This window comes from Hibiscus syriacus, unplaced genomic scaffold (assembly GCF_006381635.1).
Source record: "Hibiscus syriacus cultivar Baekdansim isolate YM2019G1 unplaced genomic scaffold, ASM638163v2 tig00110114_pilon, whole genome shotgun sequence".
Lineage (NCBI taxonomy): Eukaryota > Viridiplantae > Streptophyta > Magnoliopsida > Malvales > Malvaceae > Hibiscus > Hibiscus syriacus.
The window spans coordinates 3,664,768-3,725,715 of record NW_024062594.1 but is presented as its reverse complement, the minus strand read 5'-3'; the positions used below and the strand labels follow the sequence as shown (position 1 = coordinate 3,725,715).

At 34.3% G+C, this 60,948-nt stretch overlaps 2 protein-coding genes across 5 annotated transcripts; both read right to left on the bottom strand.

Annotated features, from left to right (window-relative positions):
- Nucleotides 1-2,178: 2,178 nt before the first annotated feature.
- On the bottom strand, nt 2,179-7,455 carry LOC120215360 (two-component response regulator ORR21-like). 2 transcript variants are annotated; one of them, XM_039213080.1, is made up of 6 exons: nt 7,052-7,455; nt 6,406-6,558; nt 5,927-6,325; nt 5,687-5,763; nt 3,196-4,371; nt 2,179-2,681 (listed from the first exon to the last, which is right to left on the bottom strand). In XM_039213080.1, the coding sequence occupies exons 1-5, from the start codon at nt 7,254-7,256 to the stop codon at nt 3,196-3,198; spliced, it is 2,010 nt and encodes a 669-aa protein (XP_039069011.1). In that variant the 5' UTR covers nt 7,257-7,455; the 3' UTR covers nt 2,179-2,681. The 2 variants fall into 2 exon arrangements, with proteins under 2 accessions (XP_039069011.1, XP_039069012.1); XM_039213081.1 differs by having other exon boundaries at nt 2,179-2,548.
- A 6,642-nt stretch (nt 7,456-14,097) lies between these two features.
- Nucleotides 14,098-26,318, bottom strand: LOC120215357 (nuclear pore complex protein NUP155-like). 3 transcript variants are annotated; one of them, XM_039213076.1, is made up of 13 exons: nt 25,990-26,317; nt 25,281-25,450; nt 20,903-21,029; nt 19,647-19,909; nt 17,776-19,435; nt 17,476-17,688; nt 17,095-17,342; nt 16,584-16,998; nt 16,221-16,426; nt 15,487-15,844; nt 14,823-15,041; nt 14,348-14,676; nt 14,098-14,256 (listed from the first exon to the last, which is right to left on the bottom strand). In XM_039213076.1, the coding sequence occupies exons 1-13, from the start codon at nt 26,146-26,148 to the stop codon at nt 14,139-14,141; spliced, it is 4,485 nt and encodes a 1,494-aa protein (XP_039069007.1). In that variant the 5' UTR covers nt 26,149-26,317; the 3' UTR covers nt 14,098-14,138. The 3 variants fall into 3 exon arrangements, with proteins under 3 accessions (XP_039069007.1, XP_039069008.1, XP_039069010.1); XM_039213077.1 differs by lacking the exons at nt 25,281-25,450; nt 25,990-26,317 and adding an exon at nt 24,792-24,920; XM_039213079.1 differs by lacking the exons at nt 14,098-14,256; nt 14,348-14,676 and having other exon boundaries at nt 14,903-15,041; nt 15,487-15,584; nt 15,668-15,844; nt 25,990-26,318.
- Between the last annotated feature and the right edge of the window lie 34,630 nt (nt 26,319-60,948).

Here is a 60,948-nt window from a genome sequence, read left to right as displayed (position 1 = left end):
ATAGTGAGCCTTTTTACCCTAAAATAAAACGTTGGTGGTTAAAATGCTCTAGAAAAATAGAATAAGGGTTAAAATGACCATTTTGATAAACGTTGGGACTAAGTATTGTGCCAATTAAGTTTGATGTCTAGTTTCTAAACTATATTTCTTTTCGTTTTATTCTTTTTGAATAATAATAGTAATTTCCAATATTTTATATATAAGACCATTATTCTAAACCTTAAGAGTTTGTTTGACAAAGTAGAGAAAAATTAAAAGCACAAAAATTGGAAGATAGAAACTTGTATTTTCTTTCTATTTATTGCTGGACAGAATTCAAACACGGAGAAAAGAAAATTATACTTTAAAAAGTATATATTTTAAATTAATTCACATCTTTTTGATTAAGGACAAAGAGGGTTGACTCATTCCCTGCAAATTATAAATTTTTATATAATTTAAATATTTATTATATTATTTATTGATAATATTTTTTATTTCTTAAAATTTTATAAAATCATCATTCTAACATAAAATCATGCAACTCTCCATATCTCTAACATTTTTTCTTATATTTTCCTTCGTCCTTTTTTTTCTTTTTTATCAAACACATTTCAGATTTAGTATTTTTTTTTAATTTTTTCACTCTCTCTTTCTATTTCCCACCAACCAAACAAAACCTAAACACGACAAAGCAACATATTTCTAATAGCAAAATAACAAAATTTGTCTTGCTTTTATTAAGGGTATACTTCTGGACAAAGAATATTCTTTGGATGGAAAAGTATTGCCCAACGGCAATTTTTGACAGTCACAAGTATGCAAGTATACAAATATACAATTATTTATTTTTAAAATATATTTCCACTCACAAGGTTAAAATTTGTAGCATTTATTTATTATTTATAGAAAATGTTTCTCACACAAATAAATAGGTTTTTAGGGTAAATTCTACAATAAATCACTGAACTTTAGAGACATTGTCTCGTTTTGATCATTAAGTTGTAAAAAAATCAATTTTACTACTATTTTTTTTAATTCATTTTTTTGTCATTAGATCATTAAATCAATAACAAACAAATGATATGACATATTTTATGTCGATGTTGAAGAATATATATATTACCTTATCATATCTTCATCAAACTTTGTTTTTTTCATTTTAGACTTAAGCAAAGTAGGCCTATTGTTTTTACCTCTTATTTGCTTAATTGTTTTTTCAAAACCTCTTTAAAAGACATGAAGTTAAACACACAGAAATCATCATATTGGGAGGTTTGAGAGATTTGGAGTGTCCATTTAAAATTCGAATGGTAAAAATGTGCTTCTAAAAAAACGAGCAATATATCTCAAAATTAGACGTAATGGAAGACTATTAGAGGAGGTCGAAACATTAAAAAATTAAAATTTTAGATAGATTTTCATGAATTTTGAGTTTCGTGACAAATGAAATCGATGAGAAGAAAAACAAAGAGAATTGAGAACATCTTGATATTAATATTATCATGAACGATGATTGATAATCGATGATAACAGTCAGAGTAGTATAGGATTTTCTGTAAATAAAAAAAGAAAAAAATTATCGATAATGTCATCTCACTTTTAATAATTCAACGGCATACAAAAAATAATTCAAAACATTTAGTAACACATTTGAATTATTTTAAAGTTCAATTATCAAAACAAGGTAGATCTAAAGCTCAGTGACTGATGGTATAATTTATATATATATATATATATAACATATTTTATTTTAAAAAGTTTATTGTTTTCAAATAAAATAATGTTCTTGGTATAAGATAAATATAGTTTAAAAGATATCAACCTTTGTACGTTTGAGGGAGCTTCGTTTTATAATTAATCAGTTTATTTAATTGTTTTCGTTAGTTGGAACTAATTTAGTTCTTAAATATGATCAAGACATATAGCTTAATCTAATATTTATTAAAAAAAACTCAGAATATTAATGGATCTCAGATTCTCAAGTGTATTATTCTATAAGATACAGCTTTTATATTCATAAGGTAAATTACTCCAACTATTCAGTCAACTTCAAAAAGCCACCAACCCCATCATCACCTTTAACACCCACATTGCCCAAGTAACCTCAATACATCAACCGGTTCCAATAACCATTTTTTGTACCCTGAACCAGTAAACAAACCAAAAGAAAAAAAGATGGGGGGGGGGGGAACTCACAGGAATATTAGAATATTGACAGTATTTCGAGAGAAACGGAGAATAAGATATGGGGGAAATACACACACTCATTTGAGTATTAAATTAAATGAGAATTCTAACATGACTCTCCAAATACTCTACACAAGATGCCATAATATTTGGACATAAATACATACAAGCAAGCCGTCTCACAACTTATTTTTCCTGCAGACTAGTTACCACATATGATTCTAGGCTAGAAGCGAGTAATGCCTACGCCCTCACCGGAAATGTACAAAAAAGAGAAGAATTCAGTTCCTGCTCTTTTGGAATTTCCATATACCAAGTAGCTTCACAGTACTAAAACTTCAACTGGAAACTTTCTCAATGGCTGGTCCTGCAAAATAATCTATAACCACACAAGAAGACTAAGATAGGTATCTGTTCTCACCATACAATGCAAGCCTGTATTAGAAGAGCATCCGAACTGGATTCAGCAAATTCCCAATATTAAACATTGTCTATACGCATGCCAATAGTGTCTGCTGGGGGGGGGGGGAACAACAGAATGACTCTTAGGTTAGATTTGATAAAAATCCTAGGAAATTGATTCGAATCACAAGATGAACACCCATTTTTCATAGTGCTTCGATAAATTATACTTATGTTGCACAGAGTTGTGTCCAAGACATGTTCAGTTTTTTTCATTTTGTTTTACAAGATTTCCATAAATTTGGAAAATCCTTCGGGGATCCTCTCCCATACCTAGTCTGAAATGGGTAATTTTGAAAAATAAAGATTCAGAACAACATAGTTTGACAGTGATACGCATAACTAGTTAAATGTTGATTCCTATCATTCACATGCAAAGACACTGTGTGTTGCTTTCAAAAATAGGTCAAACAGAGCAAATGTTAAATTTTCATTAGAGAATGAACCAAGTGGCAAATTACTATAGTGAAAGACATGCCACGTAAAAGCAATAAAAGTAAAAATCAACTTATGCACATGCATGCTGTTAGGCAAATAAAATTTAAAAAGACCAAATTAAAATACCTATTCAGTGAAAACAGTCGTGAGATCATTTTGGGGAAATTGCAGTAGCATTGGTATTCCCACTTTTGCACTATCCCCAAACTCCATATTTGGCTCCTGCTTCATTCTGGTACCAATGTTCTCACTGAAAACCTTTCCAAGGCTAGAACTGCTCAAAGGTGACTGAAATTCACCAACAGGAAACCGGGCTGGGAGGCAGGTCCCTTTGTTGATATATCCAAGATTATTAAAAGGTGCTTGATCAAGCAAATCTCCAGTCTTGGTAGAACCATAGGGATCCTGATTATTGCTCGTGCTATGTACAAATCCTGGCAAATTCCTGGATGTTTTAAATGTCATGCTTGAGGCTTGAACTTGCTGACTAGCACAATTTTCAACATTTACTGGGCAGGATGAAACATATGGAGAAACAGAAGCAGGAGGGATATACCCACTAAGATCACCAGTAGTTTGGAGATTCGCATCAGAGTCTTGCCCGATACTCAATGAAGAACAATTTGATTGAGACGAAAGAAGACTGTAATCAATAACAGATGTCCTACTAAAGCTGCCATTCTGGGTCACAGAAACGGGACTATTTCCTACCTGAAAACTAGCAGATGACTGAGAGGGTGCAACATGGCAAGATGGCTGCACGTTGATCGAAGGGCGAAGGTCAGGAACAGTAGATTGCTGTTGTGGTTTTTGGAGTTGTTGATTTTGCTGCAACAGATCAATAAGAATGTTACCATTCTGAGAACTTAACCCTCCATTATTACCGGGTCCTGCTCTACAGATGTTATTAAAGGGCCATGCCCTGAATCCGGAAGTAACATCTTCAACAGGGGCACAGGATTGTGGGAAGTGTTTGAAACTGCTGTATTCACATTTTACTAAAGGCTGAACAAATGTGACACCATGGTCGAGTTGAATGCACTTGGGCTCTTGAAGGGATGCTTGAAGAAGAGCTGGCTGGTCCATAGCTGTAGCCAGATTACCAGTTGGTTGACCTAGGAGTTCAGCATGGAGGGCCGCTAAGGATTGTGGAGGAATTTGTCCAGAGGCAGCCAATGCTTGGATGTTAAATCTCCCAAGTAAACCAATTTTAACATTAGATTCTCCTGGCCCACAAAGTGGATTTGAAATACCACCTTGTTGAGTCACTCCACTTATTCTCTTCAAGTATAGTCTGAATTTCTGCATATAGAGATCATAGTATCTTGAGTAAATAACTAAATATAGTTTTTTTCAACAGGAGCAAAGAAGTAGCTAAATATGATTTTCTATTTATATTCAAATCAAAGTACAAAAAATTATTAGTTAAACCCAAATATCAAAACGGGGTGCAACAATGAACAATGCTACAAGCATGACTGACCAATATAATTGTTTAGTATATTCAAAACTCAATTATGAGGCCCAGTTCCAATCAGATCAAACATGAATCAATTAATCCTCAAGAGGAGATAATATTATAATTTGACAAGATGACAAGATGTCAACAACAAAGCATGCAATGGTATGCCTGAATGTTGTGGGCCAAACCTATGTTTTAAAGGCCATTAATTTTGATCCTCTAATTAAGGCTTAGGTTGCAATTTTATTTCTTTCCTTAGGTTTCTTGATCGTGATATTATTTTAGTTAATTTATTTCATTTCCAGAATATGGTTCCTATTTATGTAATGAGACTGTTCCTTAATTAAAGGGCCGTTTGGAATAATAAACCCTTAACATGATTTCCATAAAGAAACACTAACTAGATCTAAGTCTCTCTCAAACAAGCCCTAAGGTTTCAATCTCCCTTAGACGATCTGAATTGTCAATCAATAATATGCAACACATTATATAATGTTGTGCCTGATAATAGCATGACTTTAAGACATTTTGAAGCTATTCACAACCAAATCTTGACAACCGTCTGAAACTAATAAGAATCCCAACAAATTGAGTATGTTAACCAGCTGTGATTATAACTCATATCCCATTAACTTTACATCAAAACTTCCCTGCATATATCCGCCCAGCAAATATGATATTGGAAATTGGATAAAACTTCAACCTTTATGGAAGGGGAAGCAATGAAAAGAGTAGAAGTAAATTAAAATCCAAGTATGGTTGATGTGTAAGACAATATTTTGAACCTAAAACTGCATGAAGGAAGGAGGAGGAGCTCTAGCTCTACTAAATCACAGTAGAGTAAAACCAAAAAGAAGAAACAAATGATATAATCTCACTAAAAAACAGAACATAAAAAATATGTTGAAATAATAAGAACCAAAATGGCATATCAACATCATCAAACTATCAAGCCTTTGTTATCAGTCAAAAATCTGAAAATAGAATTGAATAGGGAACGTGCAAGCAAAACAACAATCAACTGCTTTTAATTAGTTCACTAAACACAAAGCTGAGAACCTATCACTAAATGCTTGAATATATTTATGATCAGTCCAAATTAGTAATAGCTGATAAAGTAAATGCAGGTCAGATACACACGGTGAAGAACCAAACCTGCAAATGGCTTGCAACATTTTCTCTAGTTAAACCAGGCACATTCATCAGCTCAAGAATTCTCTTGGGAACAGCCTCTGAAATGGAAGCCAGAATGTTTTATTCATCAAGAAGAAAAAAAAGCAATTAGTATTAACATTTCCAATTTCAGAGATTAAACAGAACACAAAATGCTACCCCCATACACATTCAACATTATCAGAAAAATAAATAAAAGGATCAAATCATTAGAGATCTTACTATCAATCCCCAGCAGATTTACAGCACTAACAAATTGTTGATGCAGCTCCACTGACCAAACAACACGTGGTTTCTTTGAAGTGGATGGATCATCATTGTCGATTTCACCATCATCATCTTCTTTTGTATTGCTCCTCTTTTTCAGAGGTTTCAATGATGCATTTGTTGCATCATTGACAGAAGAAGCATATTCAGCATCATCATTACCCTGTTTGTGCATATCAGCATCGTCTAAGCTTCCTGAATGTTCTAGTTCTTTATTCCCATTAAATTTCTTCCTAACAACATGCTGCCATATATTCTTTAATTCTTCCTCACGTACGGGTTTAATCAAATAATCACAAGCCCCGTGTCTGATTCCCTTCATAACAGCACTCGTTCTCCCATCGGCCGACATCACTGAAACAGATCCATCATGTTAATATGCAGAAACAAAATTTTATCAAAAATCTTAACAGGAAAAACAAAAATATGCTTACTAATTACTGGAAGATCCATTTCAAGCCCAACATGTTCAAGAAGTTTATAACCATCCATATCTGGCATATAAACATCACTTAGTATCACATCAAAACATCCTTTTCTCTCCCGTAAAAGGCCCAGGGCAACTTTGGCTTGGGAGCAAGTAGTTACTGCAAAAAGAAAAGAAAAAGCAGTAACTTAATTTTTAGAAGGAAAAAAAAAGAAATATAAACTTTGAATACACAACATAACATTTAACTCTCCTAAAAAATAACAAAATTAAGATGAAACCATAAAAATAATTAAGACTCTTTCTGGTGTTTGATAGCACGGAACCTAAGACATGTAAAAGCAAAATTCAGAAAGTAAATCATGTTTGAGTAGTGAAGGAAATACATAATGCAACACTTTTAAAAGAATTAAATTGTAATTTTTGATGAATAAAAATGCGTGATTTCACCTTTTCAGTAAATAATTATGTTTAAATTTGCCTAGTATTTTAGTGATTCGATCATCTCTAACCGAGTACAATTTTGTCTTTCCCCGTTTGTTTAAAAGTATGAACCACGAAATATACTAAAAACAATGCTTAATTAGAAATGGAAGTTCTATAAACAGAAATGCATGGAAATATATATAAAATTAAAAAGCAAAATTAAGCACCGATATAGAGACAACGGCAAAGCATCTGCTCGAGAATTCGTAAGCAAGTAATGTCATCGTCAACAACTAAAACCCTCAAACCAGCCGGGAACTGATCGGAGATCATAACCTCCTCTCCTTTGCACGATGACAAGCCACCGTAGCAGTTGGTGGTAGCGGCGCTCGCACTCACATTCGACTGCATCACTCTCTGCATGGCAATCATATCCAGAATACACAACTCACTCACACATTAGAAAGGTAAAAAAAGAAGCTAAAATTACAGTATTTCTGTGTCTTAATGTTCCAATTCATGAAAACAAAGCAACGAACGTCAACAATTGAAACGAAGGGAAAAGGGAAACCCTAGAAATGAGGGTGAAATTGAGAGGATTGAAGCGGGATGGGATGGACGAGTGAGTAAAACAATGATAAATTAGGACGATTATAGTTTATTTGAGTTGAATTTCCTTTTCTTCTTTTTATAGACAGAAGAAGGAAAAGGATAATAGAGCAAAAGTTGTCCTTATCTGCCAAGGAGATAAAAATCCGTAACTATTAGGAAAAAATGAATATAAAAATAAATTTTCAAATCATACCTTCTATTTATTTAAGTGTATAAGTTATTTTTCAATTAATTTAAATATTTAACGTTATAAATATTATCACTTTAATTATCTTAATTATAACAGTTGTTAAAAAATTTCATTAATTAATATGTGTTGTATTATAATTTTAAAGATTTTATTTTAAAAAATATTATATTTAAAAAATATTTTTTTTTAAATTAACCCCGCTTCTCTCTCCCCCAACCCTTTCCCTCCCGCCGCTCTTCTCCCCTAGTCGTCCTCCCGTCCTAGCCGCGCTGCCCCAACTCCCCTCTCGTCTGGTCGTCCCCTCTCCCCCAACCTCTCTCACTCCCCCTCTATCCCGTCCCAGACCTCCTCCCCTCAACTCCGTCCCACCCGTCCCCCAGCCCCCCTCTCGTCCCCCCGCTCCCTTCTTCTCCATCCCCCATCCCCCTTCTATCTCTCCTCTTCACCTCCCTCTCTTTTTATCTAATATTAGCAAGCGGTTGAAATGGTTAATGATGGTAGTTGTGTTGTCGGTGGAGGTTCGGTCCAGTAGAGGTTTAGTGGACGGTAACAACAGTAGTCGGCATGAGTAGAGGAATTAGAATAAATGTTTTCAAACTTTATGATATTTTTAAATTTTCGAATTTTTTTGGTTTTTTAAAGAAAATATATTTTAAAGTTTTTTTTATTTTAAATAAAATCTTCTAAATTATCATAAATGTGATACGCATCACTTAATAGATTTTTTAACTATCGTTATGACATGGACATTTTAAATCGTAACATTTGCAACTTGAGATATCTGGATTAACCAAAAAATAATTTAGGCACATAAATAAGAAAAACGATATAGTTTGGATACTTATTTTTATATTAAACTAAAAAAATTATAAGGGTGAATATTTTGTATATTTAAGTTAAAAATATTAGAGTAACTTAAGTTAATGAGTTTTATTTATAACTTAACTTTTATTTAAAAAAAATTAGATGAGTCGAGTTGACTTAAATTATTCAAGTTTTTGTTTAAATTTAATTTTAAATATTTATAATATTATGATACTAGTTGATTTTAATTTAAACGACTTTCTATAATCATATACGATATACATATATACACACACATTCATATTTTTTTTGTATGTGATATATATATATTATTTAATTATTGGGTAAAGTATACAAATATTATCTTAATTGTAGAGCATTGCTTTGTTGAGTCATACAACTATTAAAAATTAGAAAATGATCATATGAATATCCATATATTTCAAACTTGTTAAAAAAAGGTGATCATTTAAGTTGGACATTAACTTGTTAATTGTGATGTGACAGAACCTGATCATAAAAGTGTTTAAGCTATATTTTATAAATCGAATCTTCATTTATATTATACTATTAAGTTAGTATTTGAAAGTAATTATGATACCAGGAGATATCATTAAAACATAATTTTATTATATCTTAGCCAGTGGGTTAACATCTAACTTAGACAATGGTTGAATTTTTAATGAAAAATGACGCATTTAGAACATATAATTACTCAAGTAATCATTTTATAATTTTTAATAATAGTAAGACTCAATAAAATAACATCTTATAATCAAATAATCATTTTATAAATTTTAATAATCGAAATTTAATAAAAAAAAAACTCATTTGGATCTTTTACCCTTAATTATTTTTTTTCAAAATTGAAAATTGCTCATCTTATAATTGGAGTGGTTGCCTTTTGAGGGGGTTGAAGCGGAAGGTGGGACCAAGTGTCAGGCTCAAGCACAGCCACAGTGGGTCGCGTGCGATTTCGCCTTGGGTGAGTTTCCCTGTGCCTCGGTCTGCTCTGTTGGATGGGAGGGAGGGAGAGTTCAACCAACTGCCTACTCCTTTTTTGTTTCTATTTACTGCATTTTAATATTCAAACCTTTTTATTGCTTTGTCCTTTTTTTCTTTCTTTTTTCGATTTAAACCAAAACAAACAAAAGTTGTGACTTTTGGTGATAAATAAAGAGTTTAACTGTTTACCTAGACTCTTTGTTTATTTAATTTTAGGATAAACTATCTATTTAGTCATCTATTTATTATTATTATTATATTTTTATTTTTATTAATTATTTTTTAATCAAATCTAAACATTTCATTTCCATTTTGATTACTTACGGTGAATGACTGTTGCCTAAACAAAAATAATTATAATATGATATAATAATAATTTTAGTTCCGACAATTATATATTTTATCAATTTGATCATAATTCAAAATATTAGTAAGCAAACTATATTCATGTGTTGAATTTTATCAAACGTGTGTATTTCTACTGAGAGCCAAGGTTGGATCAAGAGAGAGCGGCCGGAGACAATTATCCTCCTCAAAATTTTAAATTATCATATATTTTAAATATTTTCTATTAATATTTTTTTCGTTATAAGATTCTCTCCCTTTAAAATTTTATATTAATTAACATAAAATATTGTATCTATCCTATTGAGAGTATACTATCATGCGAAGACCCTTTGCTTGTGCCTAAGAGCTTCTTCACTACTACTCGCTCTTCGTTTGGCATAATTCATCCGTATACAATGCAGAAAGGAAGTTGTATTTTGCGGGCACTTGAGATTTTGTGCCATTGGAACCTAACAGAGACGGTAAAGAATAATCTCAATCGGACCTATCAAGCCATTTTAATAATAAAAGGAAGAATTATTATTTTTAAAATATTAAATTTGAGTAACTGTGTTTACAGAATATACGCATAGGTAGTTAATAAAAATATTAAACATATACTGCTTTTCTATCCCTCTAAACTGCCATGTTGTGAGAAAAATCTGCACTAGTTAGGCTTTTTTGTCGAACCAATTTCCTTGGGAAATCTTTCGTTTAACTGGTTCCAAGAAACATTGACGTAATTCAATTTCTGAATTTCAGCGGTTCGAACAGGGATTGGACTAGTGAGTTAGTTCTGGCCATTCGATTTCAATCAGTAACATTCTAAATTTCACATGAATAAATTTTATATGTGATAATTTAATTCGTCATATTTTATAAAATATGAAAGATAATATTTTATTCGTGCCATAAAAATAAGTTTAACATGACGAAAATAATTATTTGTCACAATCTCTTAAATTTTATATGACGATTTTGAAAGACATTGTGTTATTATGTAACTTAATATTTGGTATCAAGAATACTTTAGGTATGTATTTTAACCAAGAAAAAATTATATACTTTTTTGGTCGCCCTCCTGATTTCTCAGGATTTTGCTCTGATTAATTCGAGTTGATCTGTGTCACACATCTGATTTTGGTGGGTAAGTCTCCCAACGATAATTTTCTTCATACACAATGTCTCAAACTCTAGACATGTTAAACAATACCAAATTATTTATCACTTGAATCAATCTCGTTGATAAAAAAAATTATATACTTTATATATTTATTTGTGATATAAACCATAATAATAATAATAATAATAATAATAATAATAATAATAATAATAATAATAATAATAATAATAAAAGGAATAGAGATAAATGAAGTGCAGATCGGAAGCAAGGGCATTAAATTTAGGAGTTTGTAAAGAGAGTTGGGGCATGGATTTAGGTGGTTGGTAGGTAAGAGCTTGACTAGAGATCAAGCGAGGATGAAGGCTTGATATTGTACCATCTTTGGCCACTCATTAATGTGAATGCATCAAATTTCTTTAGTACACATCAAACAGTGCTTTTCTTTTCCCAATTTTCATTAAAACAGAAAATCCTAAAATTTTGGATCAAATGTGTTATATTCTCGTATAATATTTAAAATTGTGTGAAGTTTGAGTTAAATTTTTTTAATTGTATGAAATGATTACAATATTATAGTATATCTTCATGATTTTTCTAAGTTATTGAGAACGCATACATATCCTGCAGATACTTGAATCATGATTTCTAGGAAAAATAACACTCCTTTTAATCGTTGAGACTATTCAGTGGGTTCGTGTTAAGAAAATTTTTATATGCGTGCTTGAGTCTTGAAATATGACCTAATGGGTTATTATTATGGATATGGGGGTGTAATTAGTGAAGTTGTTGTCAAATTACAATCCATCAACTTGTATGTGAACAAACTATAGATGAGACTAATAAAACATTTTATCCAGGGCCAACTTGCTGGCTGAATTGCCCAGTCACAGTGCCCACCAGATATGACAATCAAATGACTGGCTGCCTTTTCAATCTAGAGTTCACCATAAAAACACTTGCACATGCATCATAACCTAGCCGACGTTTTTCACATTTTGGTGAATTTCATATATGATTTCATAATATATATATATATATATATATATTTGTTGATGAAAGAAATAAGTTTATGGTGATTTTTGCCGGTTTATTTCTTTTAATTCAAATGAAGAGTCATAATCAATTATTCAATAAACCTAGAGAGATAATGAGCAGGTGATTTATACATGCTCTTAGCAATGATTTTAGGTCTATGAGGATGACGACTATTTGCAAGTTGACAGACTAAATATATTTAACTAACAGATAACAGATTTAATTGATCACGTAGGTTTGACAGCGGAATATATGTAATTTTAAAAAAATTTAGAGTTTTAAAAAATTCAATAGAGGGAAGATTAACAATGGAAGTATGATTTACGGAGAAAGTTCAAAGAAGGTACAACAATTATATTATTACGAGTTCAATTACTTCTTAAAAGGAGAGAAGTGTTGCTATTGCTACCTACTAAACACAAGGGTGGTAAATGGTAATATGGCCGCTAAACTCACAATTTATTAAGGACAAATGTAATAAACTAATAGAGACCGGTGATTTTAGCTTAGAGCAGCATAGGAAAACAAGGAATCTCAACCATATAAACAACAAAATCACCTTCCTATACTTGGAAGAATATTAAATGTGTGGTTATGAAAAGGTTAATCATATAAAATAAAAGGGTATAATGACAAAAAATGCCAATTACTTTTGAGTAAGTAGTCATTTTGACCCATCTTCAAGTTAAGCTTAGGGCTTCAAATAAATACCAATCTGCTTCAAAGGCTAAACTCCTACAAGTACTATACAGTAGCCAAATGATTTGCCATTTACAAAATGAAGCAACTGGTAAGATCCCGTTGACATGAACCAAAAGGGTTCGCCAAAAATGGAAAGCTCTTTAAGTTGTGTCATCGATGGCGGTTTCCGTGCTTCATGAAGGCCATAATTTACCAATGCTGAGCGCGATACATGAACGCGGTTAACTTAGGCGATTGACCTGAAAAGTCAAATGAGACTCTCTTTACATCTATCTTCCATATGATAACAATTATGTTTATGTATGCAGAAGCTGTGAAGACTGAAGAGTATCATTCGCTTGTGTTTAAGCTCTTGAATCCTCACATAGGTATGATTCATCATTATCGAATATCTCTTTAATTTTAAGAGTAAATTATGTATTTAATCATCCAACTATTCTTTTGATTATTGTTTTGATCATCCAACTATTTTTTTTTTCTTTTCAAAACCATATCTAACGTTACGTTTTGGTTACCTGCTGTTAAAAAATTAACAGTGACGTTGACGTGTCACTAGAAGATAATGACACATCATCATTAAAAAAATAAAAAAAATTATCACATCATTAGTTTTGTTTATTTTTTTAACGATGTGTTGAACTAATATTTTGATATAACAAATATATTGCAAAATTGATTTTGGACTTGATTGAATTTGTCAAAAAATTCTCAAAAATTATTCAAAGTCCAAATTACCTTGAAAATATTGAATGTTTCCAACTTAATTGAACCTTTTCAAAAATGATTCTAATCGTTTTAATGCTTTAAATCGAGTTTTCAAGTTTTTTGACTAAAAAGATCGATCCTTTGGATTCTAATAGCCATGGATCGATCTCTTCATCAAAGGATCGATTCTTTCCCTTAAAAGATCGATCTCATTCTTACAACAGTCGAATTATTTTAAAAAAATGATAGATTGCTTTCATCAAATGATTGAAAATTTGAGAAACAACATTGATGTAGACTCATGATTAGGAGATTTTGAATATATTTTTTTATCATTTTTATTTTGTTTATTTATATCATGCAAGATCATTTTGGTATTGAATTATTTTGAAAATTATTTTAAGAAAAATAATTATGTTTTTTTCTAAAAAAATTATTTTGAATATAATTTTTAATCTATCGACAACTCAAACACACTTTACCTGCATAACTATTCAAATTCGTCTTGTTTAGGAAGAAGAATATTATTTTTACCAATTCAATAACAAGTTTTCCAGTCTTGATAAAAATAGGGATAATTTTCGTATCAAATGTATTTGCTTCATTATTATAATTAATAAACAGCAAATCTTCTTCACATTTGCATCCCAGAGAATTTGAGATAATTTTTACTTTGCCCATTATATTACCAAAGAGAATTAAGGGATAATTCAACATTTCCTTTAAAAGAAAAAAAGGAGAGAATTTTGAAATGAAAAACAATTTGTTTATTATTCATACAACAACAACAAAAACAAAGTTTGAACTTTGCTCAATATCGGTCAAAAGAGAATGGTGTAATTAATGATTCTTCAAGTTCTCGAAATCCTCTATAAACTGTCTCAGTTCTACTCTGTGGAAGTGCCAATCTCCTCACCTCTGTCATGTACCTGTAAAATCCCAGAAAATCTATTTTAAAAATCCCAATATATATGCTAAATTTAAGGATATGTTCAATGAACCGAACATGAAGAAACTGGCCTGTTGGCTGCACTAGAGATCTTGTCTCGAATCCCTTGATTTAGAACCATCGTCTGTTCCGGTGAGAATGTTCCGCCTAATATTAAAGTAGCGCCAACAGCAGTCGTGCCCATTCTCTGTGCAAATACAGACATTGCCCATTCACGAAGTACTACCAGCACTGATCGAAGAAGGCGTAATCTGAGGTTGGGTGATGACAAGATAGCCCCATTTGATAATAGTTGATCGTAAGTGTTCAATGCAGGTTCAGCTGCACCCTTGCAAGCTGCCAGAAGAGCTCTGGTCACATCTTCATCCCCAACAGATTCAGTTCCAGATTCCACTCTCTCCTACCAAGTCAAACATGTTTCGGAGGAAAACAACTACTCAATAAAACAAGAACCAGTTGCCATTTAACAAAGCTAATGTGATGAGAATCGAACAAATTATTGATTTTTACATAACTAAATTGAAACTAGCTGAGAGGAAGATATACCATTGCAGCCTTTTCTAGATGAAGGCATAGAGTGTCCAGAGGTAAAACATCTCCATCTCCGGGATACACTTTAGAACCAACCCGCTTCAAAACGGAGCAAGCCTCGGCAACTCCACCCCTTGAAAGAGCTTGATCAATGAGTCTAGCCCAGGTTTCTCGGATAATGCTACTATCAGCATCACCTGAATAGTTTGCAAAGTACAACATTTCCAGACATATCTAAAAGCAGAAATGAAAAGGCAAAGAGTCTCGTTACTAACAAGAATAATAATATAGGAACAAAAGTTACCACATGCTTAGTTAAAGGGAAATAGTACTAAATCGGGAAATTTGAGCTAAGTTCATGGAAGCTTTATCCAAGAGAAAACCTAATTAACCTAAAAAAGCCACAATGTAAAACAATTCCTAACAACATGCTAAAACATTTGGAAACACAATTCAGTTTAATACAATTTCAATTATCTACTTACAAGTGAAGAATACTATATATAAGATATAATTCTCTCTCCACCTCTCATTTTACTAGTCATTTGCTCGTTGTCGGATCCCAAATTATGTGTGTAAATATTTATTTATGAATATATTCTTCACCTTTCTTTCTATATACAAAATCTCTGCAGAGAGCAAGGAAACAAAGAGGAGAATTAAAAGCCAGAATCGATACCTCCCAAAGTTCAAAAGGAACTGCAAATTCATTATACAACTGAGTAATGCTCTTCAAATCTGAAGATAATTCCTTGGCCTTCTCTCGTGCAGCATTTGCTAAGTTGGCATCACCATTAAACCTGCTATCAGCATCAGATCCATTTTGAACAGATTCTGATGTACCAGGCGTACCTTCTAACCTGGTAGCAATTGCCTCCAGTTCCTCTTTTACTTTTATCTGAAACTGAAGAACATAAAGTTTCCCTTCAAGTAAGTCCAACAGTCCACTGTCAAAAGCACCCCGGCTAGAAGCTACCAGACCATCATTGTTACTAGCACTCTTGGCCTGGAGAACAGCATTACTTAGGTATTGACGCCTGGCATTGACAATCAAAACAAGAAAGTTCAGACAAATCATTGTGACAAGGAATGAGTCCCAGCCCTCTACACCCACAATTGAAAGTTCATTCAACACCAATTATAAAACTAGTTTTGAAAACCACAAACAGTTTGGATGCGTTTGACTAACTACTATATATAAGTGTGTGCGTTGCACTCCAAAAAGCTGAATAGCAGCTCTTCCCATAATCTTGTATCAAAGGTTCAATGGATTGAAGGGTAAGAACACATTTGGATTTTCAATATGACAGCCAGAAATAAGATCAGCACATGCTTATAGAGTTGAATTTACCGATTACAACCCACAAGTCTACAAAGATATGGATAAAACTTGATAAAATGAAAGTCATCAACCTCTGTTCAAGACTAGGAGCAGCGCTCCCATCGATCGAGCGTCTTTCAGCCAGCCTCAACAGTACATGAGCTGCAAGCAAATGCTGTCGCTTTAAGACATAATATCGAGCCAAAAGATCAAAGTATTTGGCTTGATTAGAATGAATAGGAGCTCCAGGTTGACCCACTGAAGGGGTTGCTGATGTCAATGCAGATAGAGCTCGAACCTATATGGAAGATGATTGAAACATCTTAAAAATTAAGGAAAAAGTTATTACAGCAATTCATCATCTAAGCTCTGAAGAAAGAAAACTGTCCACAGGTTGTAACAGTCAACTTTGAAATAAGACACAAAAGATCACAGAAATAAATAAATAAAACCACCTCTTGTGTAGGTTCACAACCAGCAGTCTGCAGAAAAGGCACCAAATCAGGACCTCCATATTCCAACAGCTCATTCTCAAGGCCTAAATTGATCATAGTTCTGTACAAGTACTCATGAAATAATCTGTCAGGTGATTGAACACTAAGCTGAACAATCTGGGATATATATTTTCTGCGTGAAGCATCATCAAGGACAGCTCGCACTGCAGCAGGCCTAGCAGGAGACCCAAATTCCCTCTGTGAACCCTCACCTTTCAGAGAGCGTAAAGCACTAGTAATTATCTCATAGCACTGTTCACGCTGGGCAATTGCATATTCTCTGATTGCTAGATCAATTTGCTCATTGAGAGCATCACCTGCAGGATCAAGTGCCTGAACTTTCTGTAGGGGTAAGCGAACAACAGCTTCATAAAATCTGCAGCAAAGTTTCAAGTTAAAGGCATAAGAATTTGATTTAAAAATCTCTTCACAGAAATCATATGCTATCCTCTTAATTGAATGATAAAATCACCTTAAGTCCTCAAACCGTTTGCAGACAGTACTTAAATCAGCAGATTCTGGAACTTTACTTAGGAATTCAAAGGCCTCCCTGGCGATATTTTCTTTCACAACAGGATCAGGAGTTGCAGCAGCTCTTTCAAGACATTCCACAGCTAAGAAAAACTTATAATCAGACTCCTTGAAATAGTTTGGACATCCCTCACGTAATTTTCCACTTACATCATCCACAGTCCCTCTACCATCAGGGCCAGTGTAATACTGGAACAAGAAATAACATTTATTAGCGCAATCATTTAGAAACTCTAATATACATTTAGAAGAAAACAAAATCTTGGGACTTAAGAAAAGAGCTCATATGCTGAACTTCTATAATACTTTAAGATTCAATTACCTCCATCAAAGCAGAAATAAGTCTTGTAGCAAGGCGATCACCCTCCTCAGAACAAACAAGTTGGTGGAATGTCAACTGAGCCAATTCCTGGCGGATATTAGCATCAAATCCCTGGACCAAGCGTGTTACATGATGCTGAGAAACAAGCTGTAGTAAAAACAGAGCTTCAGCAGACCTAAGAAGCAACTGCCGGATGCACTCCATAGCTCTCACCTGTAGCACAAGACTTTTGTAAGAAACAGATAAGAGGCCTAGGGCCTAGTTCATAATAAATGGAAGCATCAAGAAATTCCATCCCACCTCCATTGCAGCCAATTCAGCAGGACTATACGGTAATCGCTGTCTTTTATTTGATGTTCCACCACCATTAGACTCCACACTCCGGGAATAAGCACCAAATAAGTTTCTCACCATGCTCCTATCACCAGCTCCTAATTCTGAACCAGTTCCATACAGAATAGAACCAGTCATGTCACCTAAACCAGCTACACATCCATAAAGCCCTCTTCTTTTGTTCCTTCTAGACCTTAAGAACATCTCCAAAGCACGAATCTTTTTCTCAAGGACTTGCATAGCCCCAACAGAAAGTCTGCATGCAAGCAACCCATTTCCTGATGCTGCATCATAACCACCTTTCACAACCATAACAGGGAGCTCCCAAACAGGAAACAAAAACCTTGATGAGCACAGGCAGAGCCCTTCATGAGCACCTGAGAACACTGGCTCGGCCTCCTGAACTACTTGCCCCATGCTGAAACCCCCAGCAGCTGTTCTAGTATTTGATAATCCACTAGTACCTTCAACTTGTGGCACACCAACAATTCGTGGGTCCTCAAATGCTTCAGCTGCCTTCTCAGCAACAATATTGCTTATAAGATTTTCAGAATGAACTACCTTTGCAGCTAGCATCAAACACATTGCAGCTGCTTCACCAGCACCAAAACGATTAAAGAAATCCTCTACTATGGGTCTTGGAGAGTTCAACTCCAACAATCTTCTCAAAATATCAACAGGCCGATTGAAAACTACTTCCATCATGCCCATGGTACTGAAAACAACCATTCTCCTCCTTGGCAATATATGTTGAGTTGAAAGGTCACCTCTAGCCCACAACTTTCCTGATGCCTTATCACAGTACTCAACTGCGCTTTCAAATCCACAAAATTCAAGCTCGGAATACAGTGATAACACTGTTGCAGCTGTATCTGGTAAGGGAAGAACATCTGCCACAAAGAGCATTCGCCCTTCAACAGGCAAGGAAGATACAGATTCTCGCAATGCTCGGGAACTCCGAGCACTTGCTCCTAAATTACCTGACAGAGATGACTGTGAGCTTGAATCTCTGCTCACAATGAGAAGAGAAGACATGGTTGGTGGTGACGAATCAGAAAGAACAAGTGTTCCAGCAGAGTAGTATGCTGTTTCTACCTTCAGTGAAAGATCCTCGGTCTGAGTCCTACCAGCCAATGACATTGCACCAAAGGTAAGTCCACCACTGACTCCTAAAGGAGGCGAAGGCCTAGTGGTTACAACTTTTAAACAGCTTGGCCTGTGGTGATGATTGTTAAATCCGCCCAAACTTCCAACAGTACTATTACTTCCACTAGATGAGGAAGTGGAAAGGTACATTCTTCTACCATCTGATAAAATGGCAACAAGATGCAGCCACTTTGATTCTAGAGTGGATAAAGGGGAAATTGAAACAATAGATGGTTTTGCTGATCGATTTGACGCTCTTGATGCTGTTGTTTGTCTGCCTCCATAATGTGCATCTTTCTGATTTAACAAACTCCTTTCTTCAGCCACTTTCTTCAATGGACTGTCACCACTTGGCCCCATAACAAAAACTTGAATTTTCATATCTTCAGTTTTTGCATATAGAATCTGCCTTTCGTTATCAACAACCATTTCAACAATGGGATCTACAGCTCCAAACTTAAACACGTTTGGTATAACCCACCTGGACAACCAACAAAGATCTCTGTCTTAAAAGCATATTTAAACACTTACCAAACCAGAAGTACTCAAGATCCTCATTTTGAGGTTGTCTCACACTTCTATAATCAGAAGGAGACAAATCATGTAGATAGAAAACTTTTAAATGTGCAGGTGAAATTATAGAAAAAGCAAAACAACCACACAAGCCAGAAGAATTAAGTAGCATAACACACCTTGAAATAACACTTCCTACACCTGCAGTGAGGCAAACTTTACGGCATCGCTTATGCCAACCTGAACCAGTAGTGTAATGCAGCTCATAGATGTGGCCATCTCGGCCAGCCATGAAAATACGACCCTTATCAGTACAAGTGATACAAGTCATGGTAACTCCATCAGAAGGAATTGTATACTCTGGCAAAGACTGCAGTGAGACTTCTGCATAAGGATCAGTATTATCACCCCCTCCAGAACAGCAAACTCCTACAAGAATCAACTGATAACAAGCAAAGCTAGTAAGAGAAACATGATTTCATTAAACTACAAGCTAGGATACTGAGAAAAAGTCAATAGAAACTGCCTACAAAATAAATAATGATGTTAAAAGTGCAATGGTTTTCTTTTGGCTATGGTTTTAAATGCTAAAAATGAGGTGCTGGAGCAAAAAGCCTGATGGATTTCTGCTGCTTGTTTTCTTTTTTTATCAGTTTTTATTATAAAAGTTGAAAGAAAAGAGGACCAACAATTAATCTTCATAATAGATTGAAAAGGGCATTATATCATATCAAAAGGTTTTTCTTAAAAAAGAAACAAAGCTACAGCCACCAAAACGTTATTTAGGGTAAAAAATTTCAACAAAGCAGCTTCTAGAAGAAGTATTTTGATATACTTTGTACTTATTTCTCGTTGGCTCTCAATTTTCTTTTCTCCGTTTCTACTCTTTCCTTATTCTCTTACTTTGCTCTCTGCAGACTGCACTCATTTATGAAACAAAGGACAAATGCTGGTATGAAAATAGAAAATAAAGCATGTTACTCTGCCTGTGTTCAAAAACAGAAAGTCTTTCCCTTATTTTCTCCTTCATAACAAAAGCATTTTCCTTTGCTTTTTGTCCCAAAGCCACAATTTTTTTTGAAATAGATTAGGGAACAGGTTAAACTTGAACAATCTTTTCAATTTATTAAATGAGCTTTACTAAACCCTAGTTTATCACATATGATAAATAAATTTTCTTTGATATTATTTATGTATATGTGCCTTCACTCGACCAAGTGCATTTTTGCACATTGCACCTCAGGTAATACAAGGGTCATAGCACCTAGACTGCACCTTATGCACTTGTCAACATTGGATACAATTCAAAAGGGAGAAACCTATGTCCACAGAAATCATTTAGAAAGTATCCCTTTATCAATCCCATATTTGAAATCATAAATAAGATATTCATTAAATAACATCTTCCAGAGGCAAAGAAAAGCCAAGTTTTTACCTCAACAGGAGTTGCTAATATTAAAAGATACTGTATAGCTTCAATAAAAATGCCATGTCTAGATTTGGTGAGGCCAACAGCACATATAGTTTGTTCCTCCACATTGTATTCAGGACATTGGCCATCCCTAATCAAAAGTAAAGGTGTGACACAAGTGAAAAAAATAAAAATAAAATAAATAGACAGCATAGAAAAAGACAAGCACTCTGTTTCTAAAAAATTATAAACAATGAATTCAGCTCGGCTGTTCAAGAACCATCTCTTTATGGGTGAAGTTTGCATGTCCTAGATTCAACTGACCAAAGAATGGCTCCTGGAAAGATTCAAGGGGGGAAAAGAGTGGAGGCAGTCTATTCATCATGATGCACCCAAGCCATTGGAAAACAAAAAGGTACTAGGCCAACTAAATGCTGGATATATCAAATCGAGACACCCAAAAAGAGCCTTAATATTTCATCCAACAAATTATTTGACTTCATGGCACTTGTGGGTTGTCATTGACATAAATTGGCAATGGTTTAGAAAGCAAGATTCCGTGACAAAAACATTATAATTGATAGATATTCTCTAAAACTCAGGATTTTTAAAAAAGTTTTCCCTAAAAACATCATCCCCAGCGTCATTCCCTTCCTAGCCCAGCAGCCAGCCACCACTTTCGCTGCCGCGCCAATCACCGTCATTGAGCTCCGACCGTAGCTCGTCGGCATCGGAATAGTAAGGAAAAACCACCATTTGAAGCCTCTCTTCACCCTGGTTATGAATCTGTAGTTGGTTTTCCCAAAATCGAACTAGATCAACGTAGATCTAGAGGAAGATTTTAGATTCTACCAGCCGATTTTCCTAAAGATACAAGCTGCTGCTTTGTGAAAAGGTTCTCCTCCACCGACCGCCGCAATCTCCACCGCCACTTCCATCTCCCTCCTCTTCCCTTCTCCATCTTTTCGATCACTGCTACCTCAAACCCATCTCCAAATTTCACTGCTTCAGGCTTTCCCACTGACGGCCTCCAAACTTTCCGTTCTTCTCTTCCGGCGTTGATCACCGGAACTTCCAGGTTTGCTCGCCTCGACGCTAGCATCAAGGATAGGCTTCGTTTCTTGAGGGAGAGCCTCATCGCAGTGGATCTTCGCCGAGTGTTCTTCAATTCTGCCGCCGTCGCCAGTGACTTATTCCGGCAACAGTAATCCAGTTCTTCAATTCGGCTTACAATGTATCGATCTCCTTCGGTAGCCGCTGGATCGTCTCGGATCCGAGGTAGGTTGCTCCCGGGGTTATACAAGGCCTTCTCACCTTTGGGATTTGCCAACGGAGAGGCCAGACTTCGGTTAATGGTTCTGCCCGAGAGTTCTGGCTCAAAGATGACGGCTAGGAGGCGACTACGGGTTATCCAATCACAGCCGGAAAATTGTGAACGTCTTCAAGCCCTCGCCGAGGACCGTGAATGGCGGGATTCACCTATTGAGAAAGGAAACTGTTAATGGTGGGTCTTGTGGTAATCGAAAGCAGACATTGAGCAGTGGAGATAACAGGGGTCAGGTTAAGTCGAGATCAAGTGGGGAAATGCATATGAGATCCCGATTGGAGGCTTCGTCGGCGAAAAAGGATACCTTTTTTTGTAAGAAATATGGTGGATAATGAACCTAAGCCTGATGGTTTGTCTCCTTCACAAGGAGGGAAATATAGGATTGAGAAGCTTTCTTTAGTAGTGGCATCACCAGCTCTTTCTGCCGCTGATGTTGATCACGATGGAACCAAGGAGTTCACCACGAAGGGGTATTCCGATGAAAAGTCTTCTAAAGTAGCAAGAAGGAGGAGAATCGGGTTTCATAATTGGTGGAAGGAAGGCTAACCAAAAATCCGTAATGGGTACAGAAGTGGTTGCTACACGTTATTTATTGAAAACCTACCAGAGAAGATCCATTGGAAGAGGTTTGGATTTTTATTTTGCACCCACGGTCGGGTAATTGATGCTTTCATTCCTAATAAAAGAAATTCAAAAGGGGTTCGTTTTGGATTCATCCGTTTTGCAACAATCAAAGAAACAAGGAAAGAAATCTCAGAAATGAATGTTTCTTATATTGACGGCAGCAAAATTAGTGTTTTTTTGGCTAAATTTAAACCTCGACAGTCTTTTTGGAAAAAGACCTCGACAACTATTCAACGCAAGGCGAGGATGGAAGTTGTTTCGAGGAATAATCATTGTGAAGTTGAAAGTGTTATTGACGAAGATAAACTTCACGTGTTGAGTAAATTTCTAGTGGGGTGGTGCAAGGACTTTATCAAAATTAGTAATCTCGCTAGTCAAATGCAAGCCAAAGGCCTCACTGGTTTCTCGTTAATGAGAGCTGCTGGAAATGCAGTACTAATGATTTTTGAAGACTCTGCTTCACTGAGAAGTATGAAGAATGATAAATCAAAGACCCCGCAAATTGGTTCTCCAGAGTTGAAGCCTGATCAGAGAGTCTGGTGGTGGAATGTCGTCGATTGTGATTACTTTACGAGGGAGTTCCTTTTCACGATTGGAATTGGGATACTTTCAAAAACATTGCAGATAAGTGGGATAATTTATTAGCAATCGACGAAAGCTGTCAGTCACCATCATCTTTTGATCGGGAAAAATTCAAATCCTCACAAAGGCTCATTTGAGAATTGATGAGTCCTTTTTTTTATAGGAATATTAGGCCTCATTAAAAAGCCCCTTCATGATTAATGGAACTCTGAAAAAGTTCCTTAATCATCGGAAGGATGAAAAGAGTGCCTTGGATTTTATTAATAATAAACTTAATACAATATATTACAAAAACCTGAAACTCCTTGAAGGAAATCGACAACCTAAATAGTTACAACCTTAAAAACAACATAAATATTAACCAATTCCAGCCTTAGCTAGAGCGTCTGCCTCTAGGTTAGCTGCCCTATTGATGAGTCCTTGGAGTTGAAGATCAGTGCTAACTCCTTCAAAATCATGGTGCATGAAATTGAGCCTTCCTTCAAACCAAATTCTTGGGTCCTTGACAAAGTCGATACTCATTAGATCTTGTTTCTTCAATTGGGGCTTTGATTTAGTTTAAATGGTTGCAAGTGTTGGTTTTCTTTTGTGTTATGTTCTTTTGCGTTGTTTTTTTCCTTTTGCTGGAGGTGTAATTTAGAAACAGGGTGATTGTCGATGGGATTTTCTGGTTGAGGATGTGAGAGTTTTAGGTGTTTCTGGTTTGTTGTAATGGTGTATTTCTCCATATGAGGATATTTCGTGTTTTCATATGTATTCGATATTATTCTTAATAAACTATGAGGTACTCTTTTCTTCCTTCCAATGTTCGTTAACATACTTCTTAGTATATGGACGAATACGAAGGGAGTTTTTAATGAGACATCCAACTTTTATCAAAAAAATAATTGATAGATATTACTCTCTTCAGATAAACCTCCTCTTATCTAGGAAGCAAGTCCCCACTTTATAATAAAGCTTAAATAAAATCTTTATGCTACATCTCTACACAGTTACCCTAGAACATTATGAATAGGAAAAGGAAGGTAAAATCACACCATTGCTCACCTATACTGTTCTCACTGTTCAAAAGTGACGTCTAAGAAAAAAAGAACAACAGAACCAGTTGCCATTTTAGCTTGATAAAAATGTAAGAACCAACAAACTATTTCCATGGAAACACTCAATAGCATTATGGCTAAAATTCAAGAAAACAAGTTGACCTTTCACAATAGAGGAATGAACCTAGTCAATCCCATCTACATGTCTAGAAAGTCACCAAAGGTAGATAACATAATAAATGTCTGGAAGGAAAAAAAATGAGTAAAACCAACTCTCAAAATATAAAACCCTCATTCTTCAGACATATATTATTACAAACTGTCCCGAAATTTCCAGCACCTCATTGCCTATTGCTTTCAACCAGATATCACCTTAATCATCCCAGCCTATTTTCATATTGAATTCCTTTTAGTGCTTTTTCAGATTGACTTGCACATCTTAATCAATAAATGCTACCTTAGATATAGCTTTTAACCCTTCAATCCTGAATCAAAGAAACAGCTTCTTGCTGAGAGATTTTCGCAACCATCTATGCAATAAACGACTGTTCATGTTTTAGCAAACTGGCACCTCTTCTTCTTTTAGCAAACCACTTTCCACATCAAATGGTTACAAATTACCAAATTTATTTCCAAATTATAAAATTATTGTTGCCTCCACCAAGTAACTCCTCTAAGTCTAAGAAATTCATATTCATTCCATAAAGATAACTTATTATTTTATAAATATTCAACAAGCAGTCAGCTAAAACTCACAATAATGAAATGAGCGACCACATAAATGAAAAATTATGAAACGATAAATCTAAACAAGCAACAAAAATTTTACCATTTGTCAAAACGCCAAAGAAACAAAGAATTATCCACAGAAGCCCATGCCCTACGTATCTCCGGAAATATTCCACATAATGCAGTTCCTTCTCCACCAGCTGCGTTGTATCTTTCTATTAGTACTAGAGGTAGCTCCCAAGTATCCTCCACCTCAATCAAAGGAGGCCACTGCAGTGGAATATGAAAGACAATTTCATTAATAAGGAGAGTAACTCATCTCAAACCATCCCATCTATTTAGGCATGTCAACTTTTCCATCAAAATGCAGGACTGTAAATTATGCTTATAAGAGATAAGGGGCATAACATGAGTTCAAATTACGCTGAAGTGAAAATTAGCACTAAGCATCCATGCTGACTAACTGAATGCAGAACATGATATGGCTTACCGAAACATAAAGGTAACTAAATCAATTACACACAAAATATATCAAATGTGAAATAACCAAAAATAAAGTGAAGCATTTTAGAGCCCCAATAAATGCTTAATACCTGCATAGAAGAACAGAAGACTAAACACATTTCAATCACTGGAATTCAGCAAAAAATGGAAAAAGAAAAACGAACTCAATATTTTTGGGACAGAAAACAAAATCATCTAGACAAGTGAATGAAATCAAAATTCTCCAATCATACATCAAATGTTAACTGAATAGCTGAGAGAAACATTAAAGACTAGGTTTTTGGGGTACATTGCGCAAAAAATACCTCTCTGGGGTGAGTGGAGTAGGGGTGACTGGCGTATCTGGAAGCTTCCAAAGCTTCCTCGAGGTCCAACTGGGACGCCACTTCACGACCAATACGGTCGCTGACGACGAGCCCCGCATTGGTGACATCACGCAGTACAATATCCTCCACCCACGACATAGTAAAAACCCTAGAATCAGAAAGGGGGGAATGTAATTGGATTGGAAAATAAGAGCCCCAAGGTTCTCTTTTTAGGGTCCCTTAAATTGAATACAACCGTAGCTTAAATTTTGTGCTGGTTTTCCCTTTTCTTTTTAAAATGAAATCAAAAGGTAGAGAGGTCGGTGAAGGGAAAGAAAGAGAGGAGGGAGTGTTAAAGCGCAGGTATATAAAAAATAGGGTTTATTCATTCAATCAATGGTTTCTCTGTGGCGGGGAAAATAAGCTGTTTTCCTTGAGAGCGGGCCTTCTTTTAAAAATGAAAAAATCAGTTCAAGAACTTTTAACTAGTCTTTTTAAGATTAAAAATATATTCAAGTAATATATGGTCAACAAAATTGTAGGCATATTTTTTTTAGTAGTTTGAGTTTTCATATATTAACATTTTTAATAATTTACAATAATTATAAGATAATATATTTTTAAAATTGAAAATAACATAAGGTTATGTATGTAATATTCTACTATCATACACTTCGTTACGAGGGATGTATTATGATCTTTGTTTGAATTGAATGTTACGTCTTTGATTTTTTTTTTAGTTATTAATAATCTTATTTTTATGGTATTTTTTCTTTTTCTTTATAATAATTTTTTTATATTTTTGGTACGTTTTCGATCTTTTGATTGTTTTTTTCCTTTTATTCCCTTCAGGATTGGGTCTGACATCGTCGCGACTAATTAAGTTTGCACTTATTTGTTTTCACGTTGATCGTTCATGCTTTGGACCTTCAAATTGGATTTAGATACGCGATTTACATTCGTTGATAGTTTTCTCATGTTGCTTGACTTTGATTTACGATTTGTCAATGGTATTTCAATAATTTGATCCTTTTTATAATTGTTTTTTATGCGGTCAGACATGTTCGTATCTATCTTTTGTTCATTTTTTTTTTACATTTTCCTTGTATGGTCACTGTGTGATCTCAAGTGACTAGTTTATTGTGTTAATGGTTATAGAAAAATGTCTTTGTTATGTTTACGATTTTGATTGTAAACTTTTATTATAATTTTGAATAATTTCTTTATATTAGCTGTTTATTTTACTGATAGTGTCTGTCCCTCCTGAAATTTTATTTGTAGTTGTCTCATACGAAATATTTCTATTATTAATACATATATATCCACCCTAAAAAATATTTTTGGATCTATCACCGTCTCCGATCCCTCCCAGCTAAATTTGAAACTTTTTTCTTTTTCTTTTAATTTAACGTTGATTCTCCATTTGTCTTAAAATCACATCATCCCACTTCAAAACAATTTCATATCATCATGATGATTTGGAATGAATTATTTCTAAAACAATATATATATTTATGTTAATATTTTACTTAAAACATATAACTGTATTAACTATTTGAACTAAAAAATAACATTAAAAAATAAAAGGATCATATTATGTTACATTAATAAGTTTGAGTAATGTAATAGATAAAAATAATAAATTGAAAATAGAAACATAAATATATTATTTTAAAAATCTAATGCCTATAGTTTAAGATTTGTCTTTAAGGGTTTGATGAGAATGTTAATGATTTGAAGTTGTGTTGGAACATGCTGCCCCTAAAATTATTTACCAATGACCTTCTCACGAATTTAATGAAAAAGTTTGGTATGAGAGTGCAACACTAGATTGGACAGAGATCACATTTGTATTGTCACGTCATATTTGTGGAATAAGCAGTCGTTGAGTATACGAGAAACTAATAGATCGAGATACTATGTATTAAACACATCAATTAATCACATTAGTTGTACCCGTACCACTTTACATGCAACATCAGTAGGCTATGATACTCAACGTCCATGATAGACCGAGATACTACTTACTGTTTCTGAACTAGTAAAGAGAGAATATTCTAAAGTTAAACGATAACTATTCGAGCCATTATCTCGATTGACATCAGAGTAAGCGGTCAGCTTGAAGATATTTTCTTACGAAGAAAACCCTCGATCAAATGTTCTTTGGACATTTCTCAAGATGCATTTGACTGATACCCAATGTATTTTCTTAGGCCCTCGAGAGCGGTGTGACTCAGCTGGTGGTAGAAACAGACAACATCCAAGTGGTAGACAGCCTCAATTCCCCTGGTCAGACGTACGAACCAGCCCTTATTCGTCGAGTTCGAACCGGCAAGGGAACATTACATTCAGGTACGTTCACCGGGAAGCAAGCAGACTTGCAGACAAAATGGCCAACATTGGCCGTGGCATGTGCTTGGGGCTCTCTATTATCCATCAGCCTCCTAATGATGTTCAATGGATCCTCAAACCTGATCAAGAATTCTTGAGAAGCAGACTATCCCATTGTTGACGCAGTGCTTTCACTTGTAACCAAAAAAAAACAAAATCATGTATATTCTTAGGCCCATATATGTATTGAGTCACTTTGTTGATATTGTACGAAATATCAGATCTAATATGACAAATATATTGAAGATCTGTGATTATACTTTTACATCTGTGTATCTTCTGAAGGAGAACTGTCATCTTTTGTTAAAACAATTGAGGTAATAATTGAGCTTTAATTATACTGCTTATACATTGTTGCAACCCATATAAAGCTTTATAGAGACCATCATCTTAATATTTCCTTGAAAGTAGGTGATTGAACCATGTACATTTATTCATTTAAATCGCCTTTAAGCACGACAGCAACAATGTCGATTAAGCGAATAGACCAACCTCTTGATACTACAATAAAAGGAAGTAAATTGATTGTTTGAGTTTTTTTAAAATTGTCTTCAAATGTTTGATTCTTGTAAAAGAAAAAAAGACAAAGAAAGAACCCTGGTGGGTTTTATGGGCTGTTTACAGCCTTAGATTCCTCATTACTTCATTTTTGCTTCGTGCAGATATTTTATGCAGAGTTTTTAAATTTAGTGATTCATGGTATAGGTTTCTTAAAATGGATAATTGAAAGCCAGAGCTTGCATGAAAGAGACCAGCAATTATGTTTTCTTTTGTTTAGTTCTAGATGTTCTAGGACTGTCAAGTTACTTTCAAAGGGAACTCTAATATAGCATGTCCTGTTAACCTAGTAAACTTGGAATTAGTCCTAAATGAACGGGTATTTGAGTTTTCTAGAGAGCCCGTTATTATGTTAGTGGTGTTGAAAAAAGGCAGAACTGCAGTGAAAATTACCTTTTCCTCTTATAATAATAAAAATATGCACCAAGTAAAATAAAGAAAATGAGCAATAAGAAGGATACATGAAATTTTGATGACGCGAAAAAAATTTAGATTAAAAATCGTAGCGTTAGTTCTGTGTAAATTTAACTTTAATTATCAAGTATGATTACAAAAATATCTCGTCCAATATGGATGGTTTACAAATTCTCTCAACAAACTGTCATTGATGTCACAATAGTGTTGGCTATCTCTTTCTATCTCTCACTGGGAGGAATACACTCTCATACATTTGTTGTATGTTCTCTCTCTCCCTAGAGTTGTCTCACTCTATATCATAGATTCTTCTCAAAGTCACCTATTTATAGTAGATTAACAAGGAGGTGACCTAATGATTATCATGCATGACTTCTAGATAAATCCATCGTACATAATTGTATTTAAAAAATACAATTTCAATTAATATCATACATGAATATGAATTGATACATCCACCAAACATATGATACATCTTCCCAATCACCAATTAAAGAGGGATGCACCCAACAAATGGCATAATAGGCTGATGCCAAATCCTATGCCGGACAGTGGGTGATGCGTGATGAGTTGCCAAAAGGAGTAGACCGAGTCATCGTGGAGAGTGAGAATATGGAAGCACATCCTTCTTGATCTATGACTTGGCTGCCATGGAAACGGCCCCTTCCGGACGTAACTGGAGCTAGTATGATTTAAGGTCGTGAGAGGATTATGTATCTGCATATGGTGGAATAGTTGAATAGGTATGTTTGCACAAGGGGAATAAGATAATTTTCCATTGTATCCCTTCCGGTGGATAAATTACCATCTAGCTATATGATGCGTTGTCCCTTTTTTGGAACTTGTTGCTCTTTTCCTGGAAACAAATCCCAAAGTGTTTCTATAAGTATTCTTTTGACACTTTTCATTTTGCTTGGTTCAACCCCAAATCGATTCTCCCATCTTCTATCTAAAGAAAACAAGAATGGTTTGTTCCCAAGTGGTTGTTAGGTTTTACTTTGTAGATTTACTTAAATTCTCTTCAATTGTAAGGACATTTGAACTTCTTGAAATATGATTTCAATAATCTATGACTTGCTTGTTTCTTGGGTTTAGAATTATGTTGGACCAAAAATTCAACTAGTACAGGTGCTCTCCAAGATTGTTATTTTCATTATTTTCTCTGTGCTGAACATGCATACCACATGTTAAATCACAAACCTCGAGGGATATCTGTAAATGTGTTCTTTTCATTTTTCCTTGAAGGGTGTGGTCTCACTTTTCTCCTACGCATTTCTCATTTTATCTCTTAATTTGTATGCCTAATCCATGCAGTGTATATTCTCATGATAGCAAATTAGCATACAGAAATGGAATATCATTTCAAAATTAATCCTTCAAGATTATAACACAAGTAATAGAGTTTTCAGGCAGTTTTCCATCAACTAGAACTGATCTAGTTTTTTCAAGATTCAATGAAAACAATCCAGGTTTTAAGGTGGCCCAGAATGAAATATCATTGGATAGTTTGAGGGTCATTGGTGACCATGCATCAGGGTGATTATAGTATATGCTTAGAATTTTTCTTAACCTATTGACAGCATACATCGACGCAGTTGCTTCAATCCAGGTGAAAAAACATTCATTTTTACCGATACCGCTCAATGTATTCAGGTTTCGTTGTACAATCAAATCCATATGATGGGGATCTTATGGATGCTGCGGTACGGCTTCTGGTGTTTCTTTACCCCATTTCTCCCCTCCATCTACATGGAAGCCACAACCTCCAAATCTCAAGGTTATTTCTTTCCTTCATATCATTTAAAATAGTTATCCTCTCTTGAATTGTTTTCAACTCATTGAACTGTACATAATTTAGTGCCTTCTAATTCTGCCGTTTATGATTTGTAATCAATTATCAAAATTTAGTCAATTTATTAACACTTACACTTTGATTGACACTGTAAAAACTTTCCTCTCTTTGCTTCAAACTCTCAAAAGAAATAGTGTACAACTGCCTTGATAAAGTATATAAGAAGTAAAAACCCTTTCTTTTATAAAAAATGTGGCTTGCAGACATGAAGAAAACTGCCGTTGTTCTCAAAATCCACTGATATAACGCTTCTATCAGGTCCCTTCGGTTTCAGGACTACTAAGCTGTACCAAACTCAGAAAATTGTTAGTTTTAATGGTTTTGGTCCATTGAATATGTCATAATGGCAAACTTAACCCCCAACGTTTATCAAAATGGTCATTTTGCCATCAATTCTATTTTTTGGAGCTCATTTTAGGTTAAAAAATGTACTTATTTTGGAGCGTTAATCGTTTGTTAACTAATGATTTTCATCTATAGAGGAGCTTTCCCCCCCCCCCAAAGTTAGGGGCTAAAATGCTCTAAAAAGAATAGGGGCCAAAATGACAATTTTGTAAATATTGGGGGCTATTTTTGGCATTATGCCTTAATATATAGGGAAAACTACACAAATGGTCTCCCGATTATATAGTGTTACTTTGTTGAGCCATTGACTATTAAAAGTTACAAAATGTTTCTTCGACTATAGGAAATTGCTTTGTTGAATCCTTCAATTATTAAAAGTTATAAAATGGTCACCGACTATTCATATGTTTCAAACTCCTCATTTTTCATTAAAAATTTGACGACATTTAAGTTGGACATTAATATACTGTCTGAGATATGTTAAAATTTGATCTCATAATCTCAAACAACTATCATATCTTATGCAACATATTAACTTCCAGCTCATACGACTGTCATTTTTACCCAAAAAGACGAGTTTGGAACATATGAATAATCAAGTGATCATTTTTTAACTTTTAACAGTCAAGGGACTCAACAAAACAACACCATATAGTCAGAGGACCATTTTATAACTTCTAATAATCGATGGACTCAACAAAGCAATGTCCTATAGTAATGAGACAATTTGTGTACTTTACCCTAATATATATTTGGGTAAACTACATGTATAGTCACTAAACTATAAGATATGTTCTATTTAGATCACAAAATTTATAGTTTAATGGTCAAACTAGAACTGCTCTTATTGTTTAGTGACTATACATATAATTTACCCTATATATATTTCCCTTTTTGTTTATACCTAAAAGGTAACCGTGAGAGGTCCCGAATTGGTAGACGCGCCATTATTGGCTGCTTTAAGATTTATACGATCAGCTGAACACCCCCCCTACCACCCCTGTAATTGCCAAAAATAGCTTCTTACCACCATTGTTTTGAAAATCGGATCGGATCGGCCGGTTCAATCGGGAATCGTTGTCTAGTCCGGTTTAATCTACACCGGTTGAACCGCTATTAGTGAATCGGCCGGAATCGCTGAACCGTTCAAATTAAACTAGCTGAAAACTAGAAAAAACTAGGAAAAACAGAAAAAAACTGGAAAAACCGCCAAATTTTTTTTTAAAAAAAATTAAACCAAACGACGTCGTTTGTTAAACGAGCCAAGTCGAACTCGAGTATTGCTGAGCTCGACTCGAACTTGAAAACTTTAAAAGTAAGCTCAACTCGACTCAAACTCACGAGCTAAAAATTATCAAGTTTAACTTGAACTCGAAATATAATATTGAAACTTGAACTCGAAAAGGCTTGAACTCAAAAAAAAATTAGAAACTCAATTGAAGTCTAAAATTTGAGCTTGATTGAAGTGAAATAATAATTCACTCAATGCTCACCAAAATGCTCCATGATTTTGAATGTCAAATTACCTCTATTATTTATAGAAGTTAGTTGTGATGCTCTTCTATGTTTCTTAGCCATGTGGGATTGTTTTGTTCTCATATTTTCTCTTTAGGCTTTTGGGATGCTATTCTATGTTTCTTAGCCATGTGAGATTGTTTTTTTTTTTAAAAATAAACCAAACAATATTATTTTGTTATGATGTTTTAACCCCAAATTTATTTTTTAATTATAGTTATATAATTATATTTATTATTTAATATGTTTTACCTTAATTATTATGTTGTAGTTAATTTGAATCATTTTGTTTCACTTGATTTTATGGTTTTTAACTTATATATGTTATGACTTACTTTGAATATAACTTGTGATATAAAATTTTTTTTATTAAATATTTTTGGTATTTTTATTTAATTTTTTAAATAATTATGACGTCGTCCGGTTCTTTCGACCGGTCGAACCTATTCGACCGGTTGAACCAGTGAACCGGTAGCATGACCGATTCGCTAACCGGTCCGGTTCTGAAAACCATGCTTACCACTGCTGAAGGCTTAATTTCTTATGCTGGTCATAGAACTGCATCTTGTGAGGTTTTTACCACCTGTACTGGTTTTGCCATCCATGTTTTTATGACCGTTTAATCTGTTAATATCTTTTATATGTTATATGGTTTCATCTTGGTTCAATAATTTAATATCTTATATCTATACAAAATTTTCACTGCTTTTACCTGCTGCAGATACTTGGTGCAACCATTGTGCTACAATCAAACAGGGAAAGGAAACAGAGGAAGCTGGTTTAATCTATACAAAAAGTTATGCCGTATGCTATTTATATATATAAGAAAAGCTATTATGAACAGAGAAGAAGGAGAAAAGGTTTTCTCCATAAGCATGTTGGAGGATATCTACAAGAGAGAGAAGAACAAAGATCCAGAAAGTGAAGGGACAACTCAACAAGATAAAAATGAAAATTGTTTCTAATCCTAAAATCCTGCCGGCATGAGAATGACCATTTCTCTTTCTTCTTCTTTTTCTACAGGTGATGTTTCTATGAATTCCCAACAGATATGGGTCTTTCAGCTAACCCCAGAGGAGAGCGGGACCTTTGCCTGGTGATCTCTCGTCTCATATCTGCCTGCTGCGGCGATGGATGCTTGATCTTCTCAAACTCTCGCTTTATCTTCATCACTTGGCTATGAATCGGTACGCCTTTATATCCATCCTCATCTTTTACAACTGAGTTGCTGCTGCTATAGTTTTCATGGCTGTTGCTCATCTTCCTTTGCTCCATATTCTGAACTTGAAAGAAAGAAAACGCACCCTTTTTTCCCTGATGTAAAAGCTGTGCTAATCCTTCACACCAAAGGCCTTGTATACTTGTTTCTTTGGATGGTCTCAAGGGTTTAGATATATATGGTGGGTGGTAATAATGAAAAGGACGTGATTTCTTCATGAATAGTGGGGGAAAGGAAGATGGTGGGTAAGGGCGAACAAAATTTCTCCACCTGTACTTATTTACAAGACTCTTTCGAATTGAGAGTGGACGGTGTATACTATCTACATATTTGTCACACGTAAATTAAAATTATTAAACGTTTAAGTTGTTATATCTTACGTCTTTTTGTAAGATGTATCAATAACAATACTGATCGAATAAAATTCGAATTAAACATAGTTGTGTATCAGAGACATGGCTATGTTCCTTTTTCATGTCTTTATTTTGATTTGACCAAATAATTGTTTTGGTGTCTGAAATTGGGCAAGTGTTGTTATACAACAGGACAGGTGGCTGGAGTTGCCCAACCGCTGATTCACATTTGGTAATAGGAATTTGCTTATTTGATTCAACATGATAGAAAAATGGGTGTGTTGGTGACTGCTGCAATGAAATCCATTTGAGTTGATCAACCCCTAAAAGGTAAGAAAACATCATGGGACTCCTTGGGCAAGTTATCTGGTCGACTTTAAGAAAAATAAAAACATGGAATTTTCTTCATTTTATTTTTTCTTGAATTAATTTAGAATATGCATTAGTGTTTCCGCAAACAAAGTGATTTTAAAATAAAAATAAACATGGACCGACGAGGGTGAGCGGAGCAATTATTAAATTTTTTTATATATTTTAAATGTTTTTTATTTTTTATTGATAATTTATTTTAGTCCCTAAAAATTTATTAATTATTTTCTTTTAAAAGTTTACAGATTCGATCATTAACATAAAATTTTGTGTATATAAATCGTGTGTTCAAGAACAATTAAATATGCTGATCATAAAATCTTCGAACGTCGCCATCACAATCACATGATTGATTTTTGGTAATTGTCATTTGTTATTCTCATTTAAAACAAAAATAGAGAGATCATATGCACTTGTAAAATTGTTATTTATGTTAAGTGTACATACCATGCCACGAAGCATATATCAGCGTCACAAATATTTAGTCCAAAATCTCTACCCAAAATAAAACACATTTATATCATTTTGTCTTCATTGTTTATGATCATGGATTTTTATGTCATTTTTTTATGTTTTTTATCAGTTAAAATATTATAAAGTGATATTTATTTAAATAATTATTTATTAATAATATATATATTGTAAATATAATTATTTAAATTTTAAATTTTAAATAATAATAACATTTTTTATCAATTAAATCACTTAATAAATTTTAAAAGGAACAAGAGATAGGTTTATTAGATTTAGGCGTAATCATGCTAATATCCATAAACTGCAGAGTTCAAGTTCCACCGTTGCTTAGGCACGTGTCTTGGAGATAAAGGACAACCAATCATGTGATATTTTAATTTTCCCCTTAATATAACAAAAACAAATGTGTAAAGTTATTGTTTCCTTATGGGTTCGTAAATTCTACCTTAAATTAATTTTAGGGTAAATAACGCATTTAGTCACTCATTGTTCATTTTATTTCTAATTTGGTCATTAACATTTTAAAATTTATGTTTTTTTAATCCAACTTTTGAAATTCATTTTTAATACTTGACTGTTAAGTGTAAACAATTCTTTTTTCAGGTAAATTCATGCAAAAAGCCCTTGAAAATTTCCTTTTAAACTCAAAATTTCATACTCCCTTTGATTCATTGGTGTTGGAATATTTTCTTTCAAATCCAAACGGTGAGGAGGACGAGAAGAAGAAAACAAATAATATATATCGATTCTATAATGATCAAGTGGTAGGGGACACCAAATCAAACCAAGACAAGGCCAGAGTTTTGATTTGATTTTTGGCAATTCCGAGTAAAATCAAATAGGGAATAACAAAGATGAGAGAAAAATAATATTTTGGTATCAATTATATCGCAAACGATGATGGAGAATGATGTTGGCCACAAGGAAGAAGAATGTTAAAATATTAGGTTGATTTCATTAATGATACTGATCAAAACAAAACGTTTTGGTAATTATGTTAAACAACTCATGACTAGGGATAAAAAAAATGAATTTTGAAAGTTGGGGACAGACTGAAAGTTTTGAAAATTGAAGGATAAAAACAAATAAATTTGAGTGACTAAATATGATATTTACCCTTAGTTTTAGAAAATCTAAGAGGGACGATTTTTCGGATTTGGTACAAAATAATGAGGGGTGACCTTGGATCCTCTTGATCATGTTTTATTCAATCAATGGGTTGATTGTGGTGGTGGTTAGCCTATGACCTTCACTTATTTGTTGTAAAATTCACACTTTCTATACCCTTCCCTGCAACGGTGGATCTACATATATTCGAGAATGGACACATATTTATCTTGAAATTTGAAATTTTCTCGATTAATTATTTATTTTAATGATAGTATTCATTTTAAAATTTTATTTGTGTCCACTCCATTTAAAAAATTATATTATAACATATGTATACCTATCTTAAAAATTATTTCAGAATCGATCACTATATTCGTTTTATCATCAAATCAATTGCTATTTTCTTTTCATATTGATTGAAGTGTTTTTATGTCTATACTTTTTTCTGTATATTAAGCATCATATTCACATCTCAATTGAATGCCAAAAGTACATTTTTTATACATATATTAAAAAATTTCGATAACAGGAGATTATCTCATTCTAAAATCAATATATGTATATTAAAATTTACTATATATATATTACAGAAAAAAAGGTTATCTACAGAAATGTATATTTTATATTTCACTCAAAATCCAGTTGGATTGAACCAGAAATACACCTAATAAAAATAGGGTAAACTACACTTTTAGTATATAAACTATTACTTTTATTCCCTTTTGGTATCCAAACTTTATTTATTTCAAAACCATACCTAATATTTAGTTTATATTTCATTTTGGTACCCACCGTTAAAAACTTAATGGTATTGCTAACGTGCATCATTATTGAAACAAATAAAGGAAAATGCCAAGCCAACAGTTCTATTAATATTTTAAGGACAGTGTATTAAAATGAAACATACACTAAATATTAGGTATTATTTCAAAACAAAATAAAGTTGGAGTACCAAAACAGAACAAAAGTAATAGTTTAGGTACTAAATATGTAGTTTACCAAAAAAAAGAAAAAGACAAATGGAGCATCAGCATTTTGGTAAAATAGATTATGGGATGTCGGCCCGGCAGCAGCAGCCGTAGCGTGAAGGATGAGACTAATGGTTGCCAGCAGGCGGTCGGAGATTTGCTTCTCTCTTCGCTAAAAATCATCTCCGAATATACTTGGGATTTTTTTTCTTCTAATTCGTTGGAATCTAAAAGTAGAAAAATACAAAAATTAAATGGCGAAGGATGACGAGGTTGAACTCGGGATTTATGGTAACCCCAATCACCAATGGGGTTTCAACTTGCGTCCAACCAGTGGGTTGACTCAATCTTTTCTCATGATTTGATTATTGTAATCTGTTTTCGTGTTGATACAACTTTCTAGTTTTCATAATAAAAGAAATTATTAAATATATGATATATTTTTGGATCAAGAATCCAACCAACTTAATGAGAGTTGAACTTCTATGCTTCAAATATACCAAAACATTATCCCAATAATCGGTTTATACAGTAAATAATATATTTTATGATTTATAAATCAGGAATGATTATATTTTTAAGTGAAAACAGGTAATTAGAGAACACATATTAGGTAGCCATAGTTCATAAAATCAATACATCAACAAGTGAGAATATCGAACAATTAAAAGATTCAGTAAAATAGAAACTTCAGTAAATCACATTTCAGAGCATATAAAATAATCATATAGTACATAGGGAATACACTAGAGGATCGAGTTATTCTCCAGAGGTACTTGGTATTTATTAGGTAGGGAACCACAAAACTTTTGTAATTTGATAAAATTTCAGAAATGAGATCCCTATTAAAAAGGGTTCGATAGCTAATGGATTAATCAATTATTCATAAAGTGATACATCAGGATCATTTAGTGTTTGGATATATCTGAAGTGTATTTAAGAACTGTTGTATCAAAATTACTTAAGATTCGAATATTCTATGGGTGATTCCGTCAATCAGAATCACAAGGGCATTATAGTCCTTTGACTCCTGGGAAATTTGATAAATCAATTTAATAAAGGTATGCAACAATATATAGAATTCCCGATTTCAAACATCTTAACAGGTTTCCAATTCCAATAGCATTGTATGAATCCCAGCAAAGACAATACTTATTAAGTATGCAGGTAAAGAAAACTTCACAAATGTTCATTTATTAAAACTGACTGCACTGTAGAATCGAATTGATCACCTTCATAACCATCTTTAGACTGATCATGAGGATACAAACAAGTATTTAAGCGGTGTTTAATTACTTCTTATATTGTAACAATATTAGGGCTGATCTATCTACTTAGGTCGTACTCTATAAACCACAATGGCGTTATCGCATTTAAAGCTTCACCGATATCTTCAAAATTTATCCAAGACATTTGCTTAATCCAAGTCATGAACGTATTTAGGTCATTTTGGTATTCAAGGTTGATTTATTCATTTCGAAGCTTGAGAGTATTTAGTCATTCCAGGACTTGGAGGTACTTTGGGTCATTTTACACTTCAAGGATATTTTGGTCATTTCCTTCAGTCCAGTATTTCCATTTAATTCAATTTTTCTGAACAATTCTAACATAAATAGTACTTATGATGTTTTAGCATTTAGGTTTTTTTTTTATAAATCAATAAATTCTAGGTCTTGTACCTTCTCGGATGTTAAGATTTGATTACCAATGAATTTTCGAACATATCAAGAATTTAACATGTGAATCAGTAATTTATCAGATTAAATACTAATTCTCAGGGTACTTTCACTATCAGGGTCAGTTCAGACCATTTTTACCTCATTGGGGGTAATTTTGTAATTTTTAACCAAGTGATTTCGGTGTTAAAGCTTTTAACAAAAATAATTAGAATTTAAAGATTCTGAGGTTGATTGTTTTATCGCCTAATCACTCAACCTAAAATTATTTCTTATCAGTCTTCTAGTGTCTTATACGTGTAATCTGAGTCTTATTCAGTTTAATTGCTTTATATCGTATTTGGATAAAGTTTAGAAATATATTAATTACACACATGTAACCAAACATATGCATCTATGCATTAACCAATGCATCTATGCATTAACCAATGCATCTATGCATTAACCAATGCCAACGTGTTCCATAAAGTATACATAAGGTAGTAATGTATTACCTCGATTTTTTAGCCATAACTGTTAACCAATTAAACTCCATTTGATCATACTCGAACTTTAATTCCAAGTCCCATAATGTCTCAGATGCATGGCAAAACCAATTACAACATAAACATAATTTAAACGAGAAATTCGTATTAAATTAGGAGATAAAATGTCGAAAATAGCTTACCGAGTTTAAATTTAGCAAAATGGACTTCAAATTCAGTCTCAAGATGTCGAAAAACATAAAATAAGACTTTTCAGAAAATTTGAATTTTTGGTCAAGTTAACGTTGGTAAAGTCAACAGTCATGTCAATGGTCAGTCACAGTCAATGAGTTGACTCTGTTCAAGTTGAATCAAATGGGTTAACTCAGTGAGTTGACTTAGCTCGACTCGGTTTGGTCTGACTAGATTAGTTCCAAAAGGCTCTTGTATCAGTAGAGGAGTCTCACACGTACTGCCGACGTGTGGCGGCACATGCGACGGCAACGGAGGTTAGGTCGATTGATCGAGCACTCTGGGAGCATCCAAACACCATTGCCAAGCTAAAATTAACCCAAACATCAACCCAACCATGCCAAAATCATCAGAATCGAAAGAACAAGGTTGAAACACTTACCCTGACGGTGAACGAATAAAATCGACGATGTTGACGTGACCTACCGGTTGGGTTTTGAGCGCACGAAGATTAGGCGTTTAGTGGTGGCGACAGTGAGGTAAGCCGATGACTGAGTCGATCATAATCAAGGAAAAACTGACGCGTGATCTAAGTTCCCGGTGAACTTTGAATGGCTTCCTACGGCTAATGGCAACAACTAGCAACGATCGACCATGGGGGTTTGGTCGGACGTCAACTGTACTTCGATTGGGATGATCGGTGTCGCTCATCGACGACAGATGATGGAAGAGCAGTGAGTAGGATCTGAATAGCTTTGCTCTTTATTTAGGCTAAAAGATGGTCGATTGGGGTCATTGATGGTTTGAGACGGCTCGTGGGAGGGCATTGGTTCGACTGGTGGTGACCAAGCAAGACAACAGCAGTCGGAGCGAGGTTGATCAACGAAATGAGGCGACGACTAGGGATTTAATGTGGGGAATTTGGGAATTGGCGGTTTTGGTTCACGATGGGGGGAAAAGATTTTTGGTTTTAGGTATTTGTTTAATTCGCTCAACCCTTAAAATTATTATAAATTATATTTATTAAATTAGTCACAAACAGTGACCTAGGCTGGTTGGTATGGTAATGGTCGATCATACTTTAGGTCATAAGTTTAAACTACGGGTGTGCAAAAATATCCGATCTAGTTGACACGACCCGTCAACCCAAACTTAAAAACCAGGTAATTTTCTAAAAAAAATTATCCGACTGGGTCGGTAACTCATATCAAAACAGATAGAGATGGATATTTTGAGTTGCTGTTTATCGCCATTGGTGCTGCGGTTAGTAAATCAATATAATTTTGTTGACTCATTTTTGTTAGTTACATGCATTTCACATTTAAATGATTATATTTCTTGTGTATATTATTTTGTAGATTCGTTCGTTTATTACTTGCATACGCCCAGTTATTATAGTTGACAGAGCACATTTGAAAGGTCGATACCTTGGAGTAAACTTATTAGCAGTAGCCATGGATGCTAACAATGATATACTGCCAATAGCTTACGGGGTTGGCAAATCTGAAACCTCTGATTCATGGACATGGTTTATGGGGCATCTTAGGGATTGCATAGGTCCTATTAGCAATCTGACAATCATATTCGATAGGGCAAACTCAATTGACAATGTTGTTAGAAGGTGTTTCCCAGATGTTTTTTATGGACTTTGTGGTATTTATTTGTACAGAAATCTAAAATCAATGTATGTTGGTATAAAAAATCACAAATGGACATACTAGAAGGCTGTAAAAGCTTATCGGGAAGGGGATTTTAATAAGCATATAAATTGTTTAAGACGTATTTTGCCTCAATATTCTCAAATACTAGAAGATGTCGGGTTTGAAAGATGGTCAAGAGTACATTAACTTGGAGCAAGATATGGTTTCATGACGTCTAATAGTGTAGAATCAATCAATGCTCTAAGTCATCATTCCCAAAAATTACCCATTACTATGTTAATAAAGTTTTTTCGAGCCTCTATTCAACAGTGGTACTACAAGAAAAGAAACCATGTATGTATTATTCTTTAAATTCGTAACTTATGATATTTAATAGATTTTACTAAGTATTATTTATTTAAATTTACATGAACATTGGAACATCTTGTTACACCATGGTGTCGCAACTGTCTTTCGGTTGGGCCCCGGAATTGGGCTTCGACTTAAAAAATGTGGATTGGATTCGCCACCGATCATTTATTTAAGAATAAATAGGTTGATCGGATACCTTATTTCTTACCTGATCTGCGTCTTTCCAAAGATGTGTCGGGTTCGGGAGTCGGTTACAGTCAAGGAAGGATTAACACCCTTGAACTGCCCTTTCGGTACTACGTAATTTTCAGTTGTCTTTTATTAAGAAAATTATAAGTTTAAATTAAAAGATAAAATAATGATCCAAAATTACTTACCTTTGACGGATTTACAAATATACCCTTTAAAAGTCAAAATATGGGTTAAAAGAGATGAATAAATGATAAATAAAGTAAAACAAATAAAATAAGGAGATTAAGAAAGAAATAAAGTAAATATAAAATGAATAGAATATATAAAATAAAAAATACAATAACACTAATATATACATAGCAAACAACTAAATAAAAAAAATGATAATGCAAATAAATAAATAAAACAAGTAAAAGAATATAAAAACATAAAATATAGGATAAAGATAAAAAGAAAATAGATAAAAAATGAGTAAAATATATAAAAAAGTAAAAGCATATATATATAAGTAAAATAATAATAATAAAAAAAAGAAAATCAAAAGTAATATACGTATTTATACATGTAAAATAGGAAATATATAAATATATATATATATATAATAACACTAAAAAAACATATATACATATATAATAAAAGTAATAGAAAGTAACATGCATATATAACAAGAATAATGAAGTAGGAAAAAATGATTTAGGGGGTGAATTAAATATTTTTAAAAAAATGAACACGCCTCGGGGGTAGATCTAGGTTCGAAACTTCGAAACCCCACCCCTTTTTGGTTATATGCGCAACCCACATTTTGGGTTATTCGAACCAAATCTCAAGAAAAATAACGTGCACATGCGAGAAATAAACGAACCAATGTAAAAAAGATGCTACCTTTTATTTCTTTTTCGAATCGTTTACAATAGCTTTGCCTTTATATTTTTCGTGCTTTCCTCTGTGTTTTGTGTGTAAATTGTGTGTTATAATAGTGAGTTACAATGGCTATTTATAGTGCTTGTGGATCCTATCTTTAGGAGTTTAAATCATAGTAAAACTCTATCCTATTTTTAGGAGTTTGAATCCTAGCAAAATTCTATCCTATTTTTAGGAGTTTGAATCCTAGTAGGACGAAAAGATGTGTTGTCAGCTGCCCCTCTTTGCCCATAATCGTGTAACGGGGATAGGGCAAAGATTAAAAGACACACTTTTCGTTCGGTGGAGTTGAAAATTGACTCTGATGTTTCAATAACTCCCTGTCGAATTGAGTTACGGATGACTCATCCGTCGTGAAGCCGAGTTCATCTTGAAATGATATGAAATTGAAGCCGTAGTTCGGAATTTGAATCAGCACGTGGCTTCTCATTGCCCTTCGATCTTCTTCTCGGTTTAAAGACCTTGGATCGGAATCGAACTCAGAAATCTTCATTGACATATAGCTTTTGCTTGAAAATGGTTGCTTGTCACTAAAGCACGGCTAACCCAGGTCCTTTTCTCGACTTGAAAACCTCAACTGCAACAAAAAAGTAGTGCGATTGATGTGTTATCGAGCTGAATGGAATCTAACTCGACAATTTTGATGGCAGATAACCCTTCTAGCCTTGAGTTATGATGTAAATGATGTGCCTTGGAGCTGAGTGTAGTCGAACTCGAAGGTCTTTATTGACAGATACTCATTCTTTGAGTTGGATATCCTTCGTCGTGAAGTTGAAATTCAATATAAAGATGGATGATGCTTGTGTGCACGATTCCCTTCGTCGTGAAGTTGAAACCTCGGGTGGCCCATTCATCGTGAAGTTTAGCCTGTAATTGGATATCCTTCGTCGTGAAGTTGAAATCCAAGTAAGTAGCATTGTTCCGAGTCCAATATCCTCCGTCGTGAAGTTGAAATTGGCTCTGGAATTGGGAAGTTGTTTATTGACAACCAGCGGTCCCTTCGTCGTGAAGTTGAACTTGCGTTGTCTTGAGTCCAATATCCTTCGCTGTGAAGTCGAAATTGACTCTGAAATTGGGAAGTTGTTTATTGACAACCAGCAGTCCATTCGTCGTGAAGTTGAACTTTTGTTGTCTTGAGTCCAATATCATTCACTGTGAAGTTGAAATTGACTCTAAAATTGGGAAATTATTTATTGACAACCAGCGGTCCCTTCATCGTGAAGTTGAACTTGCGTTGTCTGGAGTCCAACATCCTTCGTTGTGAAGTTGAAATTGGCTTTGAAATTGAGAAGTTGTTTGTTGACAACCAGCGGTCCCTTCATCGTGAATTTGAACTTGCTTTGTCTGGAGTCCAATATCCTTTGCTGTGAAGTTGAAATTGGCTCTGAAATTGGGAAGTTGTTTATTGACAACCAGCGGTCCCTTCGTCGTGAAGTTGAACTTGCGTTGTCTTGAGTCCAATATCCTTCACTGTGAAGTTGAAATTGGCTTTGAAATTGAGAAATTGTTTATTGACAACCAGCGGTCCCTTCGTCGTGAAGTTGAACTTGCGTTGTCTAGAGTCCAATATCCTTCGTTGTGAAGTTGAAATTGGCTCTGAAATTGAGAAGTTGTTTGTTGACAACCAGCGGTCCCTTCATCGTGAAGTTGAACTTACGTTGTCTGGAGTCCAATATCCTTCGCTGTGAAGTTGAAATTGGCTCTGAAATTATGAAGTTGTTTATTGACAACCAGCGGTCCATTCGTCGTGAAGTTGAACTTGCGTTGTCTGGAGTCTAATATCCTTCGTTGTGAAGTTGAAATTGGCTATGAAATTGAGAAGTTGTTTATTGACAACCAGCGGTCCCTTCGTCGTGAAGTTGAACTTGCGTTGTCTGGAGTCCAATATCCTTCGCTGTGAAGTTGAAATTGGCTATGAAATTGGGAAGTTGTTTGTTGACAACCAGCCGTCCTTTCGTTGTGAAGTTGAACTTGTGTTGTCTCGAGTGGCACGATATCCTCCGTCGTGGAGTTGAAATCGTGGATGGCCCCTTCGTTATGAAGTTGAGCCTTGACTTGAATATCCTTCATCGTGAAGTTAAAATCCAAGTATTGTATGTTGCGGGTGGACACAATTCCCTTCGTCGTGAAGTTGAAACCGTGGAGACCCCTTTATTGTAAAGTTTGGCTTCGAGCTAGATATCATTCGTCGTGAAGTTGAAATCCACTTTTGAGCAAATTGTGTTGTTTCGAGAGAAACTTTCAATCTATCGAGTTGGTCAAAGTGTAGCTTCTTGCTGCTGAGTTAAGCAATCAACATGAATCTTTAAAAGTGCTTTTGAATCGAGTATCCTTCGTCTTGAAGTCGAAACTTGACTCTAAACGCTGCAAAAAATTATGTATGTGGAAAATGATAAATATGATGCTCTAAAATGTATGCATAAGATGCATGTAACATGAATTGGTTATATTTTATCTTATGAAAAAGGTCTTATAATTTGCATTAGGATATTGAATCCCTAAATGATGCCCCAATATCCAAAAATGCCCCAATATTTGATGTTGAATCTTCAAAGATGCCCCAAATGTTCCTCATTTCTTGCTTCAGCATTGATTCTGAGCATGAGTTTTGTGTCTAAAAGTCACATGTCATTTACCAAGATCCACTCTAGAGAGACTGTCTTGTTTGAAAAAAAATGTTTTTCTTTCTCTTTTATTTTCAAAGTTATGAAAATATCAATTAAAAGAGTTTTGAAAAATGTTTGATCCAAAGTTTTGAAAATATTGTCACTTTCACGGTTTTACAATTGAGACGAATCATAAACTAGAGTTCTTCGGATATCAAAGAATTAATTATACTGTTAATCCTTCAATGAATTATAGCTATTTGACAAGTGCCAAGATCAAAGCTATTTTTGGGAAGTGGTTAAGTAAGGAAATGATAAAAAAGTCTCAGGTTATTGTGTTTGGTCAAAGGTTTGGCATTTGATGCTCAAAGGTTTGATGGGGTAACTTACATGCTCTTCTACTAGAAGTGTTCTCTGACTCCCAACCTTAGTGGTCACACTTGGATTGTGCGATGCCGTATCAAGGAACTTGTGTGATCACCTCAATTGCACAATTTTTATATTCGAGTCGTATTTTCAGGTTTTCAACTCGAACCCTCCTTTGGTTTCAAGACGTTATTCAGGATTTACGTCTTGAACCCCCTTTGTTATTTTTTATACCATGCTTTAATTACATTGTTTTTTTGTAAACAAAGATTAATCTTGATGGGCGGGATGAAATCTGAAGATAGTCTCTTCTGTTTAGAAATCCATGTATGATTAGAAGGGACTTTTAAGGCATGTAATGTAGGTCAGGGCTCATGGTTATGAAAGAAAAGGATAAATAGGCCCAAACAAGTGTTACAGGGTTTTGAACCAATGATCAATTATAGATTTTTTGTTCTTGATTGGATCTTTGCACTTGCCATTTGGTCCACCTTTTGGTATCTCATATGAATCAATGTCTTCGCTCATATGAGCATATTTCTTCCACCTTGCCTCCCAGTGTGGAGGGTGATCCTTGGTTAGGGTTGAATCAGAAGAAAAATACTACAGGCTCAAAAGGGGACACAAGGGATATATTTTTTCTCCTGTTGTGAAGGGATAAAAAAAAGAAAGCCGTTCATCATTTCATACATGTAAATCTTCACAGAATAGGTATCCCCAGGGGGATAGATTTTCAAGATTAATTCTATTAACATGAAAACAGTGTAATTAATGCATGATAGAATTGTTTCGAATAAATTTTTCTTCTTTTTTCCCCAGATGCCTCAATGTTCAGGCTCCCCGCGAGATGCCCCAAGTTGGTTCTTTAGAAGAATGCTCATGTTCAAATGAACAACTCAATGCCTTGGGTTTTAATTGTAAAAAGGTTAATTTTGAGCCTAAAAAGACAGTGGTGTGATCTTATTGACTCAAAAAAAAGTGTGAGTGTATCAAAAATATAAAGGTAATGTTCAAAAATTTCAAAGGGAGGTATGTAAAAATTTGGTCTTTTGGTAATGACCATGAGTTATTTTGGGTAAAGAATCGAGGTATTTTATTTTGGGGTTTGAAACAGGATAAGAAAGGCCTAATCTTGCCACATGTAAAAAATCTATAATTCTTGAAGAATTAAAAGAATCCTCAATTCATTTAATATTCGAAGAACTAAATATTAGAATTTGTTCAATTGCTCTACCTTAGAAAGTAGCATAAATTCAAAAGATTAAGAAAACATGAAAGATCAAAGACGTGTTCAAACAAAATAATTCTCTAAGTGCAAATGGTATATGCCATGCCCCTTCTTCGGCAATCGCCTTACAGTTTTCAGAGGAATGTTTGGGGCTTCTTATGTGGTAACAGCTAACAGCTTCAACATCGTAGCCCTTAAGATATGGGGATTCTTTTCTTAGATCATCCTAGCAGGCTTAGTCATACAACCAACTGATCGGGATCCCATTGTATTGTTTTCAGTTTTTTTCTTTTGATGTTACAATCTTGCTTCTTTGTGGTGTTATCGAATCCTCCGTGAAAAAATTTCATGTTTATGAAAATGCTTAAAATGAATGTAGATGCAAAATGCAAAATGCAAAAATGCATGAGATGTTCGAGGCATTGATCCAAGAAATGTGCCTGTTATTATGAATAATCCTTATTGGGGACAAAAATGTTTTATCTTTTAAGAGACAAAAATATCCTAACAGTTTCTGACATGTTGACTAGTCTTCTGCTTTCGTCTTTCACCGGTTGAATAACCTGTCGAACCGCTCCGGGTTCCCTTGCCAGGCCGTGTAGATGGCGAGCTGCCTTCTGTACTGCATCTCTGGCCTTCACCTATTATTGTGCTTGCTCCCAACGAAAATGCCACTGTAAACATCCGTCGAAGGGCATTATCTGAAGCTTGCTTGCTTGCTTCTTGAACCCATCTACAATAGCTTCTAACTCAACTATTGTTTTGCCATCTCTTTCATGTTGTTTCTCCAGATCAGCCATCCGGATTCTCAAGCATTGGTTTTGTTGCTGACTGCCTGCTAAGCGCCTCTGGGCAGTATTCATATGTTCCTTCCAAGCTCTCTCATTCCAGTATTTAGAAGCCACTTTCAACTTGGAGTTATCCTTGACTTTATCTTGATACCCCTTTCTCAAGTCTTCGAGCTCTAAACGGACTCTTTTTGTTCTCTTTCTAGTTTGTCTGCTCGATCTTTATGAGAGTCGGCATCTAGATTCCACTGATAGCGCTCAGCCTCAAGTTCCTTTATCCTCTTCCCCAGCTCATTGTTCACAGCTTCAAACTCTGTTTTGGCTATCTCAAGTCCAGAAAGGACATGCCTGAGATACTCCTCCATGGTCCGTGTGTCCTCACAGTTTGGCACCGGGGTGTTGTCATTTTTTCGCAATCTTCGACACTCTAAATAGTCTGGGGTAAGCATGTCTTTAGCAGCCACAATATCCATCCGTAACACTTTCTTCCATGAATCGACAATCTCATTGATCCTCTTCTTATAACTGTCACCGTGATACTCAAACTCTAATTTAGCTAGTCCGCATGTTGCTGGGACAAACTGGCGTGCCCCATAATGTCTAAGTGCTAACAATGGAGCATACCCAACTGCATCCCAAAGTTCAGGTAAGGTCATAGTGTCAGAGTCCCCACATTGGAAAAGAACGTCACTGAAGAACAACCATGGGGCTCTCCAAGTAATATCTCGATCTTGATAGATGAGTGAAGACTTTCATCCACTTCTCTTTTGAAGTTCCTTCATGCCATTTCATGGTGATGAACTCTCTCAAAGGTGAATATGTAGTGCTAAATCGGCGGTAGGCAACCCTATTAGTGTTCCAGAAGTGGCTATGAATCCAGACTTGAAGGAGCCGAACACATCCAATGAATCTACCTCCGCCAGCTCTTCGGCAATGGTTGAGAGACCGAAAGGTCTCGGCTAAGATGGTTGGTGCTGGGTTGACCCGTTTTGGAAGTTGCTCAAACAGTTCCAACACAGCTGCGTCAATGCATCCCAAAATCTTTGGAAAGATGATCAAGCCATACAGACCTAGTGCAAAATAAGTCTATAGTCTTCCATTCATCAGGGTGGTCATTCATTAGTTTCCTTATGTGGATCCACTCAATTCCTTGGCCGTTACCTTTGTTTCCGAGTCGGTCAGTCACCAACTTTTCATCAACTCCTGCAATCTTAGCCAGTCTATTCTTGAAAGGCTGACTCTTGATGTGTTTGATGTAGGCTCGCTCCAGTTTAATGCTTTCACAGTGCAATAGTGTAGTATACTCCTCGATGGTAGGTACCATGTCCTCCTGGTTATAAGTGAAGCAACTGTATCCCAGGTTCCAGAATCGAACCAAGGCTCTGATTAAGGGCTCATCGGTCTTAACATAAAGCAAAAGTGCAATGTCACCATATCACTGACTGAACTTCTATTTCCAATCGTTCTTCCAACTGCCCCAGATGTCCCGAAGCTCTTGTACGTCGTTCTGCTTTAGGCTAATAGATGCGTAGCTAACCAGTTCTAACACATAGTTTCCTTGAAGACTGTCTCCCTTTTCCTTCTGAATCTTCTCGGACCATAATCGTACCTCGGGGTTTTTAATCTGTTGTATTACAACACCTTTATCCATTAATTCAGATTATTTTATGTAACAAACACCTTTTTAGGGATCAATGACCTCTTGTTATGATGCAAATGATGAAAACAAAATAAAAAGGACAAAATAAAAAAAATTTGTGAGGTAAATCAAAATAATAAAATGAAAAATCCTACCCCACATGATATATACCCGAACATGCTTAGTATTCCTACTCGGAGATGATCTCTATCCCGCATTCTAATTTCAAACAAATCCTAACTGCATATTTATCTAGTTCGTATGCTTTGAACAGAAAGCAAAGCATGAAATAATTCTAGCATCCTAGGGTTTGAAATGAGGTTTTGGGGTATGCTCTAATTCTTCAAAGTCTCCCGGTTTAGGTGCTAAAAAACGGTACCCGAGTTCTCCTTGCTGGTGCCCCCTTGGGCTTGCTAGACCCTTAGTCCTAAACCCATCACAGGCTCATGTGGACTAAGTTAAACTCGAGAGGACACATTCCATTATGTCTATACGGAGAATAAATTCACACGAAGACATAAGGTATATGAATCCCGAAGGCTACTTGCTAGGCATATGCGGTGAATAAATTCACACGAATGCGTCGCTTTCACCCCCACTTAAAATGGGTTTGGAGCTCGGGTTTAGAGCCTTAGATGAAAAAAGATTTTAAGGGCTGAAATCATTGAGAAAACAGTTAGTACAACTATTTACTGGAAAAAATATAATAAAAAGTAAGCAATAAATCGAAATGTTACCTTAAAATTTAAACTTACCCTTTTCGTTAAAAAGACAACTGAAAATTACCTTAGCCTGACTCACTTGAAAGTCCCCAGCGGAGTCGCCAAGCTGTCGCAACCGTCTTTCGGTTGGGCCCCGGAATTGGGCTTCGACTTAAAAAATGTGGATTGGAGTCGCCACCGATCATTTATTTAAGAATAAATAGGTTGATCGGATACCTTATTTCTTACCTGATCTGCGTCTTTCCAAAGATGTGTCGGGTTCGGGAGTCGGTTACAGTCAAGGAAGGATTAACACCCTTAAACTGCCCTTTCGGTACTACGTAATTTTCAGTTGTCTTTTATTAAGAAAATTATAAGTTTAAATTAAAAGATAAAATAATGATCCAAAATTACTTACCTTTGACGGATTTACAAATATACCCTTTAAAAGTCAAAATATGGGTTAAAAGAGATGAATAAATGATAAATAAAGTAAAACAAATAAAATAAGGAGATTAAGAAAGAAATAAAGTAAATATAAAATGAATAGAATATATAAAATAAAAATACAATAACACTAATATATACATAGCAAAACAACTAAATAAATAAAATGATAATGCAAATAAATAAATAAAACAAGTAAAAGAATATAAAAACATAAAATATAGGATAAAGATAAAAAGAAAATAGATAAATAAATGAGTAAAATATATAAAAAAGTAAAAGCATATATATATAAGTAAAATAATAAAAAAAATCAAAAGTAATATACGTATTTATACATGTAAAATAGGAAATATAAATATATATATATATAATAACACTAAAAAACATATATACATATATAATAAAATTAATAGAAAGTAACATGCATATATAACAAGAATAATGAAGTAGGAAAAAATGATTTAGGGGGGTGAATTAAATTTTTTAAAAAAAATGAACACGCCTCGGGGGTAGATCTAGGTTCGAAACTTCGAAACCCCACCCCTTTTTGGTTATATACGCAACCCACGTTTTGGGTTATTCGAACCAAATCTCAAGAAAAATAACGTGCACATGCGAGAAATGAACGAACCAATGTAAAAAAGATGCTACCTTTTATTTCTTTTTCGAATCGTTTACAATAGCTTTGCCTTTGTATTTTACGTGCTTTCCTCTGTTTTTTGTGTGTAAATTGTGTGTTACAATAGTGAGTTACCATGGCTATTTATAGTGCTTGTGGATCCTATCTTTAGGAGTTTAAATCATAGTAGAACTCTATCCTATTTTTAGGAGTTTGAATCCTAGCAAAATTCTATCCTATTTTTAGGAGTTTGAATCCTAGTAGGACAAAATGGTGTGTTGACACATGGACTGAAAAAAAGATAACGAAACGTGTTGTGAAGTCAACGTCATGGAGAGTTGAACCCATGTTCAAACACTTTGTTTGAAGTCTTGAAGTCTTGGATAATAACTTAAATGGGTTTGTCGATCTAAATACAAAGACGTGTAGTTGTATGAAATGGAAAACATCTGGTTATCCGTGTGGCCATATTATAAAAGTTGCTCTTCATCTAAACCAAGATGATTCAAGCGCATACGTTATGGATTGCTACACTATATAAGTATATCGACAGACTTATGCCGAGATTGTCTACCCTATTCCACATCCTTCTGAGTGTGACATATTAGATGACTTACAAACAGTTTTACCACCAGTTATGGACAGAAGGCTACCTGGCCAACCAAAAAAATCACGATTGTATACCATCTAAGGTGAAGAGAAGAAAATATTTACATGTAGTCGGTGCAAGGAAAGTGGTCATACAAGGTTGACCTGTGGATCACCAGTACCATTACAATCATCTTTTCCTCTACCAAAATATGGATCCTCATCAAAATCCAAAGCTCATATGGTGCCAAGCAAAAGGGAATCAAAATCACAATCACAACCGACTTCACCTTTTGGGACTATTAACTTAGGTGATTTTTAAATGCAAACGTTGTATTATGTGTATTTTATGTGTGAATGCATACATTTTCAGTTAGGTATGCATTAGTAACTTGAGTTTGAACATTGCTATGGTATGTTCAGTTGTTATTACTTATCATATTGTTGTCTGTTATCTTTTTGAAGGTGTTTGCCTTGAATTGATACATCAATTTGCCTCAGACAGTACATCCAAATGCTCCTAACAATAGGGAGCTTACAGACATTGGTCAGAAATTATAACATCTGAAAGGTTTAACCTGCAGAAACGTTATGGCCATGAGATTTTCTACACATCCAAAACCAACAAATATGAGCTGAAATTATTGAATTCTATGTACTTAACCAAATATTTTCAAACTACTTTTGATCAATATTTCATCTAAAACAAAGAGTAACAGGTTCACAACCCTTGCTCAAACTTACCAATAACAAATGGTTGTTTATGCACATTTTCAGCACCCGGATGCAAGTAGGCAACGTTTCACGTATATCTCTCTAGCCATAAAATATCGAAACCACAATCTTACTGCACCTTTATCTCTATCTGTCGGATATAGAAACTGTTTTACCTTCTCTCGTCATACGTTCCAAGCACATGCATACAAGATGACCACAATCCCCTCTGGCTCCCAACGTTTGTTGTGGCACTGTCTCGTCTCTCATCATTGTAACTTTTAACTTATTTGGCTTATTGTTTCCTTAATTAGTCTAATAAGCAATCACATCCAAGTATTTAGCCAAAAGATCGCTCCATCCCCTACAAATAATATCTTTCAAATCAGACAATGGTATGTAATTCAGCATGCTGTTATATACTATCATCTTCAGGGATGGGAGCTGAAGCTCGACGAGAATCCAATGACGACGTTCCATAACATGGATAAACACATGCAATATAATAAATAATAATTCAACTGCGCACATCAAATAAATTTTATGAACACCTTTAAATATGCAAAAATAAATACTAACCTTATCGACCTCTCACCATGCAGGATAAAGGATAGTTTTGCCATTACTCAACGTATATGAAGCGTCTATCTGATCCTGCAAGTGAGCTGCGTGAAAAGACGAAGGCATAATAGTCCATCGTGTCTTTTTTATTTTCTTCAATTTCCTTAGAATCAGAAGACGTGACACCCATGCATCAATATGGTGTTTTATAAAAAAATAAATATATTAGTGAATTTAATAAATTTAAAAAAAATAATCAAAAATCAATATAAAAAGAATATAATACTTACCCCCATTCGAAATAGTCATTCTCTTCAACCCTTAATAAAATACCCCACCAAGACCGCTAAAGAAATAAGTGTGTATTGTCAATTTTGCATATGTCGGTGAAGCACCCCTTGCTCCGCTCATGTAGATAAAAATCAATTGTGGTCTTAGCCCAAACAGTATTATCCTTAACTGTGTCCGGTAGTGTGTATATCTCGTGCTGAGGAATGGTACTGGCCGGTAACTGATACGAAAGCCAACTCTGATCCATCATACCAGGCACAAGAAGGGGTTTACCAATATGTCTACATAGTATGGAATGTGGATCCTGAATGATGGGAGGTGGATCCTAAACGATGGGGGGCCTCTTGAACGATGGGAGGGTCCTCTTGAACGATGAAAGGTGAATCCTGAACAATGGGAGGTGGATCCTGAACAATGGTAGATGGATCAAGCTTCTTTTTACGCAGTCTTGAAACTATTGGGGTGAAAGGAGACGTAATGGCAGGTTCACGACGTCTGATGTGTGAACCCCGTCATGCAAGAAAAACCCGACATAAAGCACCTACCTTATCGGGCCTCTAAAAATAAATTAATACATAAATCAGTAAATAAATAAATAAATAATATTGAAAAAAGGTTATTTGCATTTTTAGTATAGTATTTCTTATAAAATTAAACAAACTTACCTCCTTGCGTAGAGTATGAACCTCATTATGCAACGATAAAACAATCTCACGTAGAGCACCTACCTCATCACGTAAAGCAACTACCTCACCACGTAAAGACCCTACTTCATCACGCCATGCACCATTGTCATCACGTAAAGCACCGACCTCATCATATAAAGCACTGACCTCATCACGTAAAACATATAACTTATCCCGTGAAGGTGGAGAATGGGGAGATAAATATCGTAGCATCTTTGTCGGTCGTATATCATGAGGTGATGGTAGAGAAGAGGCTCGATGATGTGATGGAATAGGTTATGGCTCTCGGTGTCGAGGTGGAGAATTGGCTAGATCAGGTGATGGCTCTCGGTGTCGAGGTGGAGAATCGACTCGATCAGGTGATGGATCTCGGTGTGGAAGTGGAGAAGAGGCTCGATGAGGTGATGGATCTCGGTGTCGAAGTGGAAGGTGCTCATCATCCGTCCCATAAAAAAAACGCCTACTAGCTTTCTACCAATCAGTGGAAAGTTCAGCCTCTGTGGGTGTCAATGTCTGTAATGGATAGTTTGTCTCCTAACAATATAAAAGCTCAAACAAAGTCAAACGTCTACTAGTAATAACTTGTTTATATATGGTAGTATTTGTGTTAACTTACATCATTCGTCGTCGTATATGGTAGTAAATCTTCCCAATCCAATAATCGAATCCTCCTCCAAGTAATAGCCCTAGGAATATCATTTGAATTTTTGATGACATAAGTACGCATGCTGGGAAATACCTCAAACAATATAATACACAAACATTAATTTTAGTAATTGTTAAATAATTAATTTTGGAAACATTATATAGAAATTCTTACCTTAAAGGCCCAAATAAAGTCTACCAAAGTGTATTTGGAACCATGCCCACGCAAACTACGACGGTCCTCAAAGGCATACGACAATTTTTTCCAAGTAGTTTTCCATAGATATGAACCCCATGGAAACACGTTCCATGCATCTAGGTCCTCTACCAATAATATTAAATCCTGAGAAATAGGTTGTCTTCCCTCTTTGGCTAAAAATTCGACATACAAAAGTAACAAAAGGCATACTCGGACAACATCAAGATTATCCATCCGAGTAAAACCATCTTTAAGAAGTAATCTTCTCAAATCGTCGACATGTAAAGTGGCCTTCACCTTTGTCAGCTCAGGAAAAACCCGAAATAACCATGATGGGTGGGCGATATGACTAGTGTATAGACCTAATTCATCGTTTCGTCCGAAACGTAGACCAATGACTAAGCAAGACTCCTCCCGCCCAAAACGAGTATGCGCCGGTGGGAAATGAAACTATATCTCTTCATCACCACGTTGTATCCCCTCGGGTAGATCGTTAGTCATGGTCTGAAGAAACAAATGAGTTAATATAGCATCTCCACCTGGATGTTGTACTTTCAGCCATAGCCCGAAACAAGTATTCTCAAACAAATTTCTTTGGACATGTGTAAGTGTCGACGCAATTGTAGTGGCTATGCTTAATTTATTCATTAAAGTCAATGAAACCAAAAAAATCCTAACAAAAACAATAAACATACTAAGTTAGATATACTAATAATATACCAAAAAAACTACAAATTATACACGATAAACATACATGATATTAAATAGGGAAAATATAGCCAAATATGTTTCAAACTAGCCCGGTATTCACCCAAGTCATTATTCTATCATAGTTCACAAAATGCATCAGATAACGTTCCAAAAGTAAGTATAAACATTTAAGAGGACAACATATAGGTTTAGTGCAGGTTCAAGGACAACGTTCTACAAGAGTAGTAGTTTATTCTTGAAACTTAAATTCGCAACACTGTGAAGTTAGTATTTGTCTTTGTCTTTAGGTTGAAGTAATGCAATTCATTCAAGTTTCAATTTGCAGAAGAAGAGTAGTTTTTGAAACTTAAATTCGCAACACGAAAATGAAATTCGTAACACAAAATTCGCAATGCGAAAACTAAAATCGCGTTGCGAATTTCATTTTCGTGTTGCGAATTTAAGTTTCAAAAACTACTATTCTTCTGCAAATTGAAACTTGAATGAATTGTATTACTTCAACCAAAAGATAAATACTAATTTCACAGGGTTAAAGACTAAACAGTTTAGCAGTATTAGTAGCAACCGAATGAATTTACTGAGCAATCTAAGTGAAATGGTTAATCTATATATTGAAATTACGAGTAAATTTATCATCAATTTAAATATGAAAAATCTAATAATAATACAAAAATTTCAAAATAAAAATAATTAAAAATACTAACTCTCGGTGATTGATTTTCCATTTGTGGCTGTAAATGGTTGTAAAAGGGTGGCTCTAAGAGATGGAGATGGAGGGGGTCGTCGGATATGGGGACGAATGTCGCCGGAGATGGGGACGGATGTCGCCAGAGATGGGTACGGATGTCGCCGTAGAGAGTGAGAGATAGAGATGAGATTGAGTTGCGATTTAGGGTTTTAGGTTATGAGTTGCGATTTATGGGATATATTGTTTACATTTGTGTTGCGAAATTAATATTCGTGTTTCGAATTCGAAAATAAAATTCGTGTTGCGAAAATAAATGCGTTTTGCGAATTTGACTTCTGTGTTGCGAATTTAGAAAATCGCGTTGCGAAAAAGAAATTCGCATTGCGATTTCAGAAACTGAGTTGCGAATTTGGAAACTGTGTTGCAAAATTGGAGTTCGTGTTACGAATTTGTTGGTTATTTTCACAAATCTAAAAAAAATAGTTAAAACCGTATATTATAAGATATTTTTTTATCACTGAAGTTATTTTCTCTTTGAATATTTGTTTAACCCACCCAATCCTTGAAATTATTATAAATTATATTTATTAAATTAGTTACAAATAGTTACCTAAGCGAGTTAGTAAGGTCATAGTCGGTCATAATTTAGGTTAGGGGTTCAAACCTCCTAACCACCCCTTTAATTTTATTTTTTTATGTTAGTTGGTATTTTTTATTTTAGGTAAATTACATGGCTAGTCCCTTTATTTTATTTTTTGTGTTAGCATATTTTTGGTTTTGGGCAAATTTAAATTTTCAAATAATAATAACATTTATTTTTATCGCTTAAATCACTTAATAAATTTTAAAATGGATAAGAGATAGGTTTATTAGATTTAGGAGTAATCATGCTAATATCCATAACTGCAGAGTTCAAGTTCCATCGTTGCTTAGGCACGTGTCTTGTTTTTCAAGATAAAGGACAATCAATCATGTGATATTTTAATTTTCCCCTTAATATAACAAAAACAAATGTGTAAAGTTATTGTTTAATTTTGGGTTTGTAAATTCTACCTTAAATTAATTTTAGGGTAAATGATGTATTAGTCAATCAATGTTCATTTTATTTCCAATTTGGTCATTAACATTTGAAAATTTATGGTTTTTTAATCCAACTTTTGAAATTCATTTTTATCACTTTACTGTTAAGTGTAAACAATTCAATTTTCAGGTAAACTCATGAAAAAGCCCTTGAAAATTTTCTTTTAAACTCATATTTTCATACTCCTTTTGACTCACTGATGTTGGAGTATTTTCCTTTAAATCCAAACGGTAAGGAGGCTGAGAAGAAGAAAACAAATAATATATATCGATTCTACAATGATCAAATGGTAGGGAACACCAAATCAAACCAAGATAAGACCAGAGTTTTGATTTGACTTTTGACAATTTCGAGTAAAATCAAATAGGGAATAACAAAGATGGGAGAAAAATAATATTTTGGTATCAATTATGTCGCAAACGATGATCAACGATGATGGAGAATGATGTTGGCCACAGGGAAGAAGAGTGTTAAAATATTAGGTTGATTTCATTAATGATACTGATCAAAACACAACATTTTGGTAATTATGTTAAACAACTAATGAATAGGGATAAAAAAATGAATTTTGAAAGTTGGGGACAAAATGAAAGTTTTGAAAATTAAACGATAAAAACAAAAAATAAAAATTGATTGACTAAATATGATATTTACCCTTAGTTCTAGAAAATCTAAGAGGGACGATATCTCGGATTTGGTACAAAAATAATGAGGGGTGACCTTGGATCCTCTTGATCATGTTTTATTCAATCAATGGGTTGATTGTGGTGGTTGTTAGCCTATGACCTTCACTTATTTGTTGTAAAATTCACTCTTTCCATACCCTTCCCTTTAAAGGTGGATCTACATGTATTCGAGAGTGGACACATATTTATCTTGAAATATGATTTTTCTTCGACTAATTATTTATTTTAGTGATGGTGTTTATCCTAAAATTTTATTTGTGCTCACTCCATTCAAAAAATTATATATAACATATATATGTCTATCTAAAAATTATTTTTGAATCTATCACTATTTTCGTGTTATTATCAAATCAATTGCTATTTTCTTTTCATATTGATTGAAGTGTTTTTATGTTTATCCTTTTTCTGTACATTAAGCATCATATTCACACCTCAATTGAATGCCAAAAGTACAATTTTTTATTCATATATTTAAAAATTTTAGATAACAGAAGATTATCTCATTCTAAAATCATTATATATATATTAAAATTTACTGAGTGTATATATATATTTTTTACGGAAAAAAGGTTATATACAGAAATGTATATTTTATATTTCACTCAAAATCCAGTTGGATTGAACCAGAAATACACCTAATAAAAATAGAGTAAACTACACTTTTAGTATATAAACTATTACTTTTATTCCCTTTTGGTATCCAAACTTTATTTATTTCAAAATCATACCTAATTTTTAGTTTATGTTTCATTTTGGTACCACCGTTAAAAACTTAATGGTATTGTTGACGTGTCATATTATTGAAACAAATAAAGGAAAATGCCAAGCCAATGGTTCTGTTAATTGTTTAAGGACAGTGTATTAAAATGAAACATAAATTAAACATTAGGTATGATTTCAAAGCAAAATAAAGTTTGAGTACCAAAACGGAACAAAAGTAATAGTTTAGGTGCTAAATGTGTAGTTTAGCCAAAAAAGAGAAAAGGACAGAAGGGAGTATTAGCATTTTGGTAAACTAGATTATGGGATGTCGGCCCGGCAGCAGCAGCCGTAGTGTGAAGGATGAGACTAGTGGTTGCCAGCAGGCGGTCGGAGATTTGCTTCTCTCTTCGCTAAAAATCATCTCCGAATATACTTGGGATTTTTTTTCTTCTTTCTAATTCGTTGGAATCTAAATGTAGAAAAATACAAAAATCAAATGGTGAAGGATGACGTGGTTGAGCTCGAGATTTTTGGTGACCCCAGTCACCAATGGGATTTCAACTTGTGTCCAACCAGTGGGTTGACTCAATCTTTTCTCATGATCTTGATTGTTGTAATTTGTTTTCGTGTTGATACAACTTTCTAGTTTTCAAAAGAAAAAAAAAGATTATTAAATATATGATAATTTTTGGATCAATTTAGTATACATACTTTGAAAAAAATATTTTAATGATATAGCATTTCAATAATTAATTAAATTAAAATATTAACCTCATTAAATAATATGTATCACAACGTATTTTTTTTAAATAAAAGCAGCTAATATTATTAAGAGATTTTTTTTTCAAAATTACGATGAGAGTTTACAATTACATTCGTAAACTAAACACATAATTAGGATATATTCTCAAAATCAACACAAAAACTAGCCACTTAAGAATATAAAAGCACCATACAATGAAACTGTAAAAACTCATCCAAAAAAACGCGAGTAATAGGTAGATACGAACATATCTTACAGTTACGATAAACAAATCACAACAGGAGATTTAACCACTGAAAGACCACCGATAAACACAAATAAGATCCAAACATCGTGAGAAAACTATTTATGGATGTATGTTGCACATCCAAATCCAATTCAATGGTCTAAAACAGGGAAGATCATCGGGATAGCAAATGAGCGCAATTTTAATCAATCGCGGTGACGTTAAGTACAATCCCCAAAAAAATGACAAAAACAGCCAAAAAAACGAAGAAAATCCACAAAAGTAAAAACCATGTCATAAATGTAAACTTATTAGAAACATAAAAAGGTGAATATGCCATATTAAGAAAATAAAGAGAGAAAAAAATAAAGAAATACAGGCGACGACAATCAACATGGTTAATGTCGTTGTCAATCAACCAAAGATGAATAATAAAAAATAATCACTAGTTTAGAAAAAACCAAAAACTAGGGTTTAATTGTTGAAATATCAATATCATATTAGTCCCCCAAAAACTCCTAAACTAATTATAATATTAAGAATAAACTGCACATGATATTATAATCAACACCCTAATTAATATTGAAAATCCTAAATTGCCCCAAACATTAAATTTGAAACCTCATAATTTATGACATGCATACTTAGAAAGTTCAAAATATCAAATTGCCTAGTCTCTTTATGGATAACTTCTATATAATGTTAATTATATGTAAAAATCACATTCCATATCATAATTGATGACATAATTTATTCAGACAAATTTAAAATCTTAAAATGATTAATTTCTCATGTTTCATATTTTTATTGATTGTTTTTATCTTTTGATGTAAAATTTAATGAAAATAATAATAGAAAGATAAATTAAAAAATATTTTATTTAAAAGAGAAATTCATGAAGCAAATATAAAATAGGAGACCCTAATCCAATGGGCAAGGGTTAAGGTTGACACTCTTTCTACTGGGCTTTATTATTTGAGCTAAAGGCAAACTCAC

Bases quoted from the DNA above. Each gene is read 5' to 3' on its own strand.
- LOC120215357 (XM_039213076.1), bottom strand. From the start codon at position 26,148: ATGTCGTGGGTGGAGGATATTGTACTGCGTGATGTCACCAATGCGGGG. The intron at 17,689-17,775 runs GTGGGATGGAAT...CTTGTGCTACAG, and splicing joins CTGAATTGGCTGCAATGGAG to GTGAGAGCTATGGAGTGCAT. The intron at 15,845-16,220 runs GTTGATGACTTT...TGTCAATGCCAG, and splicing joins GCTCCTAGTCTTGAACAGAG to GCGTCAATACCTAAGTAATG.
- LOC120215360 (XM_039213080.1), bottom strand. From the start codon at position 7,256: ATGATTGCCATGCAGAGAGTGATGCAGTCGAATGTGAGTGCGAGCGCC. The intron at 6,326-6,405 runs GTAAGCATATTT...GATCTGTTTCAG, and splicing joins AATGGATCTTCCAGTAATTA to TGATGTCGGCCGATGGGAGA. The intron at 5,764-5,926 runs GTAAGATCTCTA...CTTCCATTTCAG, and splicing joins AAATCTGCTGGGGATTGATA to AGGCTGTTCCCAAGAGAATT.